We start from the raw sequence: 71501 nt of genomic DNA, 5'->3' as shown, positions 1-71501 counted from the left end.
CGAGCTGAGACAAACTACGACTGACACGTCATTTCTGAGCAGAAAGGGTGCATTATAATTTTTTGGTACTGTATAATAAACATATTCACTCTTAACATCAATAATCAACAGATGCAAACTTAGCAGAATAACTACCATAATAATGAATTATTTAGATTTGCCCATTATGCCTAATATGATGAGGTGTCGCCTGTTTGAATCAACTTTATTTCCATGTTAGTAAGATATACTTTTTGAGACAGTAGCCTGAATATTGTAGGCTAAGCCTGTGATCATAATACAACAGCTGGCAATTACCTCTTTCTGTCTTTCTGTCTCTCTCTCTCTCTCTCTCTCTGTACCAACCTGTCCTTTTGGATTTGATACATTTTCGATGTGCAAAATACCGTTCAGTAGCCTATAATCCTATTTTTATTATTAGATAAGACTCGAAATATAGCCTATGTATTTTAATTCTTATGGGGAGAAATGTGAAATTCGGAAGCAAACTTCAATTGAATTGTCAATTGAATCTTATCATAATTGTTTTATGTTAATGTGGGCTATTGTTTTCTAATAACACCCCAAATGAATCACTTGAGAGAATACTTTGCTTTTTCAATGTAGGCCTATCATCACTAAACGAAGAGCCTGATTAAATTAGTGAATATTTATCAAACCAGTTTATTAATTATTCTTTGCTTGGGAAAAATTATTTCTGAAACGATTATCAAAGTTGTGGAGCATAGAAACGAGGGGCCTAGTGATATGACGGGAGGGGATTCTGCCGGACTCAACCGACCGAAGGCGATATAGGTTACTGTACACTCAACTGAACAATACACAATTCATATATTATTCCCTGCTCGAGACCCACTAGGCCTAGGATACACATATTTGATCCCAGCGAAGCAATGTGCTCTCATATAAGTTAGAATATTGTTCATTTCTTCTGTAAAGGGTTTACTGGAGGTATGCAGTGTTTTTTATATCTAAAACACAAGGTTTCATAAAATACATTAGAGCTTTTAAAACACAGTTTTCTAAAGATTTTTCGATTACTTACGAGACAGTTAGATTTTCGTCATCTTTTATCAAGTCAAATATAATTATACATAGGCATAATAGTGTAAATGCTCAAATAGGCTGAAGTAAAAACGAATCTGTTTTACTTTTAAGGCTACCATGAAAAAATGTGTTGCCCAAACAAAATGCGATTTTATTTAGCATTCACGATAACAGGAATATACTAGGCCTACATAAGACAGATCAATCTGTGGTCTTCGGAAATATCAATTAAATGTGATTCCGTTTACCATTTGTCCATCAAATTAAATGCACTGAAAAACTTGTTATTTAATAAAACACTTGTGGGTAGCCTGTTCTAGGCCTAAACAATCGCGCCCTGTGTGTAGGCTATTAATCTACAAATCCAACATAGATGCCATATTTCAAAATAATATGATTTTATTCGAAATAGATATTTGAATTTGGTTGCCAATACTTTCCCCCCTCTGTGAACCCTGCATAGTTTAATAGTAAAAGTAGAGTGAAACCTTGTGTTTGTTTCAGTAATTTGCACGTATGGTCTGCATTAAGGTTTTTTTATAAGACCTCAAACAAATCGTATACAAGGTCACCAAATAATTAACAGTTCTGAATTCCCCTCTTCCTCATTAAAATACTTCCCCGCTTATATTACATCTCCTCTTGCCAACGACAACATTCCCAGTTCAAAAGTGCTTGGCCTGATTATGCTGACTTTAAGTTACAGCGCGAATCTGTTTTAAAGAACTTGACATTGCAGTTTGTTGATTTTGAGATATGATTCGACAAATTAAGAGACACATTTTGATTCACCTCATTTGCTTGTAAAATATAAACATTTGGACATAACTAATCCTGTGCGTAATTTACATATTTATCTGACCAAAATATGAACGATACGGCGTCAACCACTTGTGTTAGGCCTATTGTTGTATTATCTGAGGTTTTGGACAACATATAACATTGATGTTACACTTTCCTCTATGTATTAGGCTACGATTTTCTAAAGGCTGAGAAAGAGAGCGAAGAGGAGAGGAGCGAAAGAGAGAGAGGGAGACTTCTAGTGCTGTGGCTTCCGAGGCCAGCGAGCAGCATCTGCGTTTTAATGAGTTACTTCAAGTGCCAAAAGTAATTTTCATACATTTGGTTTATTATTGTCTGACCTTGCGACCATAACGAACGTAGGGACGTCTCCTATTCTGTTTTGCATAAATTGTTTTCATTTTACCTGCAGAGGGGAAAAGTTACACAATATAAAACATTTCAGTTTTGTACAAAAATGTCGTCTATCATACAAGTGTTTCCAAAAACAGCTGTGCGTAATAGCTGAAAAAGCGCAAAATTCATATATTACGCACGAACGTTGTCGCTTGAGTATTACTTTTCGGACTTTTTAAAGTGCAAAAAATAGTATGTCTATTATACAATACAACTCAACACTCGAGGGCCTGGTAGAATCTTAACAGAAACCACCAATGTGCTGAGAAAACGGAATAAAAAAATATTTTCAGCAATTAAAGTGGCGGTCGCACAGCGAGGTACACAGTAAAATACTAACCACTTCATAGCGAAGGACGTGCTCTTACATTTTTTTCCTTTGTTTTTGGTGATGTGCCATTGGCTGAGCTGGGTCATTATGGGAGAATAGACAGTGTTTGATATGTTATGACATGAACACTCAATTAGATCACGAGTTCAAATACTCCAATCAGCGGTTCGATGCTAAGCAACCCTCAGAGAGTCCAGAGAAGGGTCAGAGCCAGTGACACATCAAATCAAAATCAGGGGGAAAGTGCGGCTTTTTCACCATGTTACAGATGGGAAATAATGCCAACAATGACGTTAACTGATTGTATTTCTCCTCTAAAGATAAAGCTGACTTACATGTGTTCGGGTTTGTTGGTGTTTATCTGCCTTTGTTTGTCTAATCAAATCCGTCAAATCACTTAGTTACAGAGTTAACTGTCCCTAATCACCTGCAGCCCACCACCTGCAGCCCACCCTAACCCGTTCTAATATATCAGTTTATTAACTGCAGAGTTGGCCAACCAGATTGCACTGATGGCATGACGATCTGTAACACATAATGTTAATTCCTATCTTGATGCAAGCCAACTGTCATTTCCTGTTTGACGTGTTCACTGAGTCCTACACCAATGTGTAAATTAATGCACAAGTTCTTTGGAAATATAACTTTTTCTATGATTATCAGTAGCACTGTTTCGAGTCTAGTCTGACGACAAGGCAATGTTTGAACAGTATTGGTTTGGTGCACGCGGGGACCCATAGAGAATGATTTACTACCTTTATTTAGATAGGGCCTCAATTAGTGTTTTATTGTCGTGTAACCTGGGGGTCAATGTAAGTGTAATATAACTTCATACTTTACAAAATTGATGTACTCCTATGGCTCTTTAAAATGTGTCCCAAGGGCTCAAATGGAACTGAATGCGACAACAAAACGTAATGCGTCAATCATAAACGGTGATAAAAGCTCCAGTGCAACTAAAACAACTTTGAGGCTGACAAGATAATTGCACTTTAGCTTGTGAAATATCGTTTTATGCATTAATTAATAGTACATTTTACAATTCAAGCTGTTACATATTTAGATTGGATCACCTCTAAACCTGCACCATCGACTGATAGGCCAGCACACTATTTTGATGTGGTTATTTTATGGCAGTCTTTGTGGGTCAAGAGTAGAACAGGAACACAATTTTTCCACATTTCAACTTGCAACTCCAGCATTTCATTCAATAAGAGAGCCATTGTAAAAATGTATAGTATATGTTATTGTGAAAGGAGCTGGTTTTTTTTTTCTTCAGATTAAAAAATGCATACCATGGCTGCAGCGATGTGTGCAAATCTAGAACAAATGTAGCAAGATTCTCACTTGGTCGTATGCAACGGTAGTAGGCTACATAGCTAAGTCATTTTAGTTGAGACCAACCTGTTCCTCTGTCCACAAAACTTGTTATGGTATTTGCAGACTTTGAGGAGCGGAAAAAACTTGCGTTTAGTCCGAGTCTCTCTGCAGCCGAATACGTCCTGTATATGGAGAGCATGTAATCGTGGGGCACAATTGCGTCCTTATTAAAGTCTTCTCGGTGATGGTTTAAGATTGGAGAAGATGCGAAGATCTCTTTGGGAAATTTGGTTGACCTTTGTCCATCATGAAGGATCTTGGCTCCCTTGTTTCTCCTTGGCACAGAGGGAGATATGATGGCAGCTGACTGAAAACATGGTATATTCCAAATGAAGATGAGTAACAAATATAACGATAGTACTTGAAATGCGTCCATGGTGGTAGAGTCCCAAAGATGTTTCGAAGCCCTCTCCGCAATGAAGCGATTTTAGACAGCAAGAGCTGAAGATAGACTGCGCGTCAGAGCTAGACTTCTGCGTTCCCTTCTCACCAGAAAAGTGCGTTCGCGCCCTCGACATCACACAAGAGCCGAGACTGTTGAATCAACAGGGAAACACGCCCACTTGCAGACGCTCATGTTGGCTACTTATTGGAGAACTTTTCCCAGTCTTTCTATGGACGTTGAGACGGAGGAGACATCTCCGACGGCCGAGGAGTCGTGTCTCACCGCCATAAGTAACGCCACAGGATGCCAAGTTTAAAGGTACAATAACACGTTGACAAAGGTCAAGAGGTGGACAAAGATTTCAACAGAGCAGAGGTCATATAACGTTCCAAACCAGCTAAGAGAGTAGCCTATTGATGAATGTAACCAATTATCTAAGACCCCCTATAACTTACTTTTATGCACGAAAACATGAAGATCAGTGATTTATTTCAGACATGCAAATATTTTGGGGCCATTTTGTTTTACTTTAAAAACACCTTAACAATAGTTCAGCTATTTGGGGCGATGTTCTACATCCCCAATCGAAGGTCACAGATGCAATTTTGACTTTTCAAGACAAAAGACCTCGGTTATATATATTGTATTTATGTGCGCAAACCAAACTGGCAATGTCTCCGAGGGTATCAATGGATTATGAAAGTAATGAAGAGAATATGTTCCATTCAAGAAAATATATGGCAAGAAGAACACTATTCATTACGCTATTCAGCCTCTCTTTTTGCTGTATTCTACCGACCTCCAATGGCATTTCCATGAACTGCAAGTGGCTTCAAAATCATACGACCCATACTTCTCTTAATATCTAGGCCCACTTGTTGAAGACATGATAATAATGTATCCTCAAAAATGTGTCATTCCGTTTATGATAAAGCCACCATGTCTCCAGATAAAGGACTTAATGAAAATCCCTTGTGGAAATCTCCACTCTTGAACGGGTTAGTCAGAGATAAGATGTGTACATCGGCCTTGACAGGAACATATTGACTAACTGTGGTGTTAGTAGGTCAACAAACAGACAAGGTCCTTCACAGTGATAAGATTTAAAATTGTTTGAGACAGGAAACAACTTCACAGTGATTAGGATAATGGGTGCAGGTGTTGATGCATTCACTAATTGTGTGTCTGACATGGCTTTTACTCTGTGTATGTTTAGGACTATAGCCTATTTCTATGCGGACCCTATTTCTAATGACAGTTGGGTAAGATTGGATCCAGGGGATCCCCCTACCAAATACCGTACCTGTTTTTGAAAAACTCCACAAAATAAATTTCTGATGCTGATTTTTTTGTATGTAAAGTTTTAGCTTTTATCTACATTGCCGGTCAAATGTTTTAGAACAAACACATACTCATTGTCGATTTGCATTTCTATAAATTGGTATGTGGAGGAATAAACGTGATTAAATCAGTCCATAAAATAGCATGTGGTTGAAATAGCATTATTTGGTATTCCTTTGTGTAGCAGTACACTCCAGCAGAGAGCAGCATTTGCCCACCACCTCCTAATGTCTGTGGCTTTGACATCGAGTTTTCACTCTTTAAATTTACTCTAAGACACATGGACAGGGTCAGAATTTTATTCCAAACGTTTCAAATGAGAATAGGCCTTAGATGTCTCACACAATTAAGTAGCCGTTGGTCACAGGGGTAGGCTACTTGAATGTTGTGGCCACTAATATGAAGCAACTCAGTATCCCCCACTTCTTTGACCTGGGCTTTTTGACAGGCTCCCTCCGCTGCATTTACGTTATTCATCTCTGCAATCTGAACATTGAGTTTGGAGAGCTTTGGCAGGTACTTGTCCTCAAATAAATGTTGCTCTCAACAGCCCCACTGCATTATGTTATTCACTTCTTTCGTCAGTATGAGCCAGTATAGTTCTCAGAAAAACACCTGATTTAAATTGGTCGTGTGGTTACTGTTTAGATCAAAAAAAATTGTCCGCTAAACATTTTGTAGAAGCAATTCTCACCATAAAGCAGAATTTTTTTTAAATAATACAAATTGGATTGTGATGTCTTGCGAAGGATTCAACTGCAGAGTCTACTCACAGGCGCTATCCCACTACTGGACGGTCCCGGGGATTTGAGCTGCTTCTTTTCCGACCTGGGCCAGTGCAGCCCTCCGTAGACGACCTGGTGGGCCCGGGCTACCCCATGAGTAACTACATCGATACTGAATTTAGTGCGGACACCCGTTCGACAAAGAGCGCCAACCTCAGCCTCCGGGTGACTTGGGTTACAGACACGCGCCATCGCGCCCGGCGCCAAACTCAGCTGCAGGTAGAGGTGATACCGGGAGTAGTGTGTGACGTCATTTCAAAGGAACGCTTACAATCCTTTGCGAAGTCGACGAGTAGAAATAAAGACTATAGTTTTCTATAAACTAGGCTTCAAGCGCTTCAAATTACCCTCTGATTTGACAATATTTTATTAGAAAGTCGGATTACAGAAAACCTCTGATTGTCATTTTTTCCTCTTTGTAAGATGATGGAAGGCTATCTGTGCTGCTGAAGGCTGTAAGAAATAAAGTAAGGTTAATGCATTTATGCTTTACCATACATTGTGGAAGAGTACAGTACAAAAAAAACCCATCTTGAACCGACAATGAGATGGTAGTATTGTATTTGTTTATTTTAAAACATTTACATAAATGCAATATTTTTTTTGAAAAAGCAAGAATTTATTTTTACTTTTGCTAAGGCAAAAACAAGATTTGATAAACACAACCACATAATTTCTCTATGCGGATTTCATTCACAATGGACAGAAAATAAAAACCAAACGTAGACCTATCATTCACATCACCCATATTTTGCTTTAAATCCATTGATTCATTTAGCCAATTATTCATCCTTACTCTTACTTTAGAAATATACATTATTTTCACATTATAGTCAAAGACATAACTGAATTTCTGTGTTGACAATATTGTAAGACACGTGGACAGGCTGAGTTCTTTATTCCAACTGTTTCAAATGAGAAAAGTAGGCATTGATCACCGTAGTGCATTTGAATGTTCTGGCCACTGCTGCGAAGCAGCTCAGTATCCCCACCTCTGGATTTTTTTTTGACAGCCCCTCTCTGATGATCTGCAATCTGAACATTGGATTTGGAGAGCTTTGACAGTTCCTTGACCTCAAATTAATTTTGCTCTCAACGGGCTCTGCTGCATTATACACTTCATTCGTCAGTAGGAGTCAATTGAACCATAATCTGTGTTTATAGGAGACGTTGAATATGGCGATTCTATTCAACGTCTCCCGTAAACCCAGATTCTGGTTCAGGAGTCAGTAGGCCCTATAACTCTTTGGTCGACTGGTTACTGTTCAATTGTTTTTCATGGTATGTTAAATCTTTTGTAGAGGGAATCTTCATCCGTGAAGCATTTTAAAAATTGTAAAATTCTTTTTAAAAAAAAGGAAAAAGAAGACTGGGTTTCGATGTCTTGCCAAGGCTGCACTGCAGTGTCTACTCACTACTAGACGGCACCGAGGCTTTGACCTGGTTCGTTTCCGATCTGGGCCTGTGTACCCCTCTTTAGACGACCTGGTGGTGCCGGGCTCCCGCAGGAGCACCATATCACGAGCAAACTTGGTGCGGACAGCCGTTCGGCATAGCGTACTACAGCCCAGAGCTCATCAACTCACTCGATTCGCTAACTTCAGCCTCCCAGTGACTTGGATTACAGGGACGAGCAACTGTGTCAGGAGAACAATTTAGCTGAAGGTAAAATTGATAAAAGGAGTAATCTGTGACGTCATTTCAAGAGAAGAACTAAAGACTATGGTTTTCTATAAACTAGGCTTCAAAACTGCCCTAAAATGTGATATTTTTTTCATACAAAGTCGAAGTACAGAAAATGTCTGATGGTCATTATTATGGTTATTATGGTCATTATTATGGTTATCATTATTATGGTTATTTATCTTTGTAAAGGGATTGAATGTCTGTGATGCTGACTAGCATGATGTAAGAAATAAAATAATGTTAATGCTTTTATGCTTTACCATACATTTTGGAAGAGCACATAAAAAAACCCACCTGTAACTGATAATGATGTTGTACTATTGTATTTGTATTACTTTGTTTTAAAACAGTTACATGAATTCAATATCATTTTCAGAAAAAGCAATATTTTCACTTTAAATCTGCTTAGGCAAAACATGATTTGATAAACAAAACCACATAAGTTCTTTATGTGGTCTTCCCTCAGCGTTCAACCCCATAGTGCCCACAAACTCATCACTAAGTTAAGGACCCTGGGACTCAACACCTCCCTCTGCAACTGGATCCTAGACTTCCTGACAGGCCGACCCCAGATGGTAAGGGTAGGCAACAGCACATCTGCAACACTAATCCTCAACACAGGGGCCCCTCAGGGGTGCGTGCTTAGTCCCCTCCTGTACTCCCTGTTCACCCACGACTGCTTGGCCAAGCATGACTCCAACACCATCATTAAGTTTGCTGACGACCCAACAGCCTGATCACCAACACCGATGAGACAGCCTATAGGAAGGAGGTCAGACACCTGGCAATGTGGTGCTAGGACAACAACCTCTCCCTCAACGTGAGCAAGACAAAGGAGCTGATCGAGGAATACAGGAAAAGGAGGGCCGAACACGCCCCCATTCACATCGACGGGGTTGTAGTGGAGTGGGTCGAGAGTTTCAAGTTCCTAGGTGTCCACATCAACAACAAACTATCATGGTCCAAACACACCAAGACAGTCATGAAGAGGGCACGACAACACCTTTTCCCCTTCAGGAGACTGAAAAGATTTGGCATGGGTCCCCAGATCCTCCAAAAGTTCTACAGCTGCACCATCGAGAGCATCCTGACCGGTTGCATCACCGCCTGGTATGGCAACTGCTTGGCATCTGACCGTAAGGCGCTACAGAGGGTAGTGCGCACGGCCCAGTACATCACTGGGGCCAAGCTTCCTGCCATCCAGGACCTCTATACTAGTCAGTGTCAGAGGAAGGCGTAAAGAATTGTCAAAGACTCCAGTCACATAGACTGTTCTCTCTGCTACCGCACGGCAAGCGGTACCAGAGCGCAACGTTTTTTATATATTTGCAAAAAAGTCTAAAAAACTGTTTTTGCTTTGTTATGATGTGGTATTGTGTGTAGATTGATTTTTAGGCATTCAGGGCTTAGCCCAAAACCAGTAGGGAGGTCTAAGGGCATTCTCCCCCAGCACAAAAAAAGAAGCAACATGTAGCAACAGCTATATGTGTGAATTTGGTGCACTTTGAGATGAATATTGAGAGATTAGAACATTTAGAGATTTGATATTTTTCAGGTAACTTGTACCTTCCCACCTGTCACAGCAGACGCTGCCAGTACTCAATTACAATTGCTGATGTGGATCTCTCTACTCTATAACAATGTTTACTCTGGAATACATACATCTACAGTGTATTTCCAAAAACCATTCAACAACTTCAAACATAGTCCTCGACCTTACCAATCAGGCAAAACTGCTGAAAGAATGCCACAGTAGCCAAACCCCCCCACCTCTCTCTCCCTCTCTCTCTCTCACTCTCTCACCCCCCCCCCCCCCCCCCCCCACACACACACACACAGACAGTGCAGTAATTAGAATCCATAGAGCAGCTTTAAGTGATACAATCTACTGTGCTCACCCCTCCTCTGCCTCTCTTCATTGCTTTCGCTCTTCTGCCCTATTCTATTGCTGTCTCAGTACTACATGTTGCTGTCTATTGTCTATCCTCCTCTCTCAACCTGCCCTGGTTGTAAAAAGTGTAAAAGTAACCAATTGTTTTAATTGTAATTTCAGGCTTTTTCACCTCACCTGCAAATTCTTTGTAAATCATGTTTTACTTTTTCACTGTATGTATATCACTTCTTAGAATTTGTACAAATAAATAAACTAATTAGAATCTATAGAGCAGCTTGAAGTGATACAGCTGTGTAATCAGTCCTCCTCTGTTCTCTCCCCATCTGCCATCTTCTGTCACTTTCTCTGTGTCTTGTCTGTTGCTGTCTCAGGTTCTTGTTTTTTTACTGTCTTTGTCTATCCTCTTCAGTTATAGCCTGTTCTGTTCTTCTGGTGTCTCTCTCCATCATATACTATTCATCTGTTGCTGTCTCTGTGCCTCGTCTGGTCTCTCTCTATCACCTATTCTTCTGTTGCTGTCTCTGTGTCTTGTCTGGTGTGTCTTTTTAGTTTTGCAATCCAAAACGGTCAAGGGGATACTTGAGTAGCTTAACTTGTTTTGGGCCTGTGTCTTGGTCACCTATATCATCCTCTTCCCTACCATTTGGCCCTAGCTGCTGCTGTTCTAAGTGCTCCACTGGCCTCCTGTTCTCATCTGTCCTCCTTGGCTCATCTGAAAGGTAGCAAGGTAGAGGTGCAACATGTCCTCAGTTAGTTTTAAATGGAGACTGCACTTCCTGATTTGGCTTCATTTTAGATTTGGTTAATTAAGAAATGCTAGAGGCCATGAATAAATTAAAACGTGAGTTGGTTTTGGGATGTAGTTTGACGTGGGTGTCTGGTGTGTGTGTTCGCAGATGGGAAGAGTAAGCCATATTATTTTGCCAATTATCTTCAGCCGGCTGGTGTGCAACCTGACTTTGACAGACATTAAATTACACAATGTAAATGACACAATATTTTCATGTTGCACACCTGTTAGTTTTCTCATTAAGTGCTTTCAATATTTGTATAGGCATTTCTACAATTTATAGTTGGTTTGAGGTTTTTAAGTCATTGACATTCGGAGCTAATGGAATTTTTAAATATTGTCCCATGTACATTGTGTAATTAACCAATGGTCCCTAACTAGCCCCATAGGGATATCCAAAGTCAACCCAAATTTACAACAGGCATTATGATTGGGTCACGTGCAGCTGCACTCTGAATTGATGATTACTGCCAGCTGTGGGCATGTGAGCAGGTTTGAAAGAAACCCAACCTTCATTTACGGTGTGATGCAGTCACAACCACAAGTCTCACAAAACTCCGTTTTGGACAAGAATGACTTTATTACCAAAATTATCCTATTTACACTTTGTAGTCAATTTTGACAAGAGAATAATAGTTTATGACTTTTCTTCGGGGCAATTGCTGCTTAAAGTTTCGACCAAGGCAACTCAACTGTAAAGAAAAATTCAAGTGTCTGCATAATAGCTCAACACAACTCCAAACATGACAGAAAAGAAGCTACATAGCCCCTAGGCTAGGCATGTGCAACTCCAGTCTTCAGTGCCCGGAGTGGTGTCACAATTTCCCCGATTCCTAGAAAACACAGCTGATTAAACCAAATGCATTCTGAACTGAAGATCATAATTTGTTGATTATTGGAGTCGGGTTTGTGAACTGGGCCTGGGGAAAAAGTGTGACAACAATCAGGCCCCCGAGGACTGGAGTTGCCCATCCCTGCCATAGGCAGTGCATCCCTGCCATAGGCAGTGCATTCTGAAAGTATTCAGACCCCTTCCCTTTTTCCAAATTTTGTTACGTTGCAGTCTTACTCTAAAATGGATTAAATAAAAAAAGTCCTCATCAATCTACACACAATACCCCATAATGAAAAAGCGAAAACTATTTTTTTTGAAATTTTTGCAGATGTAGTATAAAAAATACAAACAGAAATAACTTATTTACATATTATTCCCACCCTTTGCTATGAGACTCGATATTTGAGCTCAGGTGCAACCTGTTTCTATTGATCATCCTGGAGATGTTTCTACAACTTGATTGGAGTCCACTTGTGGTAAATCCAATTGACTGGACATGATTTGAAAAGGCACACACCTGTCTATATAAGGTCCCACAGTTGACAGTGCATGTCAGAGCAAAAACCAAGCCATGAAGTCAAAGGAATTGTCCGTAGAGATGCGAGACAGGATTTTTTCGAGGCACAGATCTCGGGAAGGGTACCAAAAAATGTCTGCAATATTGAAGGTCCCCAAGAACACAGTGGCCTGCATCATTCTTAAATGGAAGAAGTTTGGAACCACCAAGACTCTTCCTAGAGCTGCCCGCCTGGCCAAACTGAGCAATCGGGGGAGAAGGGCCTTGGTCAGGGAGGTGACCAAGAACCTGATGGTCACTCTGAAGAGCTCCAAAGTTCATCAGTGGAGATGGGAGAACCTTCCAGAAGGACAACCATCTCTTCAGCACTCCACCAATCAGACCTTTATGGTATAGTGGCCAGACTGAAGCCACTCCTCAGTAAAAGGCACATGACAGCCCACTTGAGGTTTGCCAAAAGGCACATAAAGGACTCTCAGACCATGAGAAACAAGATTCTCTAATCTGATGAAATCAAGATTGAACTTTTTGGCCTGAATGCCAAGCCTCACGTCTGGAGGAAACCTGCCACCATCCCTACGGTGAAGCATGGTAGTGGCAGCATCATGCTGTGGGGATGTTTTTCAGCGGCAGGGACTGGGAGACTAGTCAGGATTGAGGGAAACATGAGCAAAGTACAGAGATCCTTGATGAAAACCTGCTCCAGAGCACTCAGGTCCTCAGACTGGGGCAAAAGTTCACCTTCCAACAGGACAATGACCCTAAGCACACAGCCAAGACAATGCAGGAGTGGCTTTGGGACAAGTCTCTGAATGTCCTTGAGTGGCCCAGCCAGAGTGGAGAGACCTGAAAATAGCTCTGCAGGGACACTCCCCATCCAACCTGACAGAGCTTGAGAGAATCTGCAGAGAAGAATGCGAGAATGTTTTTATATTTGCAAAAATGTCTAAAAAACTGTTTTTGCTTTGTCATGATGTGGTATTGTGTGTTAATGTATTTTAGAATAAGGCTGTAATGTACAAAATGTGGAAAAAGTCAAGGGGTCTGAATACTTTCCGAATGCACTGTCTATGGATATAAAGATACATGAGCCAAAAAGTGGACCTGCAGAATGGAATAAATTATAAGACCTCTATTATTCATTTTATTTTGTCAGTTCCACCAGCTAATCGTAGATGTTTTTAGATTGCATAATTTAAGGGCCAATGTACACTACATGATCAAAAGTATGTGGACACCTGCTCGTCGAACATCTCATTGCAAAATCATTAAAATGGAGTTGGTCCCCCCTTTGCTGCTATAACAGCCTCAACTGTTCTGGGAAGGCTTTCCGATAAATGTTGGAACATTGCTGCGGGGACTTGCTTCCATTCAGCCACAAGAGCATTAGTGAGGTCAGGCACTGATGTTGGGCGATTAGGCCTGGCTCGCAGTCGGCATTCCAATTCATCCCAAGTGTGTTCAATGGGGTTGAGGTCAGGGTTCTGTGCAGGCCAGTCAAGTTCTTCCACACCGATCTCGACAAACCATTTCTGTATGGACCTCAATTTGTGCATGGGTGCTTTGTCATGCTGAAACAGGAAAGGGCCTTCCCCAAACTGTTGCCTCAAAGTTGGAAGCACAGAATCATCTAGAATGTCATAATATTTCCCTTCACTGGAACTAAGGGGCCTAGCCCGAACCATGAAAACCAACCAGTAGCTACCGAAGTGTCTAGCCAGCCAAGCTAGCTACAGAAACCAAACCCATCAAATACACTAGCTAAAAATGAACACTTTTTATCATGACTTACACCAACATCCTTTGCTTGCCCATTCACTAAATATACTGTTAAATAACTCTGACTGACAACCAATAGCTTAAGGATGCATAGCGCTAATTCTAGCTTATTAGCATTAGCCAACCCTTATACTGAGGGAGACAATTCAGTTAGCTACCACCAACCATGCCCAAACCTGTAACTCTGCGGCTGCTGCTGCACTTTAACTTTTTGGTTGTCCTGCCCTCTACACCTCATTCACTGCTGCCTCAACCTGCTCAACCTGCTTGCACTCTTTCGGGAAAAGTTTATGAATATCCAGACTCTGATTGAGTGACAAGCATTTTGCTGAGTGATGATGTTAACATCTAACCGGTGCTGCAAGGGTGGGAGAGGGGTCAAGGGACGTGAGTGGTCCACTGCGATGTGAAATGGCACTGTGTCATTCTAGGGGCTTTTTTCAGTGCCTTCTGCCTAGCGCATTATATTGTATTATTTATTTTTGTCACAAAAAATGTGTCAGTAAAACGTTTTCTTATAAATACTGCATAGTGCAAGTGATGTGTGGTTATGGGAACTTATATCAGACTGAAATGTAAGAAGTTTGGGGGCTGGAGAAAAAAAAGGCCTAAAGATGCCACTGCTAAATTCCTGGACTCGCCCAGTGACTTCAGCACCATGGACAGGAAACTCTAAGCCGCGCCCCAATCAGACGGACATTGCCTGAGATGCAACTATATTGTTTCAAAATGCAGATGTTTGTTGTTATTTCATGCATTTGTTGTTGTCACACACCCTGATATTATTGTCTGTGTCATTCTACATAGGCTATGGGAGGCGGGAAGTAGGCGATTTCAGGACGGAACAATGCCTGCGTTATGTAAACCAACACTGTTGGAACATTGGTCATATTTGACTTCGAGCGCGCGCTGTCACTGTTGGTGAGTGTTTAGCAGCTTCATCTTCGTCCAATCCTGTGTGCACAGTGTAATTTCCACATATCAAAACACAGTGGGATGGGCTCGACAGTCAGACTTGTGATGAACACTGGAGTAATGAGGGACTCGTTGTGGTATCCGTGATTTAGGCTACACCCGCATCCTTTGCGACTGGGGGAATCATCACCAAACATCCAGGCTAGTATAATTATATGTTTATGTAAATAGCTTGATGAAAACATTTTGGAAAAAATAGGAATAGGAAAAAACGATACGCATGTCATTCTGATTTCTAGCTAGCCTATGATGCTGTTTACTTTCCCATTTCTTATCACAATTTGCTGTCCATCGACATATTGTCGTATTTAGTTAAATTCGAAATTCTGATTGTAAAATACAAAAAATGGTCAGGTTAAGTTTGAACTCATACAGCTCTTGATCATATTCAGCACTACGAGACAGTGGACAGCGCCACTGATTTCAACTGCGTATTAAAATAATCCCATGGGCGACCATCCCCCTATGCATTGACATCTTTCTTCTGGGATTACAAGAGCGACAAAACATGTTTTGGTAGCTATATTTCAGTAAATTTATGGGCTAGACTATATGTTTTGTATTCGTTGCTGGATTTTGTGAGAATGGTCTAAAATCATTGACAAACCATCAATCTTAAGAATTCATACATGTGGCGGGAAACTTTTGATATTAGGCCTGCCTTTGGTGTTAAACTTGGGCAGAGCAGGTAAGAAAAACAAACCAAAAAACAACTACAATAACCTTCATCAAAGTCACCATGAAGCACATCACATACTGTAACTTATACATGGACAAACATGGTCAGCATTTGCAGAAACAGATATTATAAGGATATTAAGGAACGTTTTGCCATCATAAATTGGCTGATGTGAGCTGTCTGTATTCTCTGTAAATAATGTGTGTATTTAGTTATGGGTCTTTTGTGGGTGTCTATGCACACCATAAGCGTCAGGTTGATAAGGATAATCTATGTTGGCACTATCAAAGCACTATATAGAACTGGACATTTTCAGATGTGGTTTTATTGGAGAAACTGTGAACATTATCAAAAGACAGAAAATTAGACACCTTGAAACACAGTTTCTATCATCATCCTGAATGCTCACACACATGTTTGCATGTACACACACACACACACACACACACACACACACACACACACACACACACACACACACACACACACACACACACACACACACACACACACACAATGTCCTGTCCAATAAACTTATGTTCTCTGTTTTTATATGGTTTTCAATATATGATTATGTGCCATACCATATGTCAACCCGCTCAGAGGAAAATATTGGATTATATAATGCTTCATACAGTTGACTGCCCTAAAGTGCATACTCAAACCAAGCAGGCAGACTAAATACAGATTGAACAGATTAAGGACGCAGTATCGCGAGATAATTCCCAGCTCAGAAATAACCTTACGTCTCTAGTGCAACGCAAATAACAAATAAAACTACTTGAATTAAATGAAACCATTATACCCACTAAATAGGCTTTCATAACTAAATTAGTTGTCTTGTTAAAATATGAGCTTGCCATACCCTGTAGACCTGTGCAGCTATTTAAAGGCCCAGAGGTCTTATATATTTCCACACGATGTTGGAAAAATACTGTGAAAATGTGAAAATTATGATAATACCCTTTTAGTGTAGAGCTGTTTGAAAAGACCACCTAAAATGTCAGCCTGTTTTGGTGGGATGGCATTTTGGCCTGACTGGTGACACCCCCAGCTGTTAAATTTGTGAATAGACCAAGTACAAAGAGCGTTCCAAACCTCTCTGCCAATGACAGCTAATTTGAGTTTTCCCCTCCCCACTCAGATCACTACCAGACAGTCCTAGCAAAATTTTTGTTTGAGAAATTGCTCTCAATTTTTTTCATTTTTCATTTTTTTCAATTAAAACAATCACAGCAAGGTACATAAATTGTTACCCAGAAATGATTTGATATTGCGATAAACGGCTGCAAACCACTAGAAGAGATGAGTAACCTTGCCTGCAGAACAGATCATTTATGTTAACTCCCAAAGACTTTAGCTTGGTGGGCTAACATAGTCTTTAGTTATGCAGAACACCTGGGTTTGATACCCAGTTGATTGCATAAGTTCCAGCCTTAGGACCAAAGCCAGGAACATTGTGAACAACACAGCCAGGTCACCCGTGATACAAGTCAGTATTAGACGTCCATCCATGTCTGAGGATGTCAGGAGATGATGTGGAAACCAGCCACAAGAGGCAACAATGAGTGCTGTTAGTTTCAAGTAGGTTTCTGCTTCTGATGTGGACAGGGATGGGGGATGGGTGTAAGCGTCTACCTCTTGTGCCAAAGGTTGCATGTTCAAATCCAGCTCTAGAAAGTTGTTTTTGAGATTTTTTCCCCTTACCTTAAACTCAACATGAATGCCTAACCTTAAGATTTCAACGCTTGAGAAACATGGACGAACATCTAATTCTGACGTAAGACTGTGAGAGCTTGTTGCAGATGGTCACGTTGTTTTGTATCTTATCTACCGAGAGCATGCATGGGTAGGCTTAGATGAAAACATCTCTCTCTCTCTGTGAATCTGAGGCTGTCAACCTTCCACCCATGTCTCTATCTGCTAAGGAACCACCAGGGTCACATTTACCTGCATGGAAAATGAAATGTTTTAAAATATTTTGAAACGGAAAGTGAAAATATGTGCTTCTTATTTGACAAGTCCAGGTAGTCTCTCACGGTTTCAGTCCCTTTTCTTTGATCTTTTCTTCTACCTGGGTCATTCCTCATGGCCCAGGAGAAGGATATTTACAAGCCCTGCTGAGATTCAATCAGCATTGAGACACTGTATGGACATTATACGACAACAACTATTGAGTATAGCAATGCACAAACTTGATTGCATTTTCCTGACATTGATTGCTGCTGATGTGCACAGAGACAACGGCTCACGTGCGCTTGCTCATATGGAAGCACACCTAACCTTGTTGTAACACTCCCCCCACACTGCCCTAGGCCACACCCAAAGTAAACCACATCGACCTTTGTTATGTTGCAGGAGGAAAACCCTCCTATTGCACGCTTGGAAGATGCAGAACACAGAACTGTCTGCAAATTTCATTGGCCCCATTTAGCCTGTGTCTTCCTTGCAGTAATTTTCCTCTGTTGCTAAGTATGTTGCTAGGGCATGGTTTGGTTGGTAGCTCTGAGACTGTGCCTGCTGCCTAATCTGATTCCACTTTGAAGCTGTGTGCCAGCTATCCAAAGGCGGGTAGAAACAAAAGGAAAACATATCGAGGCATAAAATGCTGGTGTACTGCTGTTGTATTGTGATGCTCATAACACACTTCTCAGTTGCCTTAAAAAAGGTACAAAAAGCTGAGCTCATTTCAGATGAACATTTGGGGTGTTCTCATATCAGGGCTGTAGGACCTAGAAGACTAAAAGTGCATACAATCTGGTATAAAACCTGCCTTCAAGTATTATTTTTTGTGGTTTAGCTGTTTAACTAATTTCTTCACCCTTACTTGCTGAAAACATACCCGTAGTGTAAGACATGATAGTCAGGGTACACAATGTATTTCAGGATGGGTGTTTGCTTGGGGACAGGGACAGCAGATGTCCTGAGTTACATTTACTAACATCCTGGGTGCCATGCAGTCAAAATAAAGAGATAGCATTTGGACTGTAAGGGGGAAAAGTCCGGATTCAGTAAAGCGATAACGAATCAGACCTTAGGGGTCAATTACGTAATTTTGAAAAAAAAAGAAAAAAAAAGAAAATCAAACACGTACATAACCAACCTTTAAGCGATGATGCTAAGAGAGGCACAACATTCAACAGGAGAGAGGGAATGGATAAGGAATGGAGTGATGTTATAATGTGCAGTCAGGCATTATGTGAACCATGATTTATTCAGCCATCAAACATTAATAAAACATACACTTTTGTGCATGTACTGGAGCCTGGATGTCTTTGTATGTCTGTGTCAAAATGGAGATGTCACGTCCTGACCAGTAAGGAGTCATTTTGTTATTGTAGTATGGTCAGGATGTGGCAGGGGTGTGTTTGATTTATGTGTTTTGGGTTTTTGGGTAATGTTCTATGTTGTCTATTTTTATGTTTGAATGTCTAACCAGGTTTTGGTTTGGCCTTCAATTGGAAGCAGCTGTTCTTCGTTGCTTCTAATTAGAGGCCATATTTAAGTAGGGGGTTTTTGTCACTGTGTTTGTGGGTAGTTGTTCCATGTATAGCTGTGTAGCCTTACAGGACTGGTTTTGGTCGTTGTTTGTTTCTTTTGTTCAGTGTTCACGTTTATCCAAATAAAAAAAGAAGATGAGCACAATACCCGCTGCGACTTGGTCCACTTTTTACGACGCGCCTGACAGAACTACCCACCAAACGAAGACCAAGCAGCGGGGTTTGGAGCACCAGGGAGAAGGATGGACTTGGAGTGATGAATGACGATTCTGGGAGGACAAACTAAGGGAGCTAGAGGAGACCAGGAGGCAACCCCCCAATTGTTTTTTGGGGGGGGCACATGGGGAGTTGGGCAGAGTCAGGATGCAGACCTGAGCCAACTCCCCGTGCTTATTACAGGGAGCGACGGATCAAGAAAGCACCGAGCTATGCGGAAATGCGCACTATATTGCCCAGAAGCATTCCAAGGCCGGTGCAATTGGTTAAAGCTCCTCAGTATGGCCAGGCGATGTTGAGCACTCAGCCAGCAAGGGTTGTGCAGACCTCCAGTGCATCTCCAGGGTCGAGTTTACCCTGATCCTGCTCCTCACACTAGCCCTGAGGTGTGTGTCACTAGGCTGGCACCTCCAAAGCCAGCCCCACGCATCAGGCCTCTAGTGCGCCTGCCCAATCCAGTACGTCCTGCTCCTCGCACTAGCCTTGAGGTGCGTGTCACCAGTCTGGCGCCTCCAAAGCCAGCCCCACGCATCAGGCCTCTAGTGCATCTGCCCAGTCCAGTACGTCCTGTTCCTGCTCCTCGCACTAGCCCTGAGGTGCGTGTCACTAGTCTGGCGCCTCCAAAGCCAGCCCCACGCATCAGGCCTCTAGTGCGCCAGCCCAGTCCAGTACGTCCTGTTCCTGCTCCCCGCACTCAGTGCGCCTCCATAACCTGGTACAGCCAGTGCCTGCTGTGAGCACTTGGCCTCCAGTGTCGCCCGCCAGTGTCGCCCGCCAGTGTCGCCCGCCAGTCCGGCGCCGCCAGTCCGGCGCCGCCAGTCCGGCGCCGCCAGAGTCGCCCCTCAGCCCAGAGCCTTCATACCCGCTGCGCCTTGGTCCACTTTTTACGACGCGCCTGACAGGAGAGGGTGAATTCAACTACGTGTATAGGGTCTGTGTAAATCAATATAAACACAAAACGCCATACACTATTATTCTGTCATTCTTATCTCAATATTCAGTGAGCAGTTTGCCGGTGTTACACTCTGGTGTCATCTTTTTGATAGCAAAAAGGCTCTTTGGCACAGGATCCCAAAAGGATGAAATGTCATAATTCTATTATGTTTCTTGGCAGAATGAATCATAGCACTGAGGGAAAACTTAGTCAGCCCCTCTCTAATAGATGTGCCACCGCACTTTGACTCTGTACATAGCCTCGCTATTCTTTTACTTAACACTTATTTTTCTTAAAACTGTATTGTTGGTTAAGGGCTTGTAAGTAAGCATTTCACTGTAATGTTTACACCTGTTGTATTCGGCACGTGACAAATACAATTTTATTTTATTTGACATGTTTGAATATGCTGCTGTGTGCTTTCCACCTAGTGGGACATAATTTATTCATTTACTTCTAAATGAAGAGTTAGAAACACACCCAGTTCCTCTCTGCAGCATCACTCACGACTCGATTTCAATCATCATTCCATTATATCGATACATAATCGGATAATGGATTTTAGGTTGTATTTTCTGTGGCACATGCATGTGAAGAACAGTAAGCCTGGGTTTTATTGGATTTAAGAAACGGTCTCATGCCTTTGTTCCATGTTTGAGGAAATACATGCAAAATATTTTCAAGTAAAACAAAAATGTTTTCAATCTGGTAGCCTATATTTGATGTGAGCTCACTTGTTTAATGACCAAGGTCCGGTCAGTGTCTGTGCCATCTGTGCCAGGCTGGGGTGGACGTAGGCGGAGGTGACATTATTTACATAACAGATTTCGGAGAGTCGCCCTTGTTAGTAAATGGTTCAGTGCCTGTGTGCCACGTCAGGATGCCTTGGACAGAAATGCATCTCACCTAGTTTTACTTTTCTCACAGATCCAAAGGGGAAAACGCAGCGTTAAGCACAATGGGACCATTCCAGGAATATGAGGTGGGTGTCATTGCAACACTTTGAAAGTTGATCATTCTTGCTATATTAGGCTATCATTTTTAATCTTAACAATTCCACTAATATTTTTGTAAAATTTTCATGAAATTAATAGTGATAAGTGATAGAATGATAATCTAATCTAGACTGTCACATTAGTAGACCATAATTATTTCACGATTGTGCTTGTGTGACAGAGCTAATGTAGTAAGACAAAAACAAAATGCGCAAAGCTATATTTGCGCACACCGATTCTCGTATGAATTTGATTTGTTCTTGTGGCAAAAATTCAAGTGGCGAGTTGTGATACCTGTATGGTTCTCAGGAAAAGAAGTCACCAGGGAAGGAGAGCCCCCGCAGCCGCATCCCACGCTTGATCCTCCATCCTTTCCACCCTAATGAGAAAGGGTCACCCCTGTCCGAATCACCCATTTCAGAGGAGGAGGGTAAGGACTGTGACATCAGCTCGGATAACTCCAAACGGACCATCAGCACCAACAGCTTTTGCTCAGGTATGTGGTTCCCATGTTTTAGATCATGGTTAGGGTGCATCATAAAAGTCTAAAATAGTTCTTCTAATCTCAGTAAATTGATCTGAAAACAAAATTAATAGGAATTTGCTTTCACCTGTCAGTATTGTCACATTGTTGATGGCAGCCAGGGCAGTACTGGCAAGGGCAAATGGGCTGGTCTATCTTTAGCCCAGTGGGCCTTCCTAAATCTAATTTGTGTGTGCAGAATTAATGCCCGCCAGTGTGTTAGAAATGCCCAGGACGATTTCTGATTCCAGTCCGTCCCTGCTGCAAGGATTCATCATATAAAAATGTCTGAAATCATGCCAACGCACTTATGTTAGGCTTTGTTACACCATTCTGGCCAAGTAGGCCAAATCCACATCATATCACACACACACGTCAGGGTGTTGATTACATAATCATGCATTGGAGATTGAGAGTGTTGCCAAGTCAAATTATGTAAAGAGAAGTCCTCATCATATGAAAGCTCGTTAATTACTGTTTCAATCAACTAGCATACTTTTTTCTAGATGACATCAACTGTTGAAACAAATCTGAATTACACAAGGCTAACAACTTACCATAAACAACAAAGTTGGCAAACAGAAGTTTGCTTAATACTTGGCATTATTCCAGAAATGACCTAGCCTGCTGTAGTAGGTCTAGCTTCTTTTCTTTATTGACAACAGTTAAACCTAACCAAAATTAGGTTACAACATATTGATGTATATTGAATAATATTAAGTCATCATGGAAGTTTGACACCCCTTTCACCTCCCTTCTGCTACCATAACACAGTGCTGTGGTGTTGGTAATATGAACCCTGTTGGTTGGATGAGTTACAGTACGAACAGATCAGAGTGCAAGGTCTCTCTTAAAGATTGACTGCTGTGTGTTCCATGCTGCATGCGTATTCTTGGCTATACCTGTCTACATAGATGACACTGGCTGCCCCAGTAGTCAGTCTGTGTCCCCCTCCAAAACCCTGTCAGGGTCAGACAACAGTCCACAAGGATCCCCCACGCCCACCGCCGAGTGCAAGACCAAGGTGAAGAGGGTGAGGATGATGGCAGAGTGGCACGCACCGCCGCCAAGGCACAAGAGGGAGCAGCGATCATCCACATTGCCCAGAGGTAGGCCACTGCAGGAAATGGCTTCAGGTTTATTTTTGTATGTGGGGTTAGGAGGCTCGTACATACTATAAGGGCACAGGGCAAGACCCAGATGCAGACACGGGAGGCAGATGGTTTGAGTCTGACATTTATTATAATCCAAGTGGCAGGCAAGAGATTGTCGTGGACAGACAAGAAAGTCAAAACCAGATCAGAGTTCAGGAGGTACAGAGTGGCAGGCAGGTTCGAGGTCAGGGCAGGCAGTATAGTTTGGCAGGCAGGTTCAGAGTCAAGGCAGGCAAGGGTCAAAATCGGGAGGACTAGAAAAGCAGGAGCATGGAAAACCACGCTGGTTGACTTGACAAGACGAACAGGGAACACCGGAATAAATACCCAAGGACTAATGGGGAAGACGGGTGACACCCGGAGGTGGGTGGAGACGATCACAAAGACAGGTGAAACAGTACCCCCCCCAGGGGCGCCACCTGGCATGCTACCTGGGTGCATATCTGGCTGACGGCGGTGAAAGTTGGTGATGAGGGCTTGGTCCAGGATGTCTTTAGCGGGAACCCAACACCTCTGCTCCGGGCCTCCCAGTCAACTAGGTACTGGAAACCCCTGCCCCGTGGTTGAACCCTCAGGAGGCGTCTCACCATGTACACTGGCTGACCTTCGGTGACAAACGGGGGGGATGGGCCTAGAAACAGAAGGACTGTGAGACAAGGGCTTAATCTTGGACACATGAAAAGTAGGATGAACACAGAGGGTACGGGGTAACAGCAGGCGAACAGCAGTGGGACTAAGGACTCTAGAAGATGAGGAAAGGACCAATGAAACGGGGGGGAAAGTTTACGGGATTCCACCCAGAGGGGCAGGTCCCGTGTGGACAACCATACCCTCTGCCCGACCCGATAGTGGGGAGGCTGATTCCTCCTTCGAATGCTCCATGGGATGAGTCCAGTAGCTGAGCAGGTAAGAGTGTTCCTAGCATATTCCACCCAGACCAGTTGCTGGCTCAAGGTGGTGGGGTTACTAGCAACGAGACGCCAAAGTGTTGTCTCCATGTCTTTATTGGCTCGCTCCGACTGGCCGTTGGATTGGGGATGAAACCCGGAGGACAGCCTGGCCGATGACCTGATAATGATGGGAAACGCCTTCAAGAATCAGGACGAGAACTGAGGACCCCGATCCGAGATCATGTATACTGGGAGTCCATGGATTCGGAAGACGTGCTGCACCCTGAGTTGGGCCGTCTCCTTGGCTGAAGGTAACTTGTGAAGAGGGATGAAATGGGCAGCTTTGGAAAACCTATCCACCACCGTCAGAATGGTGGTGTTGCCATCTGATGGGGGAAGCCCAGTGACAAAATCCAGGGAAATATGGGACCAGGGGCAATGAGGGACAGGGAGTGGCTGAAGGAGGCCAGACGGAATTTGCTGCGGAGGAGTCTTGCTTTGAGAGCACACCAATGCATGCGGCAATGAAGGCTGAGACATCAGGAGCCATGGTGGGCCACCAGAAGCGTTGTCGGAGGAAAGCCAGGGTACGACGAGCCCCAGGATGACAGGTAAGCCTGGAGGAGTGAGCCCATTCCAGGACTTGAGGCCATGTCGAATCAGGAACCAAAATCCGGGTAGCCAGCCAGCCCCCCCCCCCCAGGGTCCGGCTGTGAACGTTGCGCCTTCCGGACCAGAGCCTCAATACCACAAAAAACCGACACCGCCAAACATGAGGCAGGGAGGATGTCTCAGATTCAGAGGGCGTGGCAGTGGAACTGTACACATGGGATAGAGCGTCCGGCTTCATGTTTTTGGACCCTGGCCGGTAGGAGATGGTGAAATTTAAGCTGGTAAATAACAGGGCCCAACGAGCTTGCCTTGGGTTGAGGCGCTTGGCAGAGTGGAGGTATTCTAAATTATTAAGGTCCAACCATACCAAAAATGGATGTCCCGCCCCTTCCAGCCAGTGCCTCCACTTCTCCAGAGCCATCTTAACCGCTAGGAGTTCACGGTTCCCAACGTCATAGTTCCACTCCGCAGGGTTGAGACATGAAGGCACAGGGAGGAAGCTTTTGGTCCTGGACGGATTGCTGGGAAAGGATAGCCCCTACTCCCACATCGGCAGCGTCAACCACAAACTGACGAGTCAGGTCTGGATGCAGACACGGGAGGCAGATGGTTCGAGTCTCTGATATTTACTATAATCCAAGGGGCAGGCAAAAGAATGGTCGTGGACAGGTAAAAGATCATAAACAAGGTCAGAGTTCAGGAGGTACAGAGTGGCAGGCAGGCTCAAAGTCAGGGTAGGCAGTATGGTCAGGCAGGTGAGTTCAGAGTTAAGGCATGCAAGGGTCAAAATCCAGGGACTAGCAAAAGCGAGATAAGAAAAAGCAGGCACATAGAAAACCACGCTTATTGACAAGACAAGCAGGGAACACCGGAATAAATACCCAGGGACTAATGGGGAAAATGGGTGACACCTGGAGGTGGGTGGAGACAATCACAAAAACAGGTGAAACAGATCAGGGCGGGACACATATGTTGTCCTAGTAGATCTTAGGTTTTTCTCTCAATTCTGATTCTGTTTATATTTATTTGTTTGATTGAAGTACTTGTCTAACTATTAATTGAAATAGATCTACAAAATAGATCTATGTCAGATTAAAATATATATGAAATAACCATGTGAAATGGTTTCTTGTAGACCAGGGTTGGGCTCAATTAAAATTGAAGGCAGTCAATTCAGGAAGTAAACTAAAATCATAATCCAATAATAGAAAAAAGGGCATTTATTTTCAATTACTTTTCAATTAACTCAAAAGTAAAAGCTATTTATTTCGAAAGTTAAATGTCTGCATTTTAAATTAAAATAATTTATTGATTGACTGCCTTTAATTCAAATTAAGCCAAACCCTGATTTCTAAATGCTTTGTGTGTATACACAATCTACAAAGTATTGTTTTCATGTAATTTGAGCAGTAGAAGGTAAACAACAATGATTTGCTTGGTGAGAGAATGGGAGAATCTCAATTGTACAACACCCATTGGAGGAGACACTCAGAGTGGCAGGACCTTTGGCTTTCTCATCCAGTAGTGTTTGAGAAGGAAGCGAGACGCTAAAACCTTTTTGTTTTTTTATGAGTATGCAATTGAGGTACTCCCTATGGCAACATCCTAAATACCTCTCACAGTGTTCACTTCCCTTCATGGATTTGAAAGGAACTGACTGGTATAAGAAATATGGTAGAAACATCCCCATGCCTACACCAATCCAATGCCTTTACATTTCTGGGGAATACTGAACGAGTGCAGGAAGAAGGAGATATTATTGGGACGCATTCAATGGTTGTGTTCCCCTGCTCAGACATTGTATGCCTTAACCAATTGTTGCATGACACTTCATTGATTGTGCCTTAGGGCACCAGATTGCTATAACATATGTCATATGATGTGGTTAGCTGATATGGAAAATAGTTATCCTGGCCTGACATGCGTCAGCAACGTCTGTGCAGAGGAATGCCAACATTGAGGGGACTCGATTAATCTGGCCCGGGCACCCTGTTTGAAACCCACATTGAAGTTGGCTCAAAACAAAAGTGATGTAATTAAGCACGTGGAGTAATGAGTAGGATTCTGTGTTTTCACATGCAAAAGTTATTGCTTTTGATATGAATACTTTATCTGCCTTCCAAATTAAAAATAGTTTGAAAATTCAAACATATACTGTATGGAAAGGAGATTGTTTCTGGATGATGCGCCATGCTGCCTTGTTGACGACATGACCAAGCAGCGCAGATTACGGTTTGATTTGAGAAGGGCATACTGGTGCCCCGAGGCTCAGCATAATTGAATCCGCCCAATGGTTTGAGCAAGGTTCCAATCCAGAGAGGCTGCTGATTGGATAATTAATGTTGGACCTGAGGTTTTTCAATTTGGCTGATTAGTAGTCGTTAACAGTCAGACTTCACGTATTGGTTGGCAGCACATTGTACCTGCAATTGACTCACTCAGTGTAGAAGGTTCAGTTTTGTTGTTAGTTAATCATAAATTCACAGTGAGCACTTTACTATGGTTTTATCAAATGGAAAGAGATGCTACTCAGTGTGTCTGACTACAGGTAGCGAGGCAGACTTCAGCTCCTCCAGCAGCACGGGCAGCCTAAAGAGAGGGGAGAACCTGGCCCAAAACTGCACTGGGAAGAAGATCTCCTCACACAGGTGATATATGGGGTGGCTCTGTTTCTCTACTGCCTCCATTCTAGAAGCAGACACTGATTTACCATTATCTTACCCCACCAGTGGGTGTTACATTTTAAAGGGCCAGTTTCCCAGACCCAGATGCAGCCTTTATCCTAAACTAAAATGCACTTTCAACAAAAATGTCATTGGGTCTGGGAAACTGTTCCTAAAAGTATAGCTATGCTATTTCTTTAAGGCTGTCTCTTTTCCCCGCTGGTGTGTTTTTAAATTATTATTTAAAAAAAATTCTCCCAATGATAAATGGACAACATTACAAGACTGATGTTGTGGAAAATGTAATCTCCTTAGTTTTGCCTAACTACTGCACGTATTTTCCCACAGTCGTGGTGCCCACATCAGGAGCCTCCCGATGTTCAAGCTGGCAGGGAGCCCCTCAGCATCCCATGATGCAGAGCTCTATGCCCCGTACAGGACAGTCCCCTCATCCACCAACAGCAGCAGCAACTCCAGCCCCACAATACCCTCCAGGTAAACAGCCATGTCATACCCACACCACATACACTGGCCAGTTCCAGAAACAACCTCCAGTGTTACCCCTTCTGGTATTTATTTTGCCATATTGCTTATCTAGACAGGGCCTAGATCTGAAATGATTGGATAGCTCAAAGCAATATGGCAATTCCACCTAGCCTATCAAAGGACAAGAGCAACTACCATGTTCCTATCATTTCATTTTAACATGAAATGCCCTAGGAAGAAGGGGCTAGGGGTCCATTTGTAATGGTGCATCTGTTGCTCTGGGAGGGGTGGGCATTCACTAGGTGGGGAAAGGGTGGATAGATTAGGCTCTATGCCGGGGCTCATCTCCTTTTCTGAGACGGGGATTATATTGGTCAGGATTGGGCTATGACAAGATTAGAGGATTTTATAAACAGTCTGGATTTTGTTATTGTGTGCACCGGTGTCAACCTTGGGTTTATAGGAGAGGAAGAGGTCATGAATATTTGATTACTCAGTCGATAGCCTGGCTGCATTCATGCCTCTTTTTTTTTTTTTTTTTTTTTTTTTTTTTTTTTACTTCGCACATTTTGTGGTAGTGCTTCTGGGTTCTCGTGTTGCTATGTGGCAGAATATTCACTCGAGGGTTCCTGTGCTGCCATGACAGCAGCACTGCATGAACAAGCTCAACCTTGCCTTTCTGCTCAGACTGTAAGATGACTAACCAGAGCCCTCTTGAATTCAGCCCACAGGCTTAATGTGAGTCGTTCCCTATGCAACACAATCCCTACTTATGTATCTTATGCGGACGTGAAAACGTCCATGACTGCATTTTTGTTTCTCGAGTCATTTTTATTGGTACAGGTTTTTTATTCCTTGTTCCCCTCAGCTCTCTTCTGCCTGGCTGGGTTTTGTGTGACGTCCTTGTTCTCTCGCTACTTTCTGCTAGCCTGTTCTATTTCTGGCAGGGATGCAGACTCCCATCAAAGCACAAGTCCCAGGTTGTTGCTAGGATATAGTGCTAGCTTTTAAGCCTGTGTGAAAGAGGAGCTGTTCTGCATACTAGCCAAATCCATCCTTCGACACGTTTCATCATTCCTTTTTTAGGCCTGATCACAGGGATATTTCAGAACTGCTGATGTATAATTGAAGTTCAATGTACTTGTACTAATTTTAAAAACAGTTTAGGTATTTCAGCAAAAACACTTAACTTGTAGATTACAGCCAAGCAAATGTAATTTGGGCTTTCCCTCATTGTTTCCCTAGCCATCCCTGACGGCTTTTGACCAACCGGCCATTTTAGCTTTTTGCAGCATGAAGTCGGCTGGCTGGTTAGCTTATGTCCTGACAGTGCTATCCCCAGTCAGACAAAGTAATAACCTTGCCCAGCTTCTTTTTTTTCTTTTTTTTCTAAAACAAGCTGTTTTGTGTCATGTGAGTTGCACCAATCCCTTTATTTTTTTCATGGCCTAGTTCCTTCCCCACAACTGATGGAGCCTACTTTAGATGGGGCTCAGCACTGTTCGTTGTACTGAACACAGTACAGGATGGTGTGTCCTCTTCCTCAGTGTCCATGTTGAGAAAAAGATGGTGTCTCACCAGCAGGGCAAATGTGTAATTTCCTGTCTCCTCCCCATAAGGATGACCACCAGACGTTACCACACCTGTGGGGACAACCATGGACTCAGACCCCCCAATCCAGAGCAGTACCTCACCCCCCTGCAACAGAAGGAGGTGGCCATTCGCCACCTGAGGAGCAAGCTGAGAGAAGCGGAGAACACCGTCCACGATAGGTTACCTTCTCAGTGAACATCTCATGTTTAGCTTGTTTCCTAAATGCATCCCATAGAGCACATTCCACCTGCAGTGTAGAAAAACATTGCAATCCCATACAGCTGTAACTACTAGCTAACCCTCTCTTTTCTCCCTTAGGGAGTCTGAGATCGAGGAGCTCAAGTCCCAGCTGGGCAGGATGAGGGAGGACTGGATCGAGGAGGAGTGCCACCGCGTAGAGGCGCAGCTGGCCCTGAAGGAGGCACGCAAGGAGATCAAGCAGCTCCGGCAGGTTGTGGAGACCATGAAGAGCAGTCTGATGGAGAAGGACAAGGGCATCCAGAAGTACTTTGTCGACATCAACATCCAGAACCGCAAGCTGGAGTGCCTGCTGCACAGCATGGAGATGGCCCAGAGCGGTTCCACCCTGCAAGACGAGCCAACCATGGACTTCATCTGTGGTGACTCCCCTGTCAATGATAAGCAGGGGGAGGTCGGTGACCAGGCGGTGGAGGAGATGGAAGATGGTGGACTGCTGGTCAATGACAACCTGGCGCATGTGCTCATGTCCACGGCAGTGGACTCTAGCGGTAAGCTACACTGCCACCCAGAGGCTGGTTCTGGGGTGTCCACTCTACTCCACAGTCTGAAGGAGAAGATCGCACCACTGCCTCCACCACCCTCCTCCAACACGTTCTGCTACAGCACACTCCCCTTCCCCGCTCCAGAGGAGAAGGCCGTTCAGACCGAGGTGTTGTCCTTTCCTCCTGACCTGCATGCCCTCCTGCTGCAGCTGCTGAAGTTCCATGGTGGTGCAGTTGGAGATGCTCTCCTCCCAACTTCTACCAGCCTCCTAGAAATCCCAGCACAGCAGGGCCCGGACTTGGCCCCTCTCCCGTCCACCTTAAGCCTGCCTAGCCCCTACCAGCCCATCCCAGTTCTGCCAGTGAGCCCTTACATGTTCAGTAATTCAGGGCTGTGTTGCTCAGACCCTGAGGTGATCTCCATGCGCTTCATGGAGGAGCTGGATTTTGAGGTGAGCAGTGAGGAGCCATGCAGGGCCCTCGAGATGGCTGTGGTCAACAAAAGCTATTGGAGCAGCAGCTTCCTTGTTGATCTTGTTGCTGTGGCCGTACCAGTGTTGCCCACGGTGGCCTGGCTGTATTCCCGGCATGGCGTGGATGTGGCGGCGCCAGTCTACAACATCGCAGCGTTGATCCGCGGCTGTTGCATCATGGGATTGCACTCTCTCCGTCACGTCACTCATCGGGCAGATGTGTAACGGTCTCCGACCCCCGCATGCACAGCCCAACCCCCCCCCCCCCCCCTCAACTTAAAGCACTTCAACATCCGTTAATCAGAGTATTTGTAACTCTTTAGTTTTTCTACACTTGTGAATATTAATGCTACAGTTATTACTTTAGGTTCCCACACAGTTACTTTGCACTGTGTACAGTTGTTGCTGTGAGTTAAGTCATTGTTTATGGTGAACGGATTTTGTTAATTTTATTTTCCCTCTTTCTTATCATAATTGTGTATAATCTGAGTAGGTGGTTATGCATCATTGATGTCCTGGGCTGGCACTAGTTACCCCTACTTAAAGCAACCATGTTTTTGTCTGAAAGTATTAGGATTTCTGAGGCTGGGGATGAAATTGAATGTTAGTTTGAACAAGTGTTTGTAATGGTTTATGTTCCAAAATAATCTTAAACCTGCAGCCAAAGCTTTATTAATGAACGTTCACTCTTTATTTTTCTACCTGGAAGTAGAGCGTACATGTGTAACAAATTGTTGATAGGTGTATGAGACCAACGCTTCAAAACAACCCATACTTGTTTGTGCCTGAGCTACTGTGTGTAATACTCTTAACATCAAATGTCCTAATATATTTACTATTAAAGCATGATAATCCCATCCATGTTTGATTCCTCTTGGGCATTTTCTGGTGCCAAGGGTTTAGCTGACTTTAATCCCAAGCATTTTATAGTGAACATACATTCTAAATGGCATATGTCCACAACGGTTATATTCTGTTTCATTGTTCTACAACCAATTGAGATGTATTGTCTTTCTCATGGGTGCCAATTTCAATTGGTGATTTTCAGTTTCTCTTTAAATGCCCACAAGAAGGATATTTGAGTGAGCAAATTAAACGAAAGACTTCTTGGATTTACTGTTTAATCTCCGGCTTAGAAGGGGATCCTTAATTGCAAAGCCACACAAATGTCTGAGGCCAGCTCTGAAAACGGCAGAACACAATGTTCCCGACCCTGAACACGAGGGCACATGTTTCTGCAGCCGCACAACAGCTCTTAACTACGGAACAAGTTCACATGAATTAAACAGAGCTCTGTCTGAGCCTTTGCGTATTACGAATGAACATAAATAGAAACACTATGTAAAGTGTTGGTTTCATGAGCTGAAATAAGATCAAAGATATTTTCCATATGCACAAAAAGCTTATTTTTGAGCACAAATTAGTTTGCATCCCTGTTAGTGAGCGTTTCTCCTTTGCCAAAATAATCCACCTGACCGGTGTGGCATATCAAGAAGCTGATTAAATGGCATGATCATTACGCAGGTGCACCTTGTGCTGGGGACAAAAGGCAACTCAAATGTGTAGTTGTCATGACGCATCTGTGGCATTACGTTTTGAGGGAGCGTACAATTGTCATGCTGACTGCAGGAATGTCAACCAGAGCTGTTGCCAGAGAATTCAATGTTCATTTCTCTACCATAAGCCACCCCGTAGTTGTGGAGAATTTGGCAGTACGTCCAACTGGCCTCACAACCACAGACCATGTGTAACCACACACGTCCTGGACCTCCACATCCGGCTTCTTCACCTGCGGGATCGTCTTATCCTCACCAGGGTCTTGACCTGACTGCAGTTCAGTGTTGTAATTGACTTCAGTGGGCAAATGCTCACCTTCGATGGCCACTGGCATGCTGCTCTTCACGGATGAATCCCAGTTTCAACTGTACTGGGCAGATAGCAGCTTGTATGGCGTCATGTGGGTGTTGTGCCCCATGGTGGTGGTGGGGTTATGGTACGGCCAGGCATAAGCTGCTGGCAACAAATGCATTTTAGCGAATGCACAGGGATACCGTGACGAGAACCTGAAGCCCATTGTCGTGCCAATTATCTGCCGCCATAACCTCATGTTTCAGCATGATAAATCACGGCCCCATGTCACAAGGATCTGTACACATTTCCTGGAAGCTGAAAATGTCCCAGTTCTCCCATGGCCTGCATACTCACCAGACATGTCACCCGCTGAGCATGTTTGGAATGCTCTGGATCGACATGTATGACTGTGTTTCAGTTCCCGCCAATATCCAGCAACTTCACACAGCCATTGAAGAGGAGTGGGACAACATTCCACAGGCCACAATCAACAGTCCGACCAACTCTATTCGAAGGAGATGTGTCGCACTGCATGAGGTAAATGGTAGTCACACCAGATACTGGCTGGTTTTCTGATGCATGACCCTACATTTTTTTTAAGGTATCTGTGACCAACAGATGCATATCTGTATTCCCAGTCATGTGAAATCCATAGATTAGGGACTAATTCAGTTATTCAATTGACTGATTTCCTAATATGAACTGTAACTCAGGAAAATCTTTGAAAGTGTTACATGTTGCATGTACATTTTTGTTCAGTGTTTATCAAACAAAAAATGCAATTGCTTTTAGACCTGTGAGAGTGGAACTTCCAAAGCTGCAAGATGGTGGTTCTGAGTCCGACCATCTTTGAAGAAAGGTCATGCAACAGATCAGCAGAGACTGTTTACACACACAGACTATGTTTTCACATGTCACGTTACATCTATGTTTGTGTGAGGATTAAAGTAAATCTAATCAACGGGCAGACTGATGCATTGAGACTGGAGTTGGAATGAGAAGCCCCATGCGATGCTAAATAACCTATTTCCCCTACTGCTATATGGGGATGTTCCGTTACATAACATTTACATTACATTTAAGTCATTTAGCAGACGCTCTTATCCAGAGCGACTTACAAATTGGTGCATTCACCTTATGATATCCAGTGGAACAACCACTTTACAATAGTGCATCTAAATCTTATAAGGGGGGGGGGGGGTTAGAAGGATTACTTTATCCAATCCCAGGTATTCCTTAAAGAGGTGGGGTTTCAGGTGTCTCCGGAAGGTGGTGATTGACTCCGCTGTCCTGGCGTCGTGAGGGAGCTTGTTCCACCATTGGGAATAACCATGACCCTCTATTCATTAGAGTGCAAGCAGACTGATGAATCATTCCATCTGCTGTAATCTCTCTCTGCAACCAGGCCTGGTAGCAAAGAGAAGGTTGAATCAATATGGGGAGGGAGGGTGGAGTCATGCTGCGTTCGTTACCAGTGTGAAGTGGGAATTTACCACATACGAATGGCCCTCCAACAGGTAATTACTAGTGGGGTATCTCATTTATCATCCTGAGCTCTCATTTCTCTCACCTGCTGACCTCTGACATAAACTACTAAGGAAATTACCTTGATAACAGCATTTTCGGCAGTTAAACGCAATACAACTTTATTTATTAAAGGCAATCTATTAATATGGTTTTTGAACATAATTTGTTTACAGGCATGATAGCTGAACTTTTAGTTTATGGTTTACTAAGCTTGTTGGCCATTAGCCAATCAGCGTTTCTCAACGAGTTCATAAAATGTGAATGCATTCAACTGTTATTTTTTACTTCAAAACTGGTAAATTCCCACCTCCCACTTGGTTACGAATGCAGCATTAGCTGAGTTCAGGGCTGTCTCAATTTGTCTTTCTTTCCGTGCATCCTATCTCCACGCATCCTTCTCAGTTGTATTGGAGGAGACGGACCAAGGTCCGTCCTCTCTGACCTTCTCCAATGCATTTTGAGGAGGTGAGGTGATCGGATGTGAGGAATCAAGGAAAGATGGATTGAGATAGTGCCAGAGAGAGCTAGTAGTGGTTAACATACCAGCAGGAAAAAATATGGATAATTTACTTAGAATGGCTATTACTGACACAGATGAGACAATTTCATTTTTACAATGGAAATATAGTTATAATTCTGCAGGAACAGAGCAGATTATCCCTCAGAGATGTCTACTCCAACTCTTCCCGAAAAACTGATGAGTGAGACATTTCGTTCCTAAAAGTAGGTCATGATCAGTCTTTGAGTGGTTTGGTCAAGCAGGGGTGTTTTTGAGAGACAGTGAATTTGTGATGATGATGTTACATGTCTGACCTTGGATTTGAAAAGCATTTGAAAGGAATTTGCCTTGCACGAGATTAAAATGCCCTATTAATCTACTTAGAGAACAAGCATATCTAATGACACTGGGCTACATGCACGTAAAAAGTTTATTCATAATGGGAGTTTTTCCTAATGCAATAAATCGTGGGTGGTTCAGAGAAATAATATGGCTTGAGTGAATCTTGGGAGGACATTTTATTCCAATACTAAAAATTCATGTTCAATTACACACAAGTCTGAAAAGAGCAAAAGTGATTTAATGCTGATTTAATCTTGAAATTCACTTGCTTCATTGGTTTTGTATCTTTGTTTCTGTCATGACTCTAACATTGGTTAACATTTAGACACAATTGAAAGGGGATCCAGAGATTTACCATAGAAAAATAAGGAATGTGCAAAAAAAGAGATCTTTATTGACAAAGAAAAACATATTCATGTATCCCCATCATGCTGACTTTGATAACAATTGGAAGAAGAATTTGCAAAGAAAGCAAAAGGACAAAGGTCAGCAGTATTTTCATAATTCTCTGTGGCTAACAACCTCTTTCTTCCTGATCCAATGTTCCATGCAATGGGCAATATAATACTATCAATATTCTCTATTATCAATATCATCAATATCAATATTCTCTGAAAAACAGAAATGAATCCCTCATTTACCACAAAGCCCCACCTAAAATAACCATGAAAACACCACAATGTTTAAAAGGCATCGTTCATTTAGACATTCAATATAAAAACTACTTTTGCCAGAATCCCCATATTATATACAGGATACCCCACTGATGGTACAAGGAAAACACAAATGTGGAAAAGGAACTATCAATTGTTATTCTAATCCAACAGGTCTGTTTAATTGTAAATGCCTTATGTCAGATCTACAGCTCCATCTCTGCATATATGTTTCCATGGCAACTAGACCCTTCTGCTTGACATTCCAGTCTCATACACCGGTTGCTGGGCACTCACACACAACACACACTTCCATCACAAAAAGCTCCACTTGATTCGACATCTATTGACCATACCAAAATCACATTGATACTTAACAGGTTATTGGTCCAGGCTTTAACTTATGAAACCTATTGACTGATTCTGTTATTAACCGTCCACAAATTAGAGGGGAGCACAGAGCTTTGCATCTTTTTATTTGCTATAATCACCGATCAAGGATGTGAGTTGGCCATGTCTGATAACCAAGCTTTCTCAGATAACACAGAGACAGAGTTTGTATGCATTATGCTACATTGAACGTGTAAAATAAAATTAAAAAACACATTCAACATAATAAGAAAGACAAAAGTCGTTAGAGTCGCCACTTCTATTTTGGTGTATTAAAAAACAGGGATAAGAACAAGCAGGAAAATGTTTGGATTATTCAAGATGTCAAAGATGTTGAGCCTGGCAGATCAGTAACCATAGGATTACCATAGGAATCCACAGCCAACTCTTGAGTAAGGCTCAATTAAATTCCCAAATCCCTTTGACAGTGTCCACAACCTCAGTTTGAAACTCTTCTTTTTAAGCCTTCAATTCAAATGTGCAATTCCAGTACATTGAAGGCTGTACAGTAAAAGTACATCAGGAATATCAAGCAACGTCAATGAGAGAATGTGTTTTCGAACAATGATGACGAAAAACGTAATTAAAAAGCACAATAACCAAGCCAACAAAGGGATGTATGTAACTGATATACAGTGAGACTTACATTTAATTACACACCTTTGTCCTTCATGTTATAAATAAGACAATGTCAGAGAAATAAGTCTCTTTTGAGAGTCCATTTGTACTATAGGTACCAGTATATTTACACATATTCCTGGGAAATACAAATGGACAACTCAAAACTATTTACTGAACCCAGAGTCATACTTAGCCAGAGTGACATTTGATATCAAGTCTCTGACATAAGGCAATACCAAAGGGCATTGCACAGAGCATTTATTGAACCCTTCAGATTCAATAAAGTATGGTCGCACAAACTGCAATTAAATCAGGGTAGTGTTCATTCAGCGCAAAACAGAAGAAAATGGACTGATACAGGGAGTGACTTCCTGGACTTGTCAGATAAGAAATGCTAATTTCCAATTTCCGTTGCGTGCCCTAATGAACACATCCCAGGAATGAAGTGCCTTCCGATAGCTGAATGCAACAGTCACTGAACAAACATCACACTGGCCAAGCCATGCCTCGAATGATGGCTGGTGGACAGAGATTTGTTTTAAATGACCGCTTTGTGGAGTAGAGATGATCTTCGTGTGGAGATGACTAGAGGATGGCGTGATGACGTTTGTCTCAGTGTTTCTTTTTTTGCCCTCCGGCTCAAGGGATGAGTGCTCTAAACAAAATGTTACGAGAGCTTGACAGCAATCTTCTGGTCCTTCTTCATCATCCTCTGAACCTCCTTCTCCATCTTCTTCCTCTGCTGTTCCATGGAACGCTTTTCTCTCTCGGCCATCTTCTGTTGTCTGGAACACAGGGAAACACAAAAGGTATGAGTTTAAAAGGATTGCAACAAAGCTCATTACCAAGCTTTTTGAGAGAGCAAAGGTGATGGTTCACAGGGGTAGAGAGAAAAAAATTATTATAAAAAAGGTACTGCCAGACAAGTTTCCTTGAAGCCAGAATTTTCTTTGTGCAAATAATGCCGTTCTTTCATGTTGAAGCTGTGTTGAACATTCTTAATATATTGCCACCTGCTGGATAACAACTAAACTTGTAGATCAACTATATGAGAGCAATATGACACTGAACATGACAGGAGTTTAACATTGAACTAGGGCTGTCCCCAACTAAAACAAATATTGGTCGACCTTGAGTCGTCTAGTCAAAATTTCTAAAGTGTATTCTTCCATAAAATGACACATCCTATGTGTTTTAATCAAATCAACTATACGCACTGAGCTTGTCTGATGCTTTAAGCGCACCGTTTGATGAAATAATTAAAAGACACAAATGACTAGAGGGAGTACGACCGCATTTGATTGTGTAGGGCCTGGGAGGATGAGTCGTCAGATGCTGCCTGGGAGGCCGATTTAGTGCTCAGGTGATAGCAACTCCGTTGCTGCCTCCGCCCATTGTTCTCAACAGTGGTGTAAAGTACTTAAGTAAAAATACTTTAAAGAACAACTTAAGTCATTTTTGGGGGCATCTGTCCTTTACTATTTATATTTTTGACAACTTTTAATTCACCACCTTCGTAAAGAAAATAATGTGCTTTTTACTCCATACAATTTCCCTGACACCCAAAAGTACTTGCTACGTTTTGAATGCTTAGCAGGACAGGAAATAGTCCAATTCATGCACTTATTAAGAAAACATCCCTGGTCATCCCACTGCCTCTGATCTGGCGCGCTCACTAAACACCTGCTATGTTTGTAAATTATGTCTGAGTGTGCCCTGGCTATCCTACATTTTTTTATTTTTTATTATGAAACAAATACAATAAAAACGGTGCCATTAAGGTATCTTTTACAATTGGTTACTTTTTTCACCACTGGTTTTCAACACCAATATGCTGGTTAACTTTGATATTACTCACATAGCTACATGGTCTAGGAAAAGGCGCCAATTCAACAGTGCACTGATGTGTTCCAAAACCGCAGAGAGTGACTGCTATCCAACACGGGAGAAAGCACATTTGTTATAAAATATCATTTTTATTAATGTTGCACCATTGTTCTTACGTAATATAACCATATACATTTTCATTCTAGACGATTTTGTGGTTCCAACTTTGTGGCAACAGTTTGGGGAAGGCCCTTTCCTGTTTCAGCATGACAATGCCCCCGTGCACAAAGCGTGGTCCATACCGAAATGGTTTGTTGAGATCGGTGTGGAAGAACTTGATTGGTCTGCACAGAACCCTGACCTCAACCCCATTGAACACCTTTGGGATGAATTGGAACGCCGACTGTGAGCCAGGCCTAATCGCCCAACATCAGTGCCCAACCACACTAATGCTCGTGGCTGAATGGAAGCAAGTTCCCTCAGCGATGTTCCAACATCTAGTGGAAAGCCTCCCAAGAAGAGTGGAGGCTGTTATAGCAGGAAAGGGGGGGATCAACTCCATATTAATGCCTATGAGTTTGGAATGAGATGTTCGATGAGCAGGTGTCCACATACTTTTGGTCATGTAGTGTATATGTTTGGTCTCATTGAAATAGAGTAGGCTGCCAATGCATGGGTGGAGAATCACTGGCAGTTATCTTTCCAAGGAAATGTACTACCTGAATATGATTAGGCTATAGTTTACTACATTGCCTAGAAATAAATATGTATAACCCATATTTGTCTTAGTCTGAAAATCTTCCCACTCATAAAAAAGGTAGGCTATAAAAATAGCTCAAGAGAAAATGCAAGTCTCTCCAACTCTGCCCTCTTAAAACTACGTCTAGCATATTGGCTGATACAGCCCAGTAATACCGATAGCTTAATATAAATGGGACGCGTGAGAATCTCAGGTAATTTAACCTAGGCTATTTCATGGGTTATTTTTGCGCATTTTGATATTGCCTAATGGTGCAAAATTGCTGGGATCATGGCTGGTAAGTGAGCTGCATCACATATGCCTAAAATAATATTGCAGGTCTGCAACCAGTTATGAGTTAGCGGGTGGGAGCAGGATGAAGCAATCAGTCCCTCGCAGACTACATTGAAACTAGTTCCACTGCTTTTTTCCCCACATTCTTCCCCTCCAATCAGGGCCTGATTTAGACCTGGGACATCAGGTAGGTGCAATTTATTATCAGGTAAAACAGAAAACTAGCAGGCTCTGGACCTTGTAGGGTAAGATTTGAATACCCCTGCTTTAGACAATATAATAATAAAAAGTGCTATCACCTGAGCACTAAATCGGCCTCCCAGGCAGCATCTGACGACTCATCCTCCCAGGCGTTGGTATCCTCGTGCCAGGTATCCATGTCTCCAAGCTCAGACTGTGGGACAGAGAGGAGGACAGGAATGCAGTCAGGACACAGTATAGGATGGCAGTGGGACCTAACCTCCATTAGCAACTATTCTTCACACCGCTATAAACCTTAATTCAACCTGAATACAGAGAACTGTGGCCCTGGAGGACTTGAACACTCCTGGAAATGTGCACTGCTGGGAATGAACAAATGTCACAGCACTGGTCCAACTAAAACAGACTACTTTTGAGATGGTGAACTAAAAAGAAACCCAGACTTCATCATAGTGCAGTGGTGTGCTGGTCTGTAATCCTTGAAACAAGAAATTGGACAGGCACTGGCTAGCTTCTCAGCTTTTGGTGGCTGAGGTTTTGAAATCTGGAAACAGTGGATGGAGCAGTGCAACCCCTCTCAAAGCCTCTGCCAAAGCCCCTCCCCAGCACGTCCCCTTTCAAATAACCACCTGTTTACAATCCAGGCTGTACAACAATTTTAGGATGTTATCTGTGACCATTCAAGTTAAAAACCCCACCCTAACTTCAAATACCACCTCTGCAAAATCAGTATTTATCAAAATAATTAGTGACGCTAATCCACCGTACAAGGAGATCACCTCACCCCCATCTTAGAATCAGCAGAGGCCAGCAGATGATAATATAAATGTTAACAGTCTGTCACAAGAGACTAGTGGTACAGTGCTTATAGAAAGTCAACAACCCTTTGAACTTTTTTTCACATTTTGCTGCCTTAAAATGTAAGAAGGGATTAAATTAGACACAAACTACTCCACAGTTTAAAAGTGAAAGTTATAGAACATTTTCCAAATTAAGGAAAAATAGCAAAACTGAAGTATCATAATTGGATAAGTCTCCACCCCCCTGAGTCAATACTTGGTGGAAGCACCTTTGGCAGCCATTACAGCTGTGAATAACTTGGAATAAGATTCTTCCAACTTTGCACAACTCTTAGGGCAACATATATCCATTGTTTTTGTCAAATTTTTTCAAGCTCTCTACATTTGGTTGGAAATATTTGATGGACAGCAATATTCAAACCTTGTCTCTGATTTTTTAAGCAGATTTAAGTCAGGACTGAGACTAGACCACTCAGTAACACTCAACACCTCTTGGAAAGCCTTTCTAGTGTGTCTATCCCAGGGTTAGGTTTTCAGAAACTGAACACAACAACATTGCATTCAGTCCATATTATTGGCCTGTATGACAAAGTGAAAATAAATAAACCTGTGTAAAAAAAATCCACTGCAAATTATCCACTCTGTTTGCAACAAGGCTGTTAAGTAATATTAAAAACAACAGGGTTGGGTCAAATCCAATACAACAAAGTGAAACCCTCTCTATTTCCAAGTATTGTGGTGGCAGCATCATGTTATGGGTATGCTTGTCATCGGCAGGGACTGCGAATTTTGTCAGGATCAAAAAGTTAGAGGAAAACCCGACTCAGTCTTCTGTACCCTAAAACACTTCTGCGAGCAGGCCTTTCTAATCGATCTGGCCCGGGTATCCTGGAAAGATATTGACCTCATCCCGTCAGTCGAGAATGCCTGGTCGTTTATTAAAAGTAATTTCCTCACCATCTTAGATAAGCATGCCCCTTTCAAAAAATGCAGAACTAAGAACAAATATATCCCTTAGTTCACTCCAGACCTGACTGCCCTTGACCAGCACAAAAACATCCTGTGGCGGACTGCAATAGCATCGAATAGTCCCCTGCGATATGCAACTGTTCAGGGAAGTCAGGAACCAATACACGCAGTCAGTCAGGAAAGCAAAGGCTAGCTTTTTCAAGCAGAAATTTGCATCATGTAGCTGTAACTCCAAAAAGTTTTGGGACACTGTAAGGTCCATGGAGAATAAGAGCACCTCCTCCCAGCTGCCCACTGCTAGGTAACACGGTCACCACCGATAAATCCATGGTAATCGAAAATTTCAATAAGCATTTCTCTACGGCTGGCCATGCCTTCCTCCTGGCTACTCCAACCGCGGCCAACAAATACTTATTTTCCACCATAATTTGCAAATAAATTCATTAAAAATCCTACAATGTGATTTTCTGGATTTTCTTTTTCTCATTTTGTCTGTCATAGTTGAAGTGTACCTATGATGAAAATTACAGGCCTCTCATCTTTTTAAGTGGGAGAACTTGCACAATTGGTGGCTGACTAAATACTTTTTTGCCCCACTGTATATCTCACTGATCACCCCCAAAGCCAACACCTCATTTGGCCGCCTTTCCTTCCAGTTCTCTGCTGCCAGTGACTGGAACGAATTGCAAAAAATCGCTGAAGCTGGAGACTTATTTCCCTCACCAACTTTAAACATCAGCTATCTGAGCAGCTATCTGAGCAGCTAACCGATCGCTGCAGCTGTACATAGTCCATCTGTAAATAGCTCACCCAATCTACCTACCTCATCCCCACACTGTTTTTATTTACTTTTCTGCTCTTTTGCACATCATCATCTGCTCATTTATCACTCCAGTATTAATCTGCTAAATTGTAATTCTTCGCTACTATGGCCTATTTATTGCCTACCTCATGTCTTTTGCACACACTGTATATAGACTTTCTTTTTCCCCCTACTGTGTCATTGACTTGTTTATTGTATTATTGGCTTGTTTATTGTTTATTCCATGTGTAACTCTGTGTTGTTGTCTGTGTCACACTGCTTTGCTTTATCTTGGCCAGGTCGCAGTTGTAAATGAGAACTTGTTCTCAACTAGCTACCTGGTTAAATAAAGGTGAAATAAAAAATAATAATAAAAAAAATAAACCTGAGATATACTTAACCTTTTTCAGGGAGACAATTACACACATTTTCACACCAAAGACACACCAGAATGGCTTTCCAAGAGGTGTTGAGTGTTCCAGTGTGGTCTAGTCTCAGTCCTGACTTTAATCTGCTACAAAAAATCTAAGACAAAGTTTAAATATTGCTGTCTCAATGATCCACAGCCAAATGTTATGAGTTTGAGGAATTTTGGATATGTTGCCCTAAGAGTTGTGCAAAGTTGGTATAATCGTATTCCAAATTATTAACAGCTGCAATGACTGCCAAAGGTGCTTCCACCAAGTATTAACACAGGGGAGTGGAGACTTATCCAATTATGATATTTCAGTCATTTTTTCTTAATTTAGAACATTTTCTATAACTTTCTTTCACTTTGAAAATGAGGGGTAGGTTGTGTAGCTCTGTAGGAAGAACAAAATCTAAATCTCTTTTTAGATGTAATTTTATGGGAGCAAAATGTGAAAAAAAAGTTCAAGGGGTTGGAAATTGTCTATAGACACTGTACACTGGACGGTGCTACACTAACTCACAGATGGCTGGATGAAGGAGGTGTCCTGAGTGGCTGCCAGTCTGCTGGAGAAGCCCGCACTGCCGTCGGGTACCAAGTAGTTGAGTGGCTCCCTCTTCTTCAGCACAATCTGGGGTGGGGACAGAGCGAGAAGGAGACAAGTTAAAACTACTAAGCCTCAACAATATGATATGGCATGACTACAAGCAGCAGCGTGGCCAGCGATATTGTCGACAGAGTGTGAGGCAAGAGGCTGCACTCATCATCACCAATACAGATACTGTTAAGCATCAGCGCACGTGCACGGGTGTTTTCTTCACTCTCTCATGCCATGTGATAGCTGGGTGATAACAAATGTGGAACAGTGCAGCCTCGCCCATTAGACTATTTTTGTTTGTGTTGGGAATTACCCTGCTCCTCCCTTTTGGTAAATGTATATTGCTAAGTCTACCTTCAATTAGTGTTGAGAAATGCACTTAAAGCTGGAATCTGTACTTGGTGAAAATGCCTCTTCCATTTGGGATATTTCAACAACAAAAAAGTTACGTCAAACAACAAACACGTTTTCCCCCTCGGACATCATTGCATGCGCCTCACACCACGCTGCAGGACACTCCTCTCCTGAGTTTCAACTAAACAAAACAAACACAACAACAAAAGATGCTGGGACGAACAGTGGAACTTTATACAGATTTCAGCTTTAAATGAAGACCCAGCCTACTTTCTGTGTTTTCCTGATGGTGGGAGCCATGTCTTTGAAGTAGTCTGGTTCCTCTTCCTCGCCAGGCTGAGGTGGCACGTTGCCGTTCCCGCCCTCGATCTTGATACTTGTGGGACCTTCTTCATCCCACGAGCTCCATTCTTCAATCTCTGGCTGCACAGGGTTTGGTCAAAGGTGTAAATTAAGTTTATTGTAAAAAATAATATGACAAAAATGAAAGAAATAAGCATTTAAGTGTGCCACAATGTAAACACTGACTGTTGGTTGCACAATAAATGCAGGTTTGTTAGGGATGTAAAGCGAATCGACTAAGCACTTGCCTCATGTTAGCAATAATGGGCTGTAGCTTATAAACTTGTATATCACTGACCTGTTTGGGCACTGATGAAAAATCAACCGTCGTTGGAAGAGATATCTGATCACCGCTTAGCTTACGCAACCTCCCAGATCTATGTCAAAAAACACAATGTGCTTACCATCAAACTGTGGGCCACCACAAAAACATACATTTTAGAGCAAAGGCATTCTATGGGATCCAATTTTCACATGCAAATAAGATTTGATTTCTATGCTAATGTATTTGGTTGTCCTCAAGGAATAACGTTCCATGAGATTAACATTCATTTCAACTAAGTAAAATGACTGGAAATCTTACACACGGTGGCTTTCAGATTTTACAAAATCTATGCAGACATAGTCTGACACGGCAAAGGGTTCTAGATCGGTTTTGCTTCTTTCAATTCAACATAATGGTTGTTCCTTACCTGCATATCAACCTTCTGAAGAATGAAAGGAAGGTTGCAAGCCATGTGCAAATCTTGAAAAGGCGAAACTGAGAGATGGCCATGGTGAAATTGAGCTAAAAGGAGGACACACCATTGTTAGCAAATCCATTGCATTTATAATCAGAATTTTCCAGCAAGACTGTCATCAACATCTATCTAATAATGAGTAAGCTTGCTAGCTGGTATAGCTTTTGTCATTAGCATAGCTAGAAAGTTAGCTAGATATTTTCTTCCAGGTTACTTCTGTCATAATACCCATAAAAGCTAGCAGTCCAACAGGGAAATGGTTCCAATTGTTTTTCCACCATTAATACATTTTTCCCATAGAGGATTTTAGAAACACTTAAAATAAGGACTGTGTTTCATGTAGGATTACCCTGGCGTGATGTTTTGATAACCGTGTAAATCTCTCTAGGACAAGGTGACTTTTATCAATATATCTGCCTGTATTTACCCACCAAAAATGAAACGCTAAATAGCTGCTAATGTAGCTATCATAAAGATCTACAAATGTCATGATGATCTGGATGACTGTCAAATCGAGGCAAAGGTAAGCAATCTCTGGATTAACTATCTAATGTTAGCTAAATGTAGTAATGAACAAATTGGCTACATTTCTTTAAATGAGAAATTCTGTGAACGGTCTTGTGCAAGTTTAAAAAATTGACAATGCCTGTCAGCAAAGGTGTCAGCTGGAGATGACTTGCAGGAGCTTGCAGGGATTAAAGAAGTCTCGAGGTATTGCTCTCCTGAGGAAGAGTACCTTATGATAAACTGTCGACCACATAATCTGTATTATTCGTAGCCGTCTATTTACCACCACAAATCAAAGCTGGCACTAAGACCGCTCTCAACCAACTCTATAAGGCCATAAACAAACAAGAAAATTCTCACCCAGAAGCGGTATTCCTAGTGACCGGGGACTTTAATGCAGGCAAACTTAAAATCAGTTTTACCAGCATGTCACATGTTCAACCAGGGGGGGGAAAAATCCAAGACCACCTTTACTCCACACACAGATGCATACAAAGCTCTCCCTCGCCCTCCATTTGGCAAATCTGACCATATTTCTATCCTCCTGATTCCTGCTAACAAGCAAAAACTAAAGCAGGAAGTGCCAGTGTCTCGCTCAATACGGAAGTGGTCAGATGATGCAGATGCTACATTACAGGACTGTTTTGCTAGCACAGACTGAAATATGTTCCGGGATTCCATCCAATGGCATTGAGGAATACACCACCTCAGTCATCGGCTTCATCAATAAGTGCATCAACGACGTCGTCCCCACAGTGACTGTACGTACATATCCCAACTAGAAGCCATGAATTACATGCAACATCCTCATCGAGCTAAAGGCTAGAGCTGCCACTTTCAAGGAGAGGATAACTAATCTGGACGCTTATAAGAAATCCCGCTATGCCCTCAGACGAACCATCAAACAAACAAAGTGTCAATACAGGATTAAGATTGAATCCTACTACACCGTCTCTGACGCTCGTCGGATGTGGCAGGGCTTGAAAACTATCACAGACTACAAATGGAAACCCAGACGCGAGCTGCCCAGTGACGCAAGCCTACCAGACAAGTGAAATGCCTTTTATGCTCGCTTCGAGGCAAGCAACACTGAAGCATGCACAAGAGCACCAGCTGTTTTGGATGACTGTGTGATAACGCTCTCGGTAGCCGATGTGAACAAAACCTTTAAACAGGTCAACATTCACAAAGCCGCTGGGCCAGACGGATTACCAGGATGTGTACTTAACCTGTAATGGATAGGGGGCAGTATTTTCACGGCCGGATAAAAAACGTACCCGATTTAATCTGATTATTACTCCTGCCCAGAAACTAGAATATACATATAATTATTAGCTTTGGCTAGAAAACACTTTGCGTCGGGCGCGTCACCCTTCTTATAGTGTCTTGAACGCACAACAAAACGCCGCTATTTGGATATAACTATGGATTATTTGGAACCAAACCAACATTTGTTATTGAAGTAGAAGTCCCGGGAGTGCATTCTGACGAAGAACAGCAAAGGTAATCCAATTTTTCTTATAGTAAATCTGAGTTTGGTGAGGGCCAAACTTGGTGGGTGTCAAAATAGCTAGCCCGTGATGGCGAGCTATCTACTCAGAATATTGCAAAATGTGCTTTCACCGAAAAGCTATTTTAAAATCGGACATAGCGATTGCATAAAGGAGTTCTGTATCTATAATTCTTAAAATAATTATGTTTTTTGTGAACGTTTATCGTGAGTAATTTAGTAAATTCACCGGAAGTTTGCGGTGGGTATGCTAGTTCTGAACGTCACATGCTAATGTAAATGCTGTTTTTTGATATAAATATGAACTTGATTGAACAAAACATGCATGTATTGTATAACATAATGTCCTAGGAGTGTCATCTGATGAAGATCATCAAAGGTTAGTGCTGCATTTAGCTGTGGTTTTGTTTTTTGTGACATTATATGCTAGCTTGAAAAATGGGTGTCTGATTATTTCTGGCTGGGTACTCTGCTGACATAATCTAATGTTTTGCTTTCGCTGTAAAGCCTTTTTGAAATCGGACAGTGTGGTTAGATAAAGGAGAGTCTTGTCTTTAAAATGGTGTAAAATAGTCATATGTTTGAAAAATGTAAGTTTTCGGATTTGAGGACTTTGTATTTTAGCGCCACGCCCATCATTGGATATTGGAGCAGGTGTTCCACTAGCGGAACGTCTAGATGTAAGAGGTTAAAGCATGCGCGGACCAATTGTCTAGTGTCTTCACTGACATTTTCAACCTCTCCCTGAATGAGTTTGTAATACCTACATGTTTCAAGCAAACCACCACAGTCCCTGTGCCCAAGGAAGCAAAGGTAACCTGCCTAAATGATTACCGCCCTGTGACACTCACGTCGGTAGCCATGAAATGCTTTGAAAGGCTGGTCATGGCTCACATCAACAGCATCCTGGAAACCAATTCGCATACTGCCTCAACAGATTCACAGATGACGCAATCTCAATTGCACTCCACACTGCCCTTTCTCACCTGGACAAAAGGAACACCTACGTGAGAATGTTGTTCATTGACTACAGCTCAGCATTAAACACCATAGTGCCCACGAAGCTCATTACTAAGCTAAGGACTAAACACCTCCCCCTGCAACTGGATCCTGGACTTCCTGACGGGCCGACCCCAGGTGGTAAGAGTAGGCAACAGCACCTCTGCCATGCTGATCCTTAACACAGGGGCCCCTCATGGGTGTGTACTTAGTCCCCTTCTGTATTCCCTGTTCACCCACGACTGCGTGGCCAAACACGACTCCAACACCATCATTAAGTTTGCTGAGGACACAACAGTGTCCGACAACGATGAGACGGCCTATAGGGAGGAGGTCAGAGAACTGGCAGTTTGGTGCCAGGACAACAACCTCTCCCTCAATGTGAGCAAGACAAAGGAGCTGATCGTGGACTACAGGAAAAGGCGGTCCGAACAGGCCTCCATCAACATCGACGGGGCTGAAGTGGAGCGGGTTGAAAGTTAAGTTCCTTGGTGTCCACATCACCAACAAACTATCATGGTCCAAACATACCAAGACAGTCGTGAAGAGGGCACGACAAAACCTTTCCCTCTCAGGAGACTGAAAAGATTTGGCATGGGTCCCCAGATCTTCAAAAGGTTCTACAGCTGCACCATCGAAGGCATCCTGATCGGTTCCATCGCCGCCTGGTATGGCAACTGCTCGGCATCTGACCGTAAGCCGCTACAGAGGGTAGTGCGAACGGCCCAGTACATCACAGGGGCCAAGCTTCCTGCCATCCAGGACCTATATAATAGGCGGTGTCAGAGGAAAGCCCAGAAATTTGTCAGAGACTCCAGTCACCCAAGTTATAGACTGTTTTCTCTGCTACTGCATGGCAAGCGGTACCGGAACGCCAAGTCTAGGACCAAAAGGCTCCTCAACAGCTTCTACCCGCAAGCCATTAGACTGCTTAACAATTCAGCTTCTACCCCCCCTCTCTTGTACACTGCTGCTACTCGCTGTTTGTTTGTTTGTTACCTATGCATAGTCATGTCGCCCCCACCTATATGTACAGATTACCTCAACTAGCCTGTACCCCTGCACACTAACTCGGTACTGTGCCCCCTGTATATAGCATCGTTATTGTGTTACTTTTTATTTTAGTCTACTTGGTAAATATTTTCTATTCTCGAACTGCACTGTTGGTTTAGGGCTTGTAAGTAAGCATTTCACGGTAAAGTCTACACTTGTATTTGGCGCATGTGGCAAATAAAGTTTGATTTGTAGTTTTGCATGTCTACTTTGATGCTACTTAGCATTCGAATCTGAGAGTAAATAGTTTAATGTATTGGTACGTCACATTGTCAGAGATATCCATGGTTATCAAAACATCACGCCAGGGTAAGCATACACAAAACACAGCCTTTATTTTGTGTTTCTAAAATCCCAATTGGGAAAAATGTATGTTTGAAAAACGATTGTAACCATTTTCCTGTTTGACCTCTAGGTTTTATGGGTATTGTGACACCACCTCTGTGGGACTCTATTGCTGCATCGTCTTATGCCCCATTCAAAACAACTGAGAACTCAAAAACATACTAGGTGAAATCACGAGGTCAGTGAACTTCAGGTCGGAGCTCTGGAAAAGAGGTCCGAGTTCCAGAGTTAGACGACTATTGAAATCTATTTTTTCTTTCGTATATCTTTTTTTTATCATGAGTTCCGAGTTGTCTTGAACGGGGCATTCTTATCAAGTCTAGGTAGCTAGATTTTTGTCTGAAACGGATATAGAAAAGTAGCCACAATTCATTGTCTTCATAGCTAAAATACAGACACTCACCGCACAGATCAATATGCTTGCTTAGCTGGCGAATCAGATGTGGCCGTCCCCAGAATTCATTTATTTGGCTAGCTTAGCAAATGAGCATACCGGTATGCAACGTATTTTTCCTTGTAAATCTCACTCTAGAAACAACCCACTTGCAATAATGATACCAGTCATATCACAGGCGTATGTGTCAAACAGCTGCTACCTAGTATCTGTTTTCATAATTTATTCAAGAAACATTAATCGCTTCCTCATAGCCTCATGGCTGCCATCTTGAAACAGAGGAGATGATGTGGAACTAAAGCCGGGGCAAGAGGCACCCTCAGCAACGCTGTGCTTTAGTATGCATTTGTCTTCTGCCCCCAGTGGTAGAACACATCATAGGACTTTGGCTTTATTTGTCTTCCCTGAACAAGCTGTTATGTGAAATGTAATAAGCTAAACAAAACAGTATTTGGTTAATAAAAGCATAAATGTCATCCAGACAATCTATGGATTTATTATGGCCAACTAATTAGGACACCCCGTAGGCCACTAACACATTGCAATATAGCAGGGATCATCAGGTCCACATGATTTCTAATTAAACCCTTGGAACGGATGGTCAGATGGCCGGAGGCCCGGAGCATAATTACAAATAATTTTCATCGAAGTGAGAGGAGTATTTCGAATATTTGGGGGCGTAGTCAATCATACAAGCTGACCAATGAGCTGACGAAGTAATTGGAAGTGGTGATTTTTAAACTAAGTGTGTTATAAACAGACCGACGTTTTTTTTTTTTGCAGTGAAGTATAATTATTTCACGTGAAAGTACATTTTTAGAAAAGGTGAGATTTGTTTTAATCTAATGTACGGTGTAAAAAAAAAGTGATTTGGATTGCTTTATAGCTTTGTTTCCTTGCACGTCTTTGTGCTCCGCCACGACCCGTAGTTAACGAGCTAGAGCTAACGTTATTAGCTAAACTAGCGTTGCTTTGGCTAGACAATATGCAGATGGTTAGATACCTAAGGACGTTAACTTAGCTACACATATCCCAACGAGCTGGTTATTTACATCAGGGTCCGTTTTCTGCTTGTTGATTCACACGTCAGAAGTATATATCGCACTATAGCGTAGATGTCATATTTGTGTGTATAGATAGCTAGGCTTACAGTTAGTAACGTTGCTGCCTCAACATATTAGCTACATTGTCTACATTCTGCAGAGATGTTGGAGGAGGAGCATACAGACAGACAGCACCAACTTGCCATGTTGTGTCAGAAGCTCGACCGAATTAAAACAAGATATCTAATCGAAGGTAATAACACGATTTCATTCGTCCATGGCAAAGACAAAATGCGTCATATATTGTACATATAATATGCCCGTATATAAGACCACTGAGTTTGCAAATACAGTACCAGTCAAAAGTTTGAACACCTAATTCCAGGGTTTTTCTTTGTTTTACTATTTTCTACATTGTAGAATAATAGTGAAGACAAACTATGAAATCACACATGGAATCATGTAGTAACCAAACAAAGAGTTAAACAAATTAAAATGTAATATTTGAGATTCTTTGAAGTAGCCACCCTTTGCCTTGATGACAGCTTTTTGTACATTCTTGGCATTATCTCAACCAGCTTCATGAGGTAGTCACCTGGAATTCAATTAACAGGTGTTCCTTGTTAAGTTAATTTGTTGTATTGCATTCCTTAATGCGTTTGAGCCAATCAGTTGTGTTGTGACAAGTCAATGTGGAACATTTCAAGAACTTTGAAAGTTTCTTCAAGTGTAGTAGCAAAAAACATCAAGCTCTATGATGAAACTGGCTCTCATGAGGACCACCACAGGAAAGGAAGACCCCGAGTTACCTCTGCTGCCGAGGATAAGTTCATTAGTTAACTGCACCTCAGATCACAGCCCAAATAATACTTTACAGTGTTCAAGTAACAGACCCATCTCAACATCAACTGTACAGAGGAGACTGCGTGAATCAGGCCTTCATGGTCGAATTGCTGTGAAGAAACCACTACTAAAGGATACCAATAATAAGAAGAGACTTGCTAGGGCCAAGAAACACGAGCACTGGACATTTAGACCGCTGGAAATCTGTCTTTTGGTCTGATGAGTCCAAATTTTAGATTTTTGGTTCCATCTGCTGTGTCTTTGTGAGACACAGAGTAGGTGAACGAATTATCTCTGCATGTGTGGTTCCCACCGTGAATTATGGAGGAGGTGGTGTGGGGGTACTTTGCTGATGACGCTGATTTATTTAGAATAACCAGCATGGCTTCCACAATATTCTGCAGCGATACGCCATCCCATCTGGTTTGCTCTTAGTGGGACTATCATTTGTTCAACAGGACAATGACCCAACACACCTACAGGCTGTGTAAGGGCTATTTGACCAAGAAGGAGAGTGCCGCATCAGATGACCTGGCCTCCACAATCACCCGATCTCAACCCAATTCAATGGTTTGGGATGAGTTGGACCGCAGAGTGAAGGAAAAGCAGCCAACAAGTGCTCAGCATATGTGGGAACTCCTTCAAGACTGTTAGAAAAGCATTCCTCATGAAGCTGGTTGAGAGAATGCCAAGAGTGTGCAAAGCTGTCATCAAGGCAAAGGGTGGCTACTTTGAAGAATATTCAATATTTTGATTGCTCAACACTTTCGGTTACTACATGATTCCATATGTGTTATTTCATAGTTTTGATGTCTTCACTATTATTCTACAATATAGTACAAATAAAGAGAACCCGGTGAATGACTAGGTGTGTCAACTTTTGACTGGTACTGTAAATGGTCACCCACTGTCTTTTTTTCCTCACATTTTCATGCAGATGACACTGATAATATCAACCAGGCCATTGGCTCAAATTCCCCTGAAACGTGTCTCGCATATCTGATGGACTTAGAGAAGAAAAGAGACCCTCACTTGGATCCTAGTCATCTCAAAAAGCTTACAGACTTCTATACCCGTGTATTCTCAACTATGCCACTGGGAAAACACTGCCAAAATGAGAGCTATGCCAGGATGCTGGTCAGATTTGCAGAGCTGAATGTGTGAGTGAACCATGATCATACTTTTCCATGAGAGGGTTGAGCCTTGTTTTGCAACATGTTCCTCTGTTGATTGTACTTTAGCTACATCAGTTAAAAATACAATGTGTGGGGTATTAATAATATTTAAAGTGGCAATCTGGGATTCGGGAAAACAACAAAGTGGGCACCTTGACACTTTTTGGTTAGCAGCTGAGGGATGAGGTTAGAGAAATGTAACCTCTCAAATTCATGAATGCAAGGACTGACCATCCATGAGTTCAATTTTATAGTTTTATCCATGTTTTGAAGTTATTCAATCTTTGTTTACAATTACATGGTTTACAAATAAGTTTAGATGTTGGGTTCTGATGGATTTACGACAGTTGAACTAAGCTCATGAGAAATGTATACTAGTAAATGTATTTTCTTCCAAAAATCAATGGCTAATTTCCTAGTTTAAATCAAAAAATGGATGTGCCAATCCCAGATTGCCCCTTTGAAAATAGATATTTTTGGTATTTAGTTTAGTTCCGTCAAATGAGTCCTTTATCTTTCAGAATCCAAGACACCAATGGGGCAGAGGGCAACTTCAATGTTGCGACTACACACTGCCAGGATTTCGCTTTTGTCCACATTGCACATGCTCAGTTTGAACTGTCTCAAGGTAGAGAGATGCACAACAATCTTAGGTTTGACTGGCGTCGATGATTTATACACACAGACGACACAATTTGGGTTATTTACTATAAGCTTTAGCTCCATAGATTTACCAGCTTTCTCATATGGATAAATACTCAGACACCCATAGCAACTATTGTATCTCTAACATCTTATTTATTTACTGACGATGCATGCATCAGTCCAATCTGTGAAGCTCACATTCAGAAACTCCATACTGCTGCAGGAAAGTATTATTGGTAGGTAGCCTAGTGGTTAGAGCGTTGGGCCAGTAACCGAAAGGTTGCTAGATCGAATGCCCGAACTGACAAGGTAGAAATCTGTCATTCTGCCCCTGAACAAGGCAGTTAACCCACTGTTCCCCGGTAGGCTGTCATTGTAAATAAGAATTTGTTCTTAATTGACTTGCCTAGTTAAATAAAATAAAAAATCAGTCAGATTTTATTTTTATAATATATATTCTTTTACTCCCCCATCTCAAAAGGCAACACAAAGAAAAGTACTTGGATACTTCAGAGGGCCATTGAACTGCATGCCAAACCCAACGACCTGCTGGAGGCTGCTATGCAGAACTTGACTTTGGGCAAAGCAGAACTTCTTTCCTCTGAGGATAAGGAAAACGTACCAGGTTTGTTTTTATGTCCAATTTCCAATCCCATTTTCGATCCGTATTAACCTGAAGCCCATCGGGACGGCAGGTAGCCTAGTGGTTAGAGCATTGGGCCAGTAACCGAAAGGTTGCTAGATCGAATGCTCGAACTGACAAGGTAAAAATCTGTCATTCTGCCCCTGAACAAGGCAGTTAACCCACTGTTCCCCGGTAGGCTGTAATTGAAAATAAGAATTTGTTCTTAACCGACTTGCCTAGTTAAATAAAGGTATGAAATAGTATAATACATAACCATGTTTCTTCAGCCTAGATTTTTTTTATGCAATCACAGCTTTTATGCTACTTTAGTGTACTAGTACTGTATATTAATTGTCTTAATGTTTTGTCAAAACTATTTTTCTTTCAGTCTCAACTTATAATACACATGGTTCTGCGAATAATGGAACAGAATTTTGCAAAGTCTGGAGAAACTCCGACGGTACAGGCGACTTGCAGCTTTCCAGTATTTTTTCTTCAGGGTAAAAGAAGTGTTTTGTTTTTTACAGTGCCAAGTTCTCACACCAAGCTTCTCTCTTTGTTTTGCTTTACATTCTTCTATTCTGTCTCGTGAAAAACAATTGACACTGGTCTTCTCATTCTCTTAGAACAGTGGAACCACAGAATGGACCCCAAGAGGACGAGGTTCCAGCTTGGAGGTCCGGGTCTCAACGAAAGAGAGCCGTTGGCATGGTTAGTTTTTATTAGTAGTTGTGTTGGGGTGGGGGGTGGTGGTGGTAATTGATACAGTTACATATTGCAATATTATTCTGGACAATATTGTATAGATACTTTGACAAGTATCGATTTGTTTTTTGTTAGGTAGCATTAGCTAGCGCTAGTTGGCTGTACCTGCGGCAAAACTCAGATACTTTTCATCCTATAGCTTGTTCTCCATATTATTTTTAAAATAGTGAGCTAACATCTTGTCAGCCCTTTTTTTTCATGACTGATCAAAACTAGTTTTTTTTATTATGGCTCTCTCTTGTCTCTGCAGCAGACATATAGTGAGCGTTATGTTTGGGACATCGCAATTAAATCACAGTACCGAATCACAATACATATAGAATCGTGAGAATTGCAATATATGTCGTATCGGTACCTAAGTATTGTGAGAATATCATATCGTGAGGTTCCTGGCAATTCCCACCCCTAGTTTTAAAGTCGTTTTTCCATCACTTCTCTGGTTTTAAATAATATCCTGTTCTTTATTATCCTGCCTCTAGCCAGGGAGAGAGAGCAGTGCACTACAGGCAATCTCAGAAATGGATTATGATGACAGTGATGGAAGACAAGTGAAGAGGGAGGCTCCCATCTCAAGTAGCTTGTCCAGGTAAGCATTTTTTACCGATGTCAAGGGAACACTATCAGAACACACAGGATTACAAAGCCTAAACTGATGAATGGAACTTTGTTTTAGGCAAACTTCTGGTTCAAGTGCGGCGTTTACCTTGTCCTTGGCCAAGAAGCGTGTTGAAGATGGGGACTTCTTCAATCTAAAGGTTTGTGAATGAAAATCCCCACCTTTCAGTTGTAATTGTAGATTGTGTAAGAATTGTAGATTGTGTAAGAATTTTCTAGTGCCCGGGCCCAACTGTTTACAATTATATACAATATCATGGAGAGCAGAGCATAGTAAAGTGATATCTTACATAATCTTATTTTAAAGACAGATGTTGATTGGACAGTCATATCATTGTTGATTTGCTCTCTCAGACACCTATCATTAGTCCTGAGCCACGCCCATGGAAGGACATGGGAATTGTTGACTCCACCACTACACTGCTGCACAGGCAAGATAGGAGAGATGCCACTAGGATGGAAGGTATGTAACTTTACATTGAAGTGAAACCATTTTGGCCTAGTTGTTGACGGTGCAAAAAGCATGTTTAGTGAGAAGCATTAGTTGGCGCACACCGACATATTCATAGAGGTGCTCACTAACAGAATGGTAAACTTGGGGAAAAATGTATTCTCACTCATATCGAGTTGATGTTCTCTGCTGTTCCGATGGTAGATACCACTGACAATATAAACCAGATAATCGGTTCCAACTCCCCTGAGGCTTGCTGGATGTATCTGACCAAGCTGGAGAAGAGGGGCAATCCTCAGACAGACACCAACCTTCTCCTAAAGCTGAAGGACTGCTATTCCAGAGTCTTCTCCAGACTGCCATTGAGAATGTACAGCAACAGTGAGAGCTATGCCAAGATGCTGGTCCGATATGCTGAACTCAAAGGGTGAGTATACTTCAGGATGTTTTTGGAGATTAAAAAAAAAAACTGCATATATTCACATGCGTTATCCAGTGTTCTAGAATTGGTTTGATGGCTGTATAAAAATGTCCTCCGTAGCATTGATGACCCAGATGATGCCCGGGACAACTTCATCGTTGCGAGATCCAACTGCAAAGGCTTTGCCTTTGTGCACATAGCACATGCTCAGTTTGAGGTTGCTCGAGGTAGATTGCCCTTTTTTTTATTTTAATTTTACATAAACGATTGTGCATAATATATGGTTTAGACACTGAACATTTTATATTTTGATACTGAAGAGATTTTTGTTCATATTCTTCCAAAAGGTCAGGTCAAGAAAGGCACGTCAATACTACAGAAAGCCCTTCAGGTGAACGCAAAGCCCACTGAACTAATTGAGACTGCAATGCAGAAACTAAAATCCGGGAATTACCAGTTTCTCCCCGCAGAAGACCGAGAGAGTCTCCCAGGTAGGTTTCATTTAAATGTTGTAAATTATGCTGTATGTCTTGGTGGTGTTCATTAGGGCATGGAATGGAAAACGTAGTCCCTCTCTGTTTTCTCCTGTTTGGTACCTAATGAACATGACCCTGTTCATCCTGACTACAAAGTGATAATTGCTGATGTAAGTTTTAGTTGAATAGATTCCTTATGTGTGTTTCTTTTTTTTAGAGCCACTGTCTCACGGGTCATTGAGTCTGTCAAACTATGGTAGAGAGAGGGAGCCGGAGATTCCCGCCCGTTTACCTCTGAGCCAGACACAGCCCATACCCTCTAGCATGGAGCTGTCTTCAGGGTGGAAAATACCAGCCCACGTCAGCAGAGTTGTGTCTCCAGAGGTTTGGCTTGCTATTTTATTTTTGGGGTTACAACTGTGTTATCAACATAGAAGGTGCTGGCATCAAACTCCAATTTAGTTTGTTCATTCTCATGACTGAGATAAAACCACATTTCTGTCTTTCTTTTTGCGTCTGTTTTGACACTCCTAACACTTATATATATATATTTTTTTTTTTTGGGGTGTTCTTCTATTTTAACCTCCTGAGTTTAACTTTGTGTGTTTTGTCATCATCAGGAGAAGCACACCCCTCCTGATTTCATGCCCATTCCACGTCTGGTGGACTCTCTACCCACCCCATCCCTTCCTCTCCCGTCCAGACTCAACCCACCCATCGACTGCCAGATGCCCAACTACAAAGACACCAGGGCCAACAGGTGAGGGGGCTGGACAGGACATGTATCTAACATAACAGTTCTTGTACAATGATCCTACTCACCATAATCTAATGATTCTATTTCAGCTCTTGAGATATTAGGAAATGGTATTGTCAGTGTTAGGGAAGCTAATCTGAAAAGATGGTTTATCACACTACCAATTACTTCCCATTGCAAGAAGTTGATCTACAGTAAAGCTGCCCTCAAGAAAAATATAGTTGAACTAAAGTTTGAGAACTACCTTGTGAAAAAAATTATCATATTTAAATCTGAAGTGTCATAATGCAAATTTAAGACTGTCATCCATACTGTGACGTGGCGTAAGTAACAATCACGGCAGACAGTGTAGTGAGATCTGTGAGTGCGTTTAGTCTTGGAATCCAGAGGAAAGATGGGAAGCAGTGATGCAAAAAAAACAGGACTTTCTTTGACATTTGAATTCCCCTCTCCTCACAGTTACATTACCCCTGGGGTCAAGAGGAACCCCCCATATGCGGCCCCTCTCTCAGCAGCCCATAAAGCCGGCCCTGCCCAGCAGCAGCCGTGCACCCGCCTCAGCCAGGCGTCCTATGCCCAACAGACCCACCAGGTAAACCACAAACGCCATCCATGGGATTTCCCTGATCACTTGACCTGAACAGGCAAAACGCAGTCAGGTCAGGAGGGACTAAGTCATGGCCCTAGTTATGTTCTCTATTTGTGAGTTTGCTGTTTAAATTCTAGGCCTATGTCAAATGAAATGTGAACTCTATGGTTGAATGACTCTGCACTTGTCTGTTACTTCAGGGTTCTGCAGCTGCTCTCTCGAACGAGTCCATCGTGATAAAGGGCAAACGGTTCCTCGTCCTGAAGATGATTGGTCGAGGTGGATCCAGTAAGGTAGGGGCTAGTTGTCTTGTTCATTAGGGCACAATGTAACATAAGCTCTCATAACATTGTGCAACGGAAAACAAAAAACAGACTTACTTTTTGGACAATTTAAGATGGTACTTCCCTGTTTCAATTTGTTTGAAACCGGAAGATACCAGGGAAGTACTACAGGTGGTTTTATGGCCAATTGGATGTTTTTTCAGCTGGTTTGATGGTAGGTTCTCTTGTCTTTTCAGGTGTACCAGGTTCTGGACCAACGTAATCAGCTGTTTGCTGTGAAGTATGTGAACCTGGAGGAGGCTGATGCCCAGACAGTGGAGAGCTACAAGAACGAGAGAGAGCATCTCAATCGCCTGCAGCAGTACAGTGATCAGATCATCAAGCTGTATGATTAGTGAGTGTTCATTACTCTGACTTATTCAGCTAGGGTCTAGCAATACATTTATTAATTTTTTTTGATGAAAATACATACACATCCAAAACACAACAAAAACTTGTGGTACTGGTACAAACATTAAAATAAATACATAGTCACATGCTCTACATTTAAAAAAAGATGAAGGATAACACAACATATTTCAAATGTTTTTATTTGTTTGTTTTATCCCATTTTTGTGATGTCCAATTGGTAGTTACGATCTTGTCTCATTGATCTTGTATCAACTCCCCAACGGGAGAGGCGAAGGTTGAGTCACGCGTCCTCCGAAACATGACCCGCAAAGCTGCACTGCTTCTTAAAACCTGCTCGTTTAACCTCTGAGCCAGCCGCACCAATGTGTCGGAGGAAACACAGTTCTACTGATGAGTGAAGTCAGCTTGCAGGTGCCCGCCCACCACAAGGAGTCGCTAGAGCGCGATGAGCCAAGGAAAGCCCCCTGGCCAAACCCTCCCCTAACCCGGAAGACGCTGGGCCAATTGTGCGCTGCCCTATGGGACTCCCGGTCACGTCTGGCTGGGATCGATCCCCAGGCTGTAGTGACGCCTCAACACTGCGATGCAGTGCCTTAGACCGCTGTGCCACTCGGGAGGCCTCGACACAACATATTTTGATTGTGGTCCTCTGTTCTATCCCACTATACATGTCATGTGATTCCCAGTGAGCAGTGCTTTTTATCAGTCAAGTTCTCTTTTATTCCAGTGAAATAACTAACAGCTACATCTACATGCTGATGGAATGTGGTAACCTGGACCTCAGCACCTGGCTACGGAACCGTAAAACTGTCAACCCGCTGGAGAGGAAGTTGTACTGGAAGAATATGCTGGAGGCAGTCCAGACCATCCACAAACATGGTTATTATCTCTCCATCTATCTTGAACTCTATCTCTCTTCATCAGTAACCCTTATGTTTTCTAAGTTCCTCATACCCAAGCATTGCATTCTCTATAACAAGCCTTTTAACTTTTTTCTGTAACTTTTTTGTGTGTAGGTATTGTCCATAGTGATTTGAAGCCTGCCAATTTTGTGATTGTGAATGCCTCGCTGAAATTGATCGACTTTGGCATTGCAAACCGCATCCAGCCTGATGTGACAAGCATTATGAAAGATTCTCAGGTAAGAGCACAACCCCCATCTCCAACTGTAGTTAATAATGTATGTATACATAACCAGAAGCTTTCCAAAATAAGGATATTGATCTTCACGAAAAAAATCCTAAACACAGGTTGGGACCTTGAATTATATGCCCCCTGAAGCCATCAAAGACACTTCATCCCAGCCAGGGAAGGCAAGCTCTAAGGTGTGCTGATGTCCCTTCCTTCTTATCCAAAACAATGTATTTTTAATACATGCATATTCCATATGGACTCATTTATATCAATGTTGGAAGATTATGCATGTTTAATGATGTATAATAAATCTCTGTTGATTTGATTAATAGATTAGTACTAAAGGTGATGTGTGGTCCCTTGGTTGCATCATGTACTGCATGACCTATGGGAAGACTCCATTCCAGACCATCACCAACCAGATCACCAAGCTACACGCCATCATTGACCCGACCCATGAGATAGAGTTCCCTGACATTGCAGAGAAGGATCTGCTAGATGTGTTGAAGGTGAGTGATTCCATTCATTCTGCTATGTGTTGGCTTTTTGGTTGAGTTTTTGATTTAGTGTGAATGACATGGATAAATGGTATCTGGTGGGATATGTTTTTTTTCTACCACCAGAGGTGCTTGGTACGAAACCCAAGAGATCGGATTTCCATCGCGGAGCTGCTGGAGCATTCATACCTAAAGCTTCAGTCTCAGCAACAGTCACCTGTGCCAGGTACATAAATGTGCACACATTATGCATATTTATACCTCATACCTGCCATAATACCAAGTGTTTTTATTTATTTTTAAATAAGAAAAACGAATTGCACCAACTTTCACTTTGTCTTCCTCTCGATCTCCATTCAGCACCTCCTGACAATAACGATCTGAAGAGGATCCTCAACGAGCTCGCTGCCTTACAGTCTCCCAACAGCATTGCCAGGGCTGCTAATGTAAGCATAACAATGTGGAATTTCCCATAATAATTGTCTTATCGTCGTTTGCTTTAACTGACTGGCGTCTTCTCTGCAATCGACAGAACTTGGCGAAAATGTGCAACAGTGGTCGGAAACTGGACGCTGCAGGGTGTGTAAAGTCATCCAGCCATCTCAACTGGAAGATGTAGCGGTCAGCAGATGGGACTCCATTCCTAGCCTAAGTCGAGCTTTACCCAATAGATACACTGCCCATGCCATGCTCCAGCACAACCCGAAAAATAGGGCAGTACACTGGCTCTGTCTGAATACTTTGAAAATGCATCCTTACTTCCTTCCCCTTTTTTTAAAGTAATCACTGATCTGGAATGGTGAAAGCTATGAAATGGAACCTTTGCTTTTATTCTATCCAAGTATGTTAGATCAGTGATAACACCGAGGATGGGAGGAAAGAAGGAAGCATTTTAACTGTTTTTACGCAGGGTCCATAAATGCCCTACAGAGCTCTACCATCTCCATGTCTTATTCTCTCATGTCTTCATGACTTCCCCTTGCTCGCATCTTGAAGGATACGAATCGACACTTTTTTTTCCTTTCTTTTTAAGATGGACGCTTTTTTTTTGTTTCTTTACTTTGCACATTTTACTGTACTCTCAAACATGTAACTACAAAAAATGCTCAACAAATGAACTAGCTAACTGTATTATTGATGTTTATTTCTTTCAGCTGTCCATTTTAGCTGTTATTTATAGGGGGGTGTGTGTGTGTGTGTGTGTGTGTGTGTGTGTGTGTGTGTGTGTGTGTGTGTGTGTGTATATACATGCATATACACACACACACACACACAGTTGAAGTCGGAAGTTTGCATACACCTTAGCCAAATACATTTAAACTCAGTTTTTCACAATTCCTGACATTTAATCCTAGTAAAAATTCCCTGTCTTAGGTCAGTTAGGATCACCACTTTATTTTAAGAATGTGAAATGTCAATAATAGTAGGAAGAATGATTTATTTCAGCTTTCATTTCTTTCATCACATTCCCAGTGGGTCAGACGTTTACATACACTCAATTAGTATTTGGTAGCACTGCCTTTCAAATTGTTTAATTTGGGTCAAACGTTTTGGGTAGCCTTCCACAAGCTTCCTACAATAAGTTGGGTGAATTTTGGCCCATTCCTCCTGACAGAGCTGGTGTAACTGTGTCAGGTTTGTAGACCTCCTTGCTTACACATGCTTTTTCTGTTCTGCCCACAAATTTTCTATGGGATTGAGGTCAGGGCTTTGTGATGGCCACTCCAATACCTTGACCTTGTCCTTAAGCCATTTTGCCACAACTTTGGAAGTATGGTTGTCGTCATTGTCCATTTGGAAGACCCATTTGTGACCAAGCTTTAACTTCCTGACTGATGTCGTCAAATGTTGCTTCAATATTTCTACATAATTTTCCTTGCCATCTATTTTGTGAAGTGCACCAGTCTCTCCTGCAGCAAAGCACCCCCACAACATGATGCTGCCACCCCCGTGCTTCACGGTTGGGATGGTGTTCTTCGACTTGCAAGCCTCCCCCTTTTTCCTCTAAACATAACAATGGTTATTATGGCAAAACAGTTCTATTTTTGTTTCATCAGACCAGAGGACATTTCTCCAAAAAAGTACAAACTTTGTCCCCATGTGCAGTTGCAAACCGTAGTCATCTCTAGGAGACAGAACGTGTCTTCTTCCTGAGCGGTATGACGGCTGCATGATCCCATGGTGTTTATACTTGCATACTATTGTTTGTACAGATGAATGTGGTACCTTCAGGCGTTTGGAAATGGCTCCCAACGATGAATAAGACTTGTGGAGGTCTACAATTTTTGGTTGGCTGATTTCTTTTGATTTTCCCATGATGTCAAGCAAAGAGGCACTGAGTTTGAAGGTAGGCCTTGAAATACATCCACAGGTACACCTGAAATTATTTCAATTAGCCTATCAGAAGCTTCTAAAGCCATGACATTTTCTGGAATTTTCCAAGCTGTTTATTAAAAGCACAGTCAACTTAGTATATGGAAACTTCTGACCCACTGGAATTGTGATACAGTGAACTCTAAGTGAAATAATCTGTAAACGATTGTTGGAAAAAATGACTTGTCGTGCACAAAGTAGATGTCTTAAACGACTTGCCAAAACTAGTTTGTTAACAACAAATTTGTGGAGTGGTTGAAAAATGAGTTTTAATGACTCCAACTTAAGTGTATGTAAACTTTTGACTTCAACTGTATTTGTGTGTGTGTATATGTTATATATATATATATATATTTTTTTTTTTTTTTAAGTACTTGCACTGGTAGGATACAAGTAACTGGAAGTCTTGAATAAATTATAAGTGAAGCTGCTGAATGGATGGAAGGAGGCATTTTAGGTGGGGGTGATAACCTGCTCTGACAATATAAGATGGGATGATTTCAGTGTATGGTAATAATGGTGTCTCAAATTGATATCAAAACCAACCAAAGGATTTCAGCACCACATCAGTGAGAGCTATGAAAATGGAACAATGCATGTACCATTTTCTAATACCTCAGCAGACATAGTCCTTTCTTTTTTTGCACCCAGGAATGGTTTCCACTAGATAGCACAGCCACAAAGTCAAAATTGTTTTTTGTAAAGATTCATGAAAACAAAAATGAGCTTTTTGGTCTTTAAGGTTAGCAGTGTGTTTAAACAGGTCATTAGTAGTATTTTTACCTAAGCACAGTACTTGACTTGGGCAGGAGCTCACTGGAACTGAGTAAAGGCACCTTAGATTTTATTCTGCTAGAGTTCCTGCACCTCCTATAGAATATTATCTCAAAAGTATTGAGTTCCTGCACCGAAATATAAATGAGTACCGGCACCTATTACTGGCCTAAACATGCATTTATAGTCAGGTAAAATTCATAGCAAGCAGTGGGGAGGGGGTGGGAAAACGAAAGGGATATATGGTATATATTGACAATAATACATTTTATTTGGCAGATGCCTTTCAGGACACTCAATACATTTTATTTGGCAGATGCCTTTCAGGACACTCAAGGACATCTTACATAAAATGTGGTACTGTAAATTAAATCTATTTCATTTAGGTCTATGTAATGAATTTTAATTTTGCTTTATTATTTACAGGGAAAATACAATAACACAATAACACTATCAGCTTATTTTTAGAATAATGGCCATGTTCTGACATGTGTCACTTCGCACTTATACCATCAGCAGTGAACAGTAGCTATTGCTGTGTCGGCTACACATCGTTAGCTAGCTAGGCTCACAAGGCTAGCAAAAACAATTTTTTTCAAGAGGCATTGTATAGAAGATGATGTTGGAGCATGTGTCAAGTCATTTGATATCAGTGATTTTGCCATGAAGGGCCTCCAGTCCCTCTCTATATCAATCACTGAATGCACTGATCTCATCAAGGGCCTTAAAGACAGTTTCAGTACATTCAGAGGCAATGATCAGCACTACAATGCTGTTTTTATTCAGCACTTTTAGAAATCATGAAATTGTCTTCGACTCGCACTCCCTCCCTCGGCTGAGAAATGATCATCAGTCCAGTGAAATAAAACAAGTTATTTCAGTTTATGCTCTGATGTGCCTCACAGGTAATAGGCTACAACAACTGACCTATTACCAGTGTTTTCATATTGCCTAGTTTGAGACTCAAGTTTTGAAATATAAGGGACTCTACATTATATTAAGGGGAAGGCCTACATTAAGAAAATCAGACCTCTTATTGCAATTGAAAATAGGCAAATGCATGAAACAATATTTCCAGTCAATGTAAATAGCTCATCATTTGTAATGTAATTTACATTCATTTGGAATATAATTTAATTGGAAATATCTTTGCCCTGTGCTTTTCCACCAATGCACTACAGTTAGGCCCTATAGGCTATTGATCATTTAATTGATATCACACAATACATCGTTGGTGCACTTGATCTCTTGCGCCCAGCAGACAATTGCACTCGGCTTGCATTTTGATTCATAAGGTGATCTCGACTAAGAAGTGGTTGATGACCACTGTTCTAGTCTATATAGGCTATGGCCTATTATTATTTATAAACTGGGTAGTTTGAGCCCTAAATGCTGATTGGCTGACAGCTGTGGTATATCAGACCGTATTCCACGGGTATGACAAAGCATTTATTTGTACTGCTCTAATTAGGTTAGTGGCCAGATTATTATAGCAATAAGGCATCTCGGGGTTTTGTGGTATATGTCCAATATACCACGGCTAAGGGCAGTATCCATGTACTCCGCGTTGCGTCGTGACAAGAACAGCCCTTAGCCGTGGTATATTGGCCGTATACCCTCGTGCCTTGTTGCTTAAGTGTATTAGCATACTGTTAGGTTATTATCTAAGTTTTATTTTATGGTGTTTTAATATGCAGCATGTAACCTAATACAAAGCTGATCTAATTTGATTGGCCTCCTTGCCAGTGGTTAACACTAGAAAAGCCTGCCCTCTCTGGATCCACCTTTCGGGCTAATGATGTGTCTTTTGAAAGTCAACATGCTAGCTGTCTAATAAACACAGTGCATTCGGAATATATTCAGACCCCTTGACCTTTTCAACATTTTGTTATGTTTCAGCCTTATTCTAAAATATATATATTTTTTAAATTCCCCTCATCAATCTACACACAATACTCCATAATGACAAAGCATAAACGGGTTTTTAGAAACTTTTGCAAATGTGTATATATACACTGCTCAAAAAAATAAAGGGAACACTTAAACAACACAATGTAACTCCAAGTCAATCACACTTCTGTGAAATCAAACTGTCCACTTAGGAAGCAACACTGATTGACAATAAATTTCACATGCTGTTGTGCAAATGGAATAGACAACAGATGGAAATTATAGGCAATAAGCAAGACACCCCCAATAAAGGAGTGGTTCTGCAGGTGGGGACCACAGACCACTTCTCAGTTCCTATGCTTCCTGGCTGATGTTTTGGTCACTTTTGAATGCTGGCGGTGCTTTTACTCTAGTGGTAGCATGAGACGGAGTCTACAACCCACACAAGTGGCTCAGGTAGTGCAGCTCATCCAGGATGACACATCAATGCGAGCTGTGGCAAGAAGGTTTGCTGTGTCTGTCAGCGTAGTGTCCAGAGCATGGAGGCACTACCAGGAGACAGGCCAGTACATCAGCAGACGTGGAGGAGGCCGTAAGTGGGCAACAACCCAGCAGCAGGACCGCTACCTCCGCCTTTGTGCAAGGAAGAGCAGGAGAAGCACTGCCAGAGCCCTGCAAAATGACCTCTAGCAGGCCACAAATGTGCATGTGTCTGCTCAAACGGTCAGAAACAGACTCCATGAAGGTGGTATGAGGGCCCGACGTCCACAGGTGGGGGTTGTGCTTACAGCCCAACACCGTGCAGGACGTTTGGCATTTGCCAGAGAACACCAAAATTGGCAAATTTGCCACTGGTGCCCTGTGCTCTTCACAGATGAATGCAGGTTCACACTGAGCACGTGACAGACGTGACAGAGTCTGGAGACGCCGTGGAGAACGTTCTGCTGCCTGCAACATCCTCCAGCATGACCGGTTTGGCGGTGGGACAGTCATGGTGTGGGGTGGCATTTCTTTGGGGGGCCGCACAGCCCTCCATGTGCTCGCCAGAGGTAGCCTGACTGCCATTAGGTACCGAGATGAGATCCTCAGACCCCTTGTGAGACCATATGCTGGTGCGGTTGGCCCTGGGTTCCTCCTAATGCAAGACAATGCTAGACCTCATGTGGCTGGAGTGTGTCAGCAGTTCCTGCAAGAGGAAGGCATTGATGCTATGGACTGGCCCGCCCGTTCCCCAGACCTGAATCCAATTGAGCACATCTGGGACATCATGTCTCGCTTCATCCACCAACGCCACGTTGCACCACAGACTGTCCAGGAGTTGGCAGATGCTTTAGTCCAGGTCTGGGAGGAGATCCCTCAGGAGACCATCCGCCACCTCATCAGGAGCATGCCCAGGCGTTGTAGGGAGGTCATACAGGCACGTGGAGGCCACACACACTACTGAGCCTCATTTTGACTTGTTTTAAGGACATTACATCAAAGTTGGATCAGCCTGTAGTGTGGTTTTCCACTTTAATTTTGAGTGTGACTCCAAATCCAGACCTCCATGGGTTGATAAATTGGATTTCCATTGATTATTTTTGTGTGATTTTGTTGTCAGCACATTCAACTATGTAAAGAAAAAAGTATTTAATAAGATTATTTCTTTCATTCAGATCTAGGATGTGTTGTTTAAGTGTTCCCTTTATTTTTTTGAGCAGTATATATAAAGAAATATCACCCTTACTCAGAATTTTGTTGATGAACCTTTGGCAGCAATTACAACCTCGAGTCTTCTTGGGTATGACGCTATAAGCTTGGCACACCAGTATTTAGGGAGTTTCTCCCATTCTTCTCTGCAGATCCCCTCAAGCTCTGTCAGGTTTGATTGGGAGCGTCGCTGCACAGCTATTTTCAGGTTTCTCCAGAGATGTCGAACGGGTTCAAGTCCGGGCTCTGGCTGGGCAACTCAAGGGCATTCAAGCTACGCATGCCTTGTCTTGGCTGTGTGTTTAGGGTCGTTGTCCCTTTGCAAGGTAAACCTTCACCCCAGTCTGAGGTCCTGAACACTCTGGAGCAGGTTTTCATGAAGGATCTCTCTGCACTTTGCTCAGTTCATTTTTCTCTTGACCTTTACTAGTCTCCCACTCCATGCCGCTGAAAAACATCCCCACAGCATGATGCTGCCACCGCCATGCTTCACCGTAGGGATGATGCCAGGTTTCCACCAGACATGACGCTTGGCATTCAGGCCAAAGAGTTCAATCTTGATTTCATCAGACCAGAGAATCTAGGTTTTCATGGTCTGAGAGTCCTTTAGGTGCCTTTTGGCAAACTCCAAGTGGGCTGTCATGTGCCTTTTACTGAGGAGTGGCCTCTCTCTGGCCACTCTACCATTAAGGCCTGATTCGTGGAGTGCTGCAGAGATGGTTGTCCTTCTGGAAGGTTCTCCCATCTCCACAGAGGAACTCTGGAGCTCTGTCAGAGTGAACGTCGGGTTCTTGGTCACCTCCCTGACCATGGCCCTTCTCCCACGATTACTCAGTTTGGCCGGGCAGCCAGCTCTATGAAGAGTCTTGGTGGTTCCAAACTTCTTCCATTTAAGAATGATGGAGGCCACTGTGTTCTTGGGGACCTTCAATGCTGCAGAATCTTTTTGGTGCCCTTCCCCAGATCTGTGCCTCGACACAATCCTGTCTCGGAGCTCTCCGGACAATTCCTTCAACCTCGTAGCTTGGTTTTTACTCTGACATGCACTGTCAACTGTGGGACCTTATATAGACAGGTGTGTGCCTTTCCAAATCATGCCAATCAATTGAATTTACTACAGGTGGACTCCAATCAAGTTGTAGAAACATATCAAGGATGAGCAATGCAAACATGATCAATACATTTGCAAAAATGTCTAAAAACCTGTTTTTTTTGTCATTATGGGGTATTGTGTGTAGATTTATGATGAAAATGTTTTAATTATCCATAGCAAAATGTGGATAAAGTCAAGGGGTCTGAATACTTTCCGAATGCACTGTTCATTTCATAAATGCTATCGGAGGAACAATAATTTGTTTGTGGTTGTGAAGGTCTTAGGTAACATTAGAATATGAAATTAAATGTATTTCAAAGAACACAATGGTGTTTTCATTAGTTTATGTAACTGAAGGCTATATGTATAAAAGAAAAGACACAAAAATACCATATTTAAGTGCAAAAATCCATTATATAAAAACACCATCACAAAGATCATTCATTATTCATTTGTTAAGGGCAGGTCTTAAGGAATAAATGTATGAATTTAAGAAAATGCATTTCAAAAGAACGGAATTGCATATTTGTAGTTTATTTAGAGTGTTGAGATTGCACACGGGGAACACATGTAATCGCAGCAATTCTGCCCCCCAAAAAGTAGTATTTAAAACTAGACCTCAAGGGGTATTTTTAAAAATTTGGGACCAAATCTTTATTCATTTTTTAATTCTCTTATTAAGGGAAGGGGGGATACATGCACAACACAAATTAATATAATAAAAAAAATGGCTTGCATCATAGAGCCAAAAATTAACAACACATTTAGTATGTAAAGAGAAGGGGAAAAAAGTGAGCCTCCACCCCAACCTGCTACTCCATTCCCCCAACCCCACCCATCCAGCATGTCTCCTTTCAATAACCCCCCCACCAGCAACTTGGGTTGCTTGTCAGTCCCACCTCCCCTCCCCAGAAAAACCCTCTCCATCCCACCCCTTCCTGGTGGGCCTAAAAGCAGAGAAAGTAAAAAATATGAAAATGCCAAGAGTGTGCAAAGCTGTCATCAAAGCAAAGGGTGGCTACCTTGAAGAATCTAAAATATATTTTGATTTGTTTAACAGTTTTTTGGTTACTACATGATTCCATATGTGTTATTTCATATGTCTTCACTATTATTCTACAATGAAGAAATAGTAAAAAGAAAGAAAAACACTTGAATAATTAGGTGTGTACAAACTTTTGACTGGTACTATATATATATATATATAACCGATGTGAAATGGCTAGTTAGTTAGCGGTGGTGCGTGCTAATAGAGTTTCAATCAGTGACATCACTCGCTCTGAGACCTGAAGTGGTTGGGCCGCGGCTTTTGTGGCGCGATGGGTAACGATGCTTCGTGGGTGTCAGTTGTTGATGTGTGCAAGGGTTCCTGGTTCGAGCCCAGGTTGGGGCGACGAGAGGGACGGAACCTACACTGTTACATATATATATATATACACACACACACACACACACACACACTGTGTTCAAAAGTCTGGGTCACTTAGAAATGTCCTTGTTTTTTAAAGAAAAGCACATTTCTTGTCCATTAAAATAACATCAAACTGATCCGAAATACAGTGTAGACATTGTTAATGTTGTAAATAACTATTGTAGCTGGAAACAGCTGATTTTTGATTAGCTACATAGGCGTACAGAGGCCCATTATCAGCAACCATCACTCCTGTTTTCCAATGGCACGTTGTGTTAGCTAATCCAAGTTTATCATTTTAAAAGGCTAATTGATCATTAGAGTGTCTAGTTTGAGAAACAGATGCCTCACAAGTCCACAAGCAGCTTCATTAAAAAGTACCCACAAAACACCAGTCTCAACGTCAACAATGGAGGCGACTCCGGGATGTTGGCCTTCTTGGCAGAGTTCCTCTATCCAGTGTCTGTGTTCTTTTGTCCATCTTAATCTTTTCTTTTTATTGGCCAGTCTGAGACATGGCTTTATCTTTGTGGTGACTGGATGTATTGATACACCATCCAAAGTGTAATTAATAACTTAACAATGCTGAAAGGGATATTCAATATCTGATATTTTTTATTTCTATCTATCAACCAATAGGTTCCCTTCTTTGCGAGGCATTGGAAAACCTCCCTGATCTTTGGGGTTAAATCTGTGTTTGAAATTCACTGGTCAACTGATTGGCCTTACAGATAATTGTACGTGTGGAGTGTAGAGACTATTATTGCACACAGAGTGAGTCCATGCAACTTATTACGTGACTTGTTAAGCACATTTTTACTCCTGAACTTATTTAGGCATGCCATAACAAAGGAGTTGAATACTTATTGACTCAATACATTTCATCTTTTAATTTTTTATTAATTTGTAAAACTTTCCAAAAACATATTTCAAGTTTAACATTATGGAATAGTATGTGAGGCCAGTGACACACAACCTCAAATTAATCAATTTTAAATTCAGGCTTTAACACAACAAAATGTGAAAAGAAGTGAAGGTGTGTGAATACTTTCTGAATGCACTGCTTTTGTAGGAGAATTTTCAAAAGTCACTTTTTGGCACTCTGTTTCATTCCCCTGCCTCTGCGTCAATTCCAAGCTGCGTCTTCATATACAATATAAACAACTGATAATATTCTCACTCATCAGGCTATTGTAAATGTAATCTTGTCTTTCAGCAAACTCTATTGTTATATGTTTGACATGTCCCCGTAAAACTGCTTATAACACAAATTATGTTTGAGTTATGAATATTCTAACAATGATAATGTGTTATATAGACTTATTTAGGAAAAGCCAAGGATGGGGCAAATAACTTTAAATTGAAGGTCTTAGCAGAATTGTTAAATAACAGGGTTTTATATTTCGACTAAGTTGATGTCCCAGGGACAGTTAGTGAAAAACATAGGTCAATGCAACCCGATTGGGGTGAGAAATATGGATACAATGGTTAACATTGAGAGATTTATTCACCTCAGTTTCAAGGTCTCAGCTTAGAGAGAAGAAGCCTCATGAGGTATTGGTCTGTCACATGTTATGAACCAGTTTTGGTCAGTCACATGAATGAAACAAAACGGTAATGATTAATTAATTATGCTAAATCATGCAAATATAACTTGTCTGTGTATAGCCGAATATAAGAAAACTGCTGGGATAGACTATGGGGTACTATGGTGCATTGAGTGTGTTGGAACCTCTCCAGTGCTCTGCGAATAAAGGATGATTCATTTAAGATTGACTTCGAGTGTCCCTGTGTAAGAATTTCCACGACATAGGTTTTACCGTGCTAAATATTTAAAAAAACGCTTCCAAATTAAACGAACCCCTCCACCTCTCTGTCATGCTTTAAACTATTTATTTCTACATGGCTGCACAAATTCTCCCTGTCCATGGAGTGGATGAACATGCACAGGTAGCCTACATTGTTATTTATTTGACAATCAGATGAAAAGATCATGACTGGTTGTGTTCATGCCAAATGAAAAGCTAAATACATTTTTAAGTTAAATTAAGTCTTTATTATTAGGCCCTGCCTATAGTTTATTATGTGTAGGTCTATGTGAGTAGCATGTTAAATGCAAGAGTCATGGATTTACATAGGACTACAAGATTATTTGGTCTAAAATTCAAAATCCCATTAGATAGGCTGTGGTTTGTGATCGACTACAGTAAAGTAGGCTTGTATGATAATTTAATGATGGTTTGATGGTGGCTATGGTAACTCGTAACAACAGTTTCGTCATCCCACAATAAAAAAGTAATTGTTTAGCACAACCAGAGTGTCGAATTTGGTCAGCAAAAAAGAATGGTTTATTTGCTGCATGAAGTTTATT

General features: G+C 42.0%; 4 protein-coding genes across 8 annotated transcripts in view; 2 read left to right on the top strand and 2 right to left on the bottom strand.

The window, feature by feature from the left end:
* Positions 1-4455, bottom strand: part of LOC115175969 (growth/differentiation factor 6-A-like) — a 6438-nt gene extending 1983 nt beyond the window's left edge. The window contains exon 1 of the mRNA XM_029735667.1: positions 3980-4455. Coding sequence (XP_029591527.1) covers positions 3980-4331 — 352 coding nt within the window. The 5' untranslated portion in view covers positions 4332-4455. The remainder of the gene's footprint in view (positions 1-3979) is intronic.
* A 10415-nt stretch (positions 4456-14870) lies between these two features.
* Positions 14871-31260, top strand: LOC115175953 (syntabulin). 4 transcript variants are annotated; one of them, XM_029735654.1, is made up of 8 exons: positions 14871-14888; positions 21199-21253; positions 21576-21762; positions 22704-22898; positions 26994-27093; positions 27457-27603; positions 29214-29366; positions 29506-31260. In XM_029735654.1, the coding sequence occupies exons 2-8, from the start codon at positions 21230-21232 to the stop codon at positions 30626-30628; spliced, it is 1929 nt and encodes a 642-aa protein (XP_029591514.1). In that variant the 5' UTR covers positions 14871-14888; positions 21199-21229; the 3' UTR covers positions 30629-31260. The 4 variants fall into 4 exon arrangements, with proteins under 4 accessions (XP_029591514.1, XP_029591505.1, XP_029591488.1 ...); XM_029735645.1 differs by lacking the exon at positions 14871-14888 and adding an exon at positions 14964-15083; XM_029735628.1 differs by lacking the exon at positions 14871-14888 and adding an exon at positions 17171-17205.
* Positions 31261-34855: 3595 nt separating this feature from the next.
* On the bottom strand, positions 34856-49469 carry LOC115175946 (receptor-binding cancer antigen expressed on SiSo cells). Its single transcript, XM_029735614.1, has 7 exons — positions 49179-49469; positions 44314-44408; positions 43920-43998; positions 43550-43702; positions 42851-42958; positions 39446-39540; positions 34856-37071 (listed from the first exon to the last, which is right to left on the bottom strand). The coding sequence occupies exons 2-7, from the start codon at positions 44394-44396 to the stop codon at positions 36954-36956; spliced, it is 636 nt and encodes a 211-aa protein (XP_029591474.1). The 5' UTR covers positions 44397-44408; positions 49179-49469; the 3' UTR covers positions 34856-36953.
* A 325-nt stretch (positions 49470-49794) lies between these two features.
* On the top strand, positions 49795-61031 carry LOC115175934 (dual specificity protein kinase Ttk-like). Of its 2 annotated transcripts, XM_029735601.1 has the most exons (25): positions 49795-49994; positions 50373-50465; positions 51993-52215; positions 52752-52858; positions 53357-53500; positions 53889-54000; positions 54127-54211; positions 54745-54851; positions 54939-55020; positions 55235-55343; positions 55536-55758; positions 55873-55979; positions 56100-56243; positions 56446-56612; positions 56849-56988; positions 57445-57577; positions 57775-57867; positions 58095-58252; positions 58997-59148; positions 59286-59410; positions 59520-59594; positions 59736-59912; positions 60027-60126; positions 60261-60346; positions 60433-61031. In XM_029735601.1, the coding sequence occupies exons 2-25, from the start codon at positions 50375-50377 to the stop codon at positions 60517-60519; spliced, it is 3027 nt and encodes a 1008-aa protein (XP_029591461.1). In that variant the 5' UTR covers positions 49795-49994; positions 50373-50374; the 3' UTR covers positions 60520-61031. The 2 variants fall into 2 exon arrangements, with proteins under 2 accessions (XP_029591461.1, XP_029591451.1); XM_029735591.1 differs by lacking the exon at positions 49795-49994 and having other exon boundaries at positions 50095-50465.
* The last annotated feature ends 10470 nt before the right edge of the window (positions 61032-71501 follow it).

Source organism: Salmo trutta, chromosome 3 (assembly GCF_901001165.1).
Source record: "Salmo trutta chromosome 3, fSalTru1.1, whole genome shotgun sequence".
NCBI classification, from domain to species: Eukaryota; Metazoa; Chordata; class Actinopteri; order Salmoniformes; family Salmonidae; genus Salmo; species Salmo trutta.
Note: the sequence above shows the minus strand (reverse complement) of the source record. Positions and strands in the feature narration are given on the sequence as shown.

What these genes read in the sequence shown, in the direction of transcription:
- LOC115175953 (XM_029735628.1), top strand. Translation starts at nt 17,186, where the DNA reads ATGAGTGCTGTTAGTTTCAA. An exon ending in ATGAGTGCTGTTAGTTTCAA is followed by an intron (nt 17,206 to 21,198) that starts GTAGGTTTCTGC and finishes CTTTTCTCACAG; the next exon opens with ATCCAAAGGGGAAAACGCAG. An exon ending in CACCAACAGCTTTTGCTCAG is followed by an intron (nt 21,763 to 22,703) that starts GTATGTGGTTCC and finishes CTGTCTACATAG; the next exon opens with ATGACACTGGCTGCCCCAGT.
- LOC115175946 (XM_029735614.1), bottom strand. Translation starts at nt 44,396, where the DNA reads ATGGCCATCTCTCAGTTTCGCCTTTTCAAGATTTGCACATGGCTTGCA. An exon ending in TTCAGAAGGTTGATATGCAG is followed by an intron (nt 43,999 to 44,313) that starts GTAAGGAACAAC and finishes TTTTTGACATAG; the next exon opens with ATCTGGGAGGTTGCGTAAGC. An exon ending in TTTCATCAGTGCCCAAACAG is followed by an intron (nt 43,703 to 43,919) that starts GTCAGTGATATA and finishes AACCCTGTGCAG; the next exon opens with CCAGAGATTGAAGAATGGAG.
- LOC115175934 (XM_029735601.1), top strand. Translation starts at nt 50,375, where the DNA reads ATGTTGGAGGAGGAGCATACAGACAGACAGCACCAACTTGCCATGTTG. An exon ending in CCAGACCATCCACAAACATG is followed by an intron (nt 59,149 to 59,285) that starts GTTATTATCTCT and finishes TTTTGTGTGTAG; the next exon opens with GTATTGTCCATAGTGATTTG. An exon ending in GCATTATGAAAGATTCTCAG is followed by an intron (nt 59,411 to 59,519) that starts GTAAGAGCACAA and finishes TCCTAAACACAG; the next exon opens with GTTGGGACCTTGAATTATAT.